At 37.9% G+C, this 72,089-nt stretch overlaps 1 protein-coding gene across 1 annotated transcript; it reads left to right on the top strand.

Annotated features, from left to right (window-relative positions):
- The first annotated feature begins 28,518 nt into the window (after positions 1–28,518).
- On the top strand, positions 28,519–52,683 carry LOC114664308 (ribonuclease ZC3H12A). The gene is made up of 6 exons (XM_028818384.2): positions 28,519–28,563; positions 36,093–36,726; positions 44,549–44,688; positions 46,169–46,403; positions 49,218–49,324; positions 50,063–52,683. Exons 2-6 carry the CDS (start codon positions 36,134–36,136, stop codon positions 51,130–51,132), a joined length of 2,145 nt encoding a protein of 714 aa, XP_028674217.1. The 5' UTR covers positions 28,519–28,563; positions 36,093–36,133; the 3' UTR covers positions 51,133–52,683.
- Positions 52,684–72,089: the final 19,406 nt, after the last annotated feature.

Genomic DNA, 72,089 nt, shown 5'->3' with positions numbered 1-72,089 from the left:
AATTCACAATTTAGAGGGCGTCAGGCACATAGCCTAAATGATTTTATATCAGCATGTGTAAGGTAGTACCTGTTCTGGGCAGAAAATGGAAGATTTTCATTTGACATGAGTGAAATGATGATAATGGCATTCTTCTCGTATGAGAATGACCTAGTAGTAGTAGCATGCTGCTTTAAAAGTAGCCCCAGGAACCAAGTGGGACTACATTTAGCATGACTGTTGCAACCACCTGGGATATTCTATGGCTCACTTAATTTTTAAATTGTATGTGGAGCCTTTGCCAATGGAATCTCTTTCAACAAGGTATAGTGACAATGTGCTGACTCCTTGCTTTCACAGGCTGTCATCATACGAATTAGAATGCTTTAGTAAAAGCATTGCCTTTGCATGTTGTTCTTAAATACTCAGTTTAGTTGCCAGTCAGTCATTTTCTAACCCATTTTGTCATGAACAATTTAGTCGTACTGATCCGTTATGTTTTGTACAACGTTGATTACACTGGACAGTAAAGATTTTTTCCTGAACAATTTTGGGGTTATTTTAGGGATTATGGCCTGCTGATCACAAAGATCAACTTTAGATTTTCCTACCAGGTGCCATTTTATTGCGATCACTTATTTTTGTGATTTCCTCTCATATTATCAGCATAGATATTTATCACACACATGTGGGTAGGAAGGAGCTGTATGGACCAGAAGGTAATTCCATGGCAGGCCAGGGGGTGACAGGGTAAACTAAACCTTCTTTAGTTGCCTCTGCAGTCCAAACACAGGAAAACATGCCTGGTTCACCCTTGATGATGTCATTTCCTGTTCCGGTGCTCTGAAGAACGTCACTTCCAGTTCCGATGCCCTGAAGAACATCATTTCCTGTTCTGCCACGTCACTTCCGGTTCTGGCCTTTAAAGCTGCCATAATAATTTTACTAAGAAGTCAGTTCAATCAATTGTGGACTCCAACCTATTCACATCAGTGCCATTTGCATACCCTTTTGCAGCCAGGAATATTATATGGGTAGCTGCCCAAAACCTTTTTTTGAGTATGTTGAGTCTGTTTATTTCACAATATATATAGAACAAAAATTATAACTGGAACACCTGTTATGATCACAAAGTAGTGGCATTGCTTGTAGGAATGCAGCTCGGAGTCCTGTTTCATTTGTGAATGGGACAGCCGTGCTAACGAGCCTCATTTTATTACGGAGTACTGGCTGTGCCATGAACATTGGGATTGGGGGCAGAAAAGGGTGGCACATAAACCACATGTGGACCAAACAAAGATCTTCTCCCTTCCTCTTCATATAAAACTTGGGTTGATAAAAAATGTAGTGAAGGATTTCAATATTTGAAAATAACTGAACCACAAAGTGCAAGCAGATTTTGCACTTTATTCCTATTATTTTATTTTCACTGTAACTTAGTACTTTGATCATTAAAAAGAAAACTTGTAATCAATTTTCAAAGAAGCTGGAAGAAATAAATGTTTAATGAAAACTAGTATTGAAAAAGAAACCCTAAAACAAGAGAACAATCAGCTTAATAATGCTTTCCTTCATATTTTCTGTCAGGGTAAATATGCAAATATTTGTGTCTTGCATTTAATGTAATTAATGCTGAAGTAAGAACTTTCTGATGATCCTTGCTTGTAATGGAAAAACAATGATCTTGTTTAGATCTTTCAGAAATGTGAACACCTTGATCAGGTCTCCTCTTACCTCTGTCTTTAATTTGTCCAGCTTTTCCTTTTCATTTTGTATGCTGCAGCCCTAGGATCAGTTGTATTGTTCTGTTTTGAATGCTTTACCGTGACTTCCTTATACTTTTGTGGCCAGACCTGCACCCACTATTTCAAAGACCGGTTCAACAAGTGTATTGCACAGCCATAAAATATCACTCCTCACTTTTGTTGTACTTTTCTGCTGATAAAGCTTCATATTCTATTGGCCTCTTTGCTACTAATTACGTTTACCGCTACAATTACGAGTACAACACGCTTACAGTAGGTGCTCACAAGACTGGCCTACTGCTTCCCCTTATCCACCGATGGCCTGGTTTCTGACAGGATAGTCTCTTATACAAAAGATTATCAACAGGAGAATTTCAAAACAGGAACATTGATTTGGAGCAGACATGCAGGTCCAATGCTTCGATCATATTTTCCCAATAATGAATAAGCAACAAGTAAATAAATACTAGCATATAAACCCAAGTTCCACATCATATCACCAGGAACAATTGCAATTGGCACACCATCCACACACCCAAAAAAGGTTATACCATATCACGAAATTCCTGTAAACAATGCTTTAACCAGACAACTACTTTTAGATTGACTCACTGGGTACTTGGTGAATGTATGATACCATTAACTTCAGGTGCATCAAATTATAGATTGAGGACAGTTAGTTCCCCAAAGTGATTACTTCAGGAGATTTCCATCAGGAAGAAAGGAGTAATTTAGCAGATACTGCACTCAAGCAGATGAACTTATTGCTTGTTGGTACATAGAGAGGGACAAAGGCTGAAGATGTCTAACATAAAAAGAATTTGAGGGAAAGGAAGAGTGTTAACTAAAAAAACTGACAAAAGTGAGTGAGGACATGACAACAAAACCTAAATGGGGTTATAGGAGTGCCAAAACTGCTGCGAGAACATTGATGATGTAGTGGATCCGGGCAAAGGCTCGTTAAGTGTAGCTTGGTAAGGGTAACATAATATCTATGTATGTTTTTTAAATTAAGTAAGATTGTGATTATTATTCCTCAAGGAATCGGTTACAAAATGGAGTCCCAGCAAACAGCTGAGAACAGACTGAGAGTCCAGGACCATTGAGGGGAAGAGGCTGAGGACTTGAGACCTGAATTTGGCTTTCTGAGAAGGGAAGAAGCTTTTGAGGAAGGGAACAGTAAAGGAGATAAAACAGATAGCCTGAAGGTCATCAATACAGTGCGCCATTGTAGACAAAAGAAAAAAGAAGAGGAAGGAATGCAAAAATGAGAGTGAAAGTCTGGCCAAGTTGAACAAATAAAATGGACATACAGTTTGCTTTGGTTTTTGATGAAAGGAGATCCTGTTCATAAATTCCCAGAATTTTATTTGATCTTTCTTTCCTACTCTCTGTCAGTGTTAAATCACATTTTTGTAAAAAAAATGTGTACCAAAGTATACCTTTCAGAGCTTAATGGATTCTTTTTGATCTTATAAAGTTATATACTTTGCAGAGTTAGCTGGCTGATAAGGAGTTGTTGAACGTTAGGGCATCACTGGGATGGCAGAAAACAGAAGGAAATCCCACGGAGGCCCACCTAGAAGGTGAGAAAGCCATGAGGTGTCTTACATATAACAGTTTGGAAACAAAGGGGCCACTAAAAAGTGAAAGCTTTGTGTGTGTGTGCCAAGTGCCTTGGTAGAACATTGGGATGGGACACCAGCATAAGCACAGAGACAGAGTGAGGAGGAACAGAGAGAGGAAAAGGTGCCCTAGCATTAATGACTTCTTCAGGACACTAGACATCAATTAAGAAATACAAGAACCAAGAAAGAGAGAGTGAAAGAGAAAGACAGAGAAAGAGAGAGAGAGAGAGGTGGTGTGGTTCTGAAAACTTGTTAGAAAAGCTGGTGGGTGAGCCACCACCCAGAACAGGGCTCAGGAGAAATATAATTGAGCCAAAAATGGCAGAGATACACAGGATCTAGCTGTGTATTATCTATCTTGAGAAGTACCCCACACAACTCACACAGTTAATATTCTTTTGGAATCTTTGTCCTTCTAATGAAGTCATCTTCCCCTGGCTGAGTTGTGTCTATCTTTCAGATTCATCTTCAAATCAGTTTCTTGCATTAAAAGCAAGGAGCCTTTGTGCTTGTATGATTGTCAGTAAGGAGCATTTGTGACCAGCAAAACAGATAATAAAGGGAATGGTGAGAAGTCGTAATTTTCAAGAGTGAAGTCAGAAGGGCCAAATAAGAATACGCTAAACCAACGCAGCAAACAAAACAAAAGGGAGTGAGCAAAAATGACAATTTTCAACAAGGAAAAGTTTGAAAACACTGGACAATGAAGATTTTGCTTTCTGAACACTTTTGGCTGTATCTTATGGGGAATTTGGCCTGCTGATCACAATAATTGCCTTTTCCTATCTTGTACTGTTTTATTGCAATTGCTCTAATGTTGTAATTGCCTGTTTTATATATACAGTACAACAACCAAAGCTGGAAGATCTAAAAGTACAGGTTGGCCCTTGCGATTTGCAGGTTTACAATTTGCGGATCCACCTATTTGCAGGTATGCTATTAATAATTAAATGAACATTATTTGGGAGTTTTGCGATCTGTTGTGGAAAACTATAGACAATGATGCCTCCCCGCCACTTAAACGGACTACAAATCTTAGTAACCCCGAGAGTACTACGTCATTGACCAGCTTTGGCAGTTGCTGCTAAGGCTGCTGGAGTGAGTTCTTGTCCTGCGTCTGCTTGTTCCTGTGATTTCATCTGGGTTGGAAAACGTCTTCATCTGGAAGCGCTCCGAACTTCTACAAATCTTCATACACCTCAGCATTGCAGAAGGCCAAAACTTTACATAACTTTCAGGAGGCTGTTTAAAGGGAATTTCATTTCATAACTACACCACCTTAATCAGCAGCTGCGAAAATGGACTTGTTGTGTTTATTGTTTTATACTTACTGTAGTTTTATTGAATTTCTTCTGTATTTGTAATATTAATCATTTCTGTTATCTACTACCATGTTTATTTTAATAAGTTACATTTTGTAAAAAGTGGCAGTTCTGCTGAACTACGCACTTTGTATGGGGACTCCATGCATCTTTGTCTCGGCAGCCAGCCTCACAGCTGTGAATTGCACAGTGATCATTCTATCTCACATTTCTTTCTTTTTTTATTAAGCATTTTATTGATTTTATTAAAATCAAATAACACTCCATACAAGCAAGTCAAGTTTAACAAAACTAGGTTCAAAACAAATCAACCCCCACCCATGAGAAAGAGAGCTAGGCCAGCAGAGTAAAACTTTAAACTAGTAAAAATAAGTAAATAGATACATTAATAAATGAATAAAAAAAAAATAGAATAAAAAGGAGGGGAGAGAATCTACTTCCTCAATTTATATGCTTATTCTAAAATATTATTGATTAGATCCTGCCAGGTTTTGAAAAAGTTCTGCACAGATCCTCTAAGTGAGAATTTGATATTTTCCAATTTTAGATAATATATAACATCAGTTACTCACTGATTTAAAAGAGGTCAGTTAGGCTTCTTCCAATTGAGCAAGATAAGTCTCCGTGCCAATAGTGAAGTAAAGGCAATTACAGTTTGTTTGTCCTTCTCCACTTTAAGCCCATCTGTGAGCCCACCAAACACAGCTGTTAGTAGATTAGGAGAGATTGTGACATCAAGGCTGTCTGAAAGGCATTTAAAGATTTTGGTCCAAAATAATGTTAATTTGGTGCAGGACCAAACCATGTGGCCCAATGAGGCTGGAACTTGATTGCAACGTTCGCAGGTTGGATCTTGCCCTGGAAACATTCTAGACAATTTTAAACGAGACAGATGTGCTCAATATATAATTTTATGTTAAATACAGTAATCCCTCGCGCTTCGACTTTCGCGGCTTCACTCTATCACGGCTTCACTCTATCGCGGATTTTATATGTAAGCATATTTAAATATATATCGCGGATTTTTTGCTGGTTCACGGATTTCTGCGAACAATGGGTCTTTTAATTTCTGGTACATGCTTCCTCAGTTGGTTTGCCTAGTTGATTTCATACAAGGGACGCTATTGGCAGATGGCTGAGAAGCTACCCAACCAGAGCGCGTATTACCTATTAAATAAAACTCCTCAAATGTATTGTGAGCACGGGGGCTGTTCGCACCTCTAGAGGATTTTGCCGCTCCTCAAAAAACGCTGAAAGATTACCTTCACATTGCTCCCTTCCTTGCTGGGCTTAAATGTGGCTGCTTTGTCAAGCGATATGCTTCCCGTACGGTGCTTCGCATACTTAAAAGATCAAACAGCACGTATTGATTTTTGATTGTTTGCTTTTCTCTCTCTCTCTCTTGCTCTGACATTCTCTGCTCCTGATGGAGGAGGTGTGAGCAGGGGGGCTGTTCTCACCTCTAGACGATACGGAAGTCTAAAAATGCTGAAAGATTATCTTCACATTGCTCCCTTCCATGCAGCTGCTTTGTCAAGCGACATGCTTCCCGCACGGTGCTTCATATACTTAAAAGCTCGAACAGCATGTATTGATTTTTGATTGTTTGTTTTTCTCTGTCTCTCTCACTCTCTCTGACATTCTCTGCTCCTGACGGAGGGGGTGTGAGCAGAGGGGCTGATCGCACACTGGCCTAGAGGATACGGATGCTCCTCTAAAAAATGCTGAAAGACTACCTTCACATTGCTCTCTTCCTTGCAGCTGCTTTGTGCGGCGGTGCTTCGCATACTTAAAAGCCAAACAGCCCTATTGATTTTTGATTGTTTTCTTTTTTCTCTCTCTCTCTCTGACATGCTCTGCTCATGACGCGCACTCCTTTGAAGAGGAAGATACGTTTGCATTCTTTTAACTGTGTGACGGAACTGTCATCTCTGTCTTGTCATGGAGCATAGTTTAAACTTTTGAAAAAGAGACAAATGTTTGTTTGCAGTGTTTGAATAAAGTCCCTGTCTAATGTGGAAGATGAATGTTCTCTTCGTTCCCTTGTACTAATCCTTGTCTAAGGAGTTAAGCAGAAGTAAGCTTTAAAAACATGATTTGCTGAGCAAACAGAAAAAATATTTGTCAGAAGGACTCCACACTGAGACTGCCTTATCACGTTCTCCCTTTGTTTACATCTGAACGCATAACAAGGAGCCAAGGAATCAAGTTGCACAAGGACCATTGAAGGGGCTCAAGGATTGTGTATAATAAAGTGTTGACTGTTGCATTTTCATAATGAATATTAAATCACGCATTCTAGGGGTATAAAAACCTGCCCCACCCAATAAACAGTTGTTCAGAGAGCCCTGACGCTGTCATGTAATATAGATTGCCTGCTTTTCTGAAACCTGCTCACTGTGACTCCGAGTAAAATAATAAAGGGAACTAAAGAAATATTATCTGCCTGCTGTCAGTGTGCCTTTTTCGTCCACACTCTCTACAACCTCCTGTGTTTCTGTGCAAATCTGTGACCCAAGCATGACAATATAAAAATAACCATATAATCATATGGTTTCTACTTCGCGGATTTTCACCTTTCGCGGGGGGTTCTGGAACGCAACCCCCACGATCGAGGAGGGATTACTGTAATTATATGCTTTGTGCATATGGAACTCGAGTGGATTCTTTGCATTGCTATATTCCACTCCTTTTCTGTGAAGTTGAGTGAGAGATCCTTTTCTTACTGTACTCTGGGATCTTTGAAAGGAAGGGACTTTAAAATGTTTTTATATATTACAAAAATGCTGTCTGAGTCTTCAAAACTAATCAATATTTTTTCCAGAATAGAGGAAGGTGGGAGATGAGGAAAACTGGGCAGGTTTTGTTTAACAAAGTTTCTAATTTGAAGGTAGTGAAAGAAATGTGTTGATGGAAAGTTAAATTTGGAGAGTAATTGTTCGTAGGATGCGAAGACGTTGTCTATGTACAAATCTCTATGTGATTTAATCCCAAATGTTTTCCAGGCATTAAAAACTGCATATGTTTGAGATGGTGGAAAAAGGTGGTTCTCGTGCAGAGGTGCCAGAGATAAAAGCTCCTCTATCTTAAAATACTTCCTACATTGGTTCCATATTCTGAGTGGGTGAAGCACAATTCTCACATTTGTAAAGTTTTTGCATCCTATTTAGTGCAATTAACTTAAAACATACAGTAATAATGGGCCCAAAATGTATTTAGTGGATTTTTGGTTCTGCAGGGGGTCCTGCCCCCCAACCACTGCAAATCTCAAGGGATTACTGTAGTAGCACAGCTACTAGGAATTCAGCTCAGATATACCAAATACTATTGTTTCATTTCCAAATAGGACAGGCATACTAAAGAGTCTTGTTACATTAAAAAGGACTGGTTACTCCATAAGCTTATGGTTTCAGGGTAGAAAAAACACAACACATTTTTACAACCAACAAAGATATTTTTGCTCCCTTCAAATAAAACTTGGATGATGGACAAGGAAGGTGAAGGATTTCAATATTTGAGACAGATATTTTCACAAATAACTGATGCCAAGATTAAGGAAGACATTCTGTTAGTTAACACATAAGACATGTCATCAATGAAAAGCAGTTCAAAGATCTGGTGATGATGCTGGAGGAAATCACATGGAAGGCATTCAGAGATGTTGAAAATTTTATTGGCAGTACAGAGGACTAAAGTATGTCTAGCTGGTTGGCAACATGCTTCAAGCATCCCAAACCATGTGGTGCAACATGTCATTAAAGTTCTGCATTCACATTTGGACTTCTTACCTACTAATCTACTAATCTTGGCACTGTTAGTGACAAACATGGTGAAAGGTTTCACCAGGACACTGCAACAATGGAAAAGCCGCATCAAGGCAAGTTGAATACAATAATGCTGGAAGACTATTGTTGGACACTGAAATGAGAAACATCAGATGCTCAGTATCAGCAGCAAAACATTTTTAGCTCAGTTGAACCAATCCAATGGGTTAACACTGCTAACTTTATGAACATTTGTTCAACTCACTGTTCACTGTCTGTGATGAAATTGTACATTCTTTCTGTGTCTGAATTTGTGTGTGCTCCATTTTTTTCCAACTTCCAAGTTCCATTCAGATTAAGTTGACTAATACTAGTCCAGTATTAGAGTGAGCGAGCCTTGAGATTAACTACTACCCCAGTTCAGGCCATTTCCTGCCACATGCCCCACTTGCCAGAAAGGATTGCAATGATCTGTGATCTTCTAAATGCATTGACTTTTCAGAAAAAAATGAGGACATCTATAGGAGCACAAAACCTAAAGAGTATAAGAAATGCCATGCTATGACATGCTAAGAAAAGGTCACAAAATTAATCCTCTACATTTGGTTTTGACTTAAAAACAGAACACATGTATCAACATGTTTTGTTCACGTTTTTTTAATATTTTTCAGCCAAAAAATACCTTTAAATGATAATTATTTTTTCAGATGTGTAATACCAAAGTAAATGTGTAATGCCCTAAAGGCTTGTGCTTGAGAAGGTTAAGCAGCTTGAAACTGTAACATTTTTCATTTGATCATAGGTATTTTTATAATGGTTACTTTCACTTTAAATGTCTTTTGTTTTTGAGAAATTTAAGGAAGCTGAAGTCAGAGTTTTTTTAAGTTAATTATAATTTTTACAGGTGGCACAGTGGTGCAATGGTAGTACTGCTGCCTCCTAATAAAGTGGCTGGGTTTTATGTCTTTGGTCCTCCTTGCATTTTTTTGGAGTTTGCATTTTCTCCATGAGTCTGTGTGTTCGGGTTCTCCGGTTTCCTCACACAGTCCAAAGACATGCAGGTTAGGTGGACTGGCAATTTTAAATTGGCTGTATGTTCAACCTGTGATGGACCGGCACCTTGTCCAGGGACTGTTCCTGCCTTGCACCCAGTGTTTGCTGGGACTCGCTCCAGCTTCCCTGCAACTCTGCCCAGGATAAAGCGGGTTTAGAGAATGGAGGGATACTTTTTACAGTTATTAGATAATTTTGCCAACACAACATACAAATGAACTAAAAGCTAATGATTACAGTGCCTCCTTAATAAAATTGCTACTTAGATTTTAAAATAGCAATACAATTTGGACTTTGTATTGAAATTAAAAGATATTTCAGCTAACATTAAAAAGAATAAACACATGGCTATTGTAAAATAAGGGTGGAAGTACATTCAAGTAAATACTTTGTCTTCAGGTACATTTGTCAGGCTTTGCATAAACACTATTCAACGAGTGAACACACCCCTAATTTTCCTACAGTCTGGTAGCTATTACTATTTTATTGACAATCAGCCAATATTTTAACACATTGCGTAAACGCAGAACTCATGTCAGTATCCCAGGAAAAACATTTGAAAACAAAGATACCTCGTGCTCTTTTACTGGTATTCTATGTCAAGCCACAGGTTAAAACATGGAAGCATGTTTTCACATTTTGAGACATATTGAAGAATAACCATTACTTCTTACTTGTAACTTTAAAGATTATGGTAGGGGAGAGAGCAAGAGGTGAGCAAACTACAATCATAATCTACAGTATAAAGTCCTATATGGCTTTTGTGTGGCTAGCTTTAAACAAATTACTTTGGCACTCAGTTGGACAGGCGGCCTCTTGGCACTAATACTCGAGACCACCTCTAACATCAAAGGTCAAGTGACACCTTTAATGTACTCTATTCACTAGGCCATAATACCAACTGATTGGCGTCTGAGTGTGTTGCACTCATGTTTCTTATCTTTCTTAATTAAAGAGTCAGGCACCTTGAATTGCTTCCTTGCTGCCCAAATTATTGCACAGTCAGAATGGGCCTCCTTGTTCCCTTAATGTGTTCTCATGTTACCATATAAATGAAGGAAAACCATTGCGGGCCTCATGCTAACCATAACTCCCTTAGGTTGTTTTTTTCCAGTTTCTCGGTAGCTTTTTAAAAAAAAGCAAGAATCTAAGCTCATTCTCTGCCTTGGATCACCTATTTGTCCATGTTGTAATGACTGACTAACTTTTTAATCTCTCCCTTCATCTTCTCTAATGGTAACATTTTCTCACTTACTCTCACCTCTTCTCCTTCATCTGCTCTGGCTTTGTTCCCTCCTTCCCTTCTTATATATGTTTATTTGTACACCTTACCTGTGATTTCCTGTTTAATATACAAGTATGTTGTAAATCCTGAGTTCTGCATTAATAGATTTGCCAAATTCAGCATATTTAGCACACAAAAAAGAGGTAATCCCCATCCATCTCACCATTATATTGCTTTTGGAACATGCTTTTCACAAACAAGAGTGCAGGTAGGCAGAGTTTATTCTGGTAACACAGGGCATCAAAGCTTTATCATCCTAACAATACGACCTTTAACTAGGCGGGCAAACCATACTTATAAGGGGCAAATTCAGACCATCAGGAGGACACAATACAGCCTGTGGAAGCTTCCTTTCTTCCTTCTTGAATCTCAATGCCTCTCAAAGCAGGCACTTTCCATGGACTTTAACACAATAAACCCTTTGAAGCTCATCAGCAAGCTCAGGGACCTGAGGCTGAGTACTGACAAGCAGACCCCAGGTGGTTCAAGTGGGTGGCCACACCTTGTTATCCTTCACTCTCAACACAGACGCTCCAAAGGGCTGTGTCCTGAGTCCACTGCTGTACCCCCACCACATGTATGACTTCACAGCTGTGCACTACTTTAACATCACCGTCAAGTTTGATGGTGACACAGCGTGATAGGCCTGATATCTTACAATAATGAGCTGGCTTACCATGATGAAGTGGAAAGCCTGTCACACTGGTTTTAGGACAGTAGTCTACTATTGAACATCAGCAGAACAAAGGAGGTGATTCTGGACTCTGGGAGGAAACAGTAGAGATTCTACCACATCCACAGAATTAACAGCTGTCCGATAAAGGGGGTGAACAGTTTCAGATCGTTTGGTGTCCACATTACAGAGGATCTGAATTAGTCCATGCACATCAACACAGTGGTAATGAAGGCACGACAATGTCTGTACCACTTCAGATGGCTCAGGGATTTCAGGCTGACATTCCGGATACTAAAGATCTTCTAAACATCGTCATGCCTGTGTATCAGAGCCTTCCAAGTTCTTCTCAGGTATGTGATACCACCTCAGGTTGAGAAGGGTCATTGCCGTTGTCTTGTTCTTTTCTTCCACCACAGTACAGAGAAACCACCCAGTGAGGGCAACTGAGGGCAACTGGAAAGAGGTATCACTTCTACCCAGACTACAGCTAAGGAGCTCTATGACTTTCAGAAGGCAGACAAGAAAGCCTGATCGATTCCAGCCACTTTATTCCTGTCTCAATAGTTTTGTTTCCTTTTACACCATTGAGTATTTGTTTTTGTTTGGACTTAGAAGTAAATGGGGACGCTGAGTTGGCACCCCAAAAATGTATTTTCTTTTGAGTCTGTTATTATCTCGAAAAACCGCAAAATCCACCATCAAAATGCAGGCCTCCATTAGAACATTCAGTCTCAAAACAAACAAAAACTCAGAATGCCACACTGCACCACAATGTCATCCTCAAGTAGAATCAAATGGTCAGTTATTACAATACAAAAGTGGTGTGGCACATATACAATAAAGTCAATGGTAGAATAAGCCAAAAAGCCAAAGTCAGTATTCATAAGCTTATTGGTAAAATTTTAATATATCTATTACTCTGTTACTCATATGTAACAAGACCTTAACAAGAGCTACTTTTAGCCTTGATAACACTTTTAAAGCATCAGTGGATAGGTTATTGATGACAGTGCAGTGTGGCTTATTGACATGATGGTAAAATTACTTGTTAATATGAAGAATTCACAGGTCTAATACTAAATATGTAATATCAAGAGAAATATGTCTCAGTTAAACCACCTCAGACCACTCCAAAGTGAACATTTGTTAATAGGTCACATTACATAGTAGTAAATGAATCTTCTTCTTCTTTTTCTTTCAGCTGCTCCAGTTAGGGGTTGTCACAGTGGATCATCTTCATCCATATCTTTCTGTCCTCTGCATCTTGGTCTGTTACACCCATCATCTGCATATCCTCTCTCACCACATCCATAAACCTCCTCTTAGGCCTTCCTCTTTTCCTCTTCCCTGGCAGCTCTATCCTTAACACCCTTTGCGCAATATACTCAGCATCTCTCCTCTGCACATGTCCAAATCAACGCAACCTTGCCTCTCTGACTTTGTCTCCCAAACATCCAACTTGAGCTGACCCTCTAATGTACTAATTGCTAATCCTGTCCATCCTTGTCACACCCAATGCAAATCATAGCATCTTTAACTCTGCCATCTCCAGCTCTGTCTCCTGCTTTCTGGTCAGTGCCACCGTCTATAACCCAAATAACATAGTTGGTCTCATTGCAGTCCTGTAGACCTTCACTTTCACTCTTGCTGATACCCGTCTGTCACAAATTACTCCTGACACTCTTCTCCACCCACTCCACCCTGCCTGCACTCTCTTTTTCACCTCTCTTCCACAATCCCCATTACTCTGTACTGTTGATCCCAAGTATTTAAACTCATCCACCTTCGCCAACTCTACTCCTTGCATCCTCACCATTCGACTGACCTCCCTCTCATTTACACACATGTATTCTGTCTTGTTCCTACTAACCTTCATTCCTCTCCTCTCTAGGGCATATCTCCATCTCTCCTGGGTTTCCTGAACCTGCTCCCTACTAAAGCTACAAATCACAATGTCATCAGCAAACATCAAAGTCCACGGGGACTCCTGTCTAATCTCGTCTGTCAATCTGTCCATCACCATTTCAAATAAGAAATGGCTCAGAGTCGATCCCTGATGTAATCCCACCTCCACTTTGAATGCATCCGTCACTCCTACCGCAGACCTCACCACAGTCACACTTCCCTCATACATATCCTGTACAACTCTTACGTACTTCTCTGCCACTCCCGACTTCCTCATACAATACCACAACTCCTCTCGAGGTCACCCTGTCATATGCTTTCTCCATGTCCACAAAGACATAGTAGTAAATGATTAGAGCACCATCCAGGCCGCAGTCATGTGATCTTAAATCACAGGCTGTTGTTTATCCCACCTGTTACTTTCCGGAAGCTGTTACCCATAATCCTTGTCTTGGGGCATCCAGTAAATTTAGTCTTGATACAAACCTTAAATTAATTGATAACCAAAAAATAAGGTGTATAATTAGACCAAGGGATAAAACCAGACCCTCCACCAGGGGCATCTGTAATAGAAATTTACTACAAATTAAAACAAAAAGTAGATCACCAATTCAGAAAGAAGCATACAGTTTTAAATGCTGCTTATTGAACATTCGCTCTCTTGGCACTAAAGCTGTTTTGGTAAATGATATCATATTAAGTACAAAATCTGATCTGTGTCTTCTCACCGAAACCTGGCTTAGTAAATATGACACTGTCCCCCTAGCTGAGGCGTCACCAGATGGATACTTGTTCCTTCATAGGTCTAGAGATTCAGGTCGAGGAGGGGGCCTTGGAATAATTCATTGTAACAAAATGCAAATCACTTCTAAAAATTTAGGCATCTTTACATCCTTTGAAGCATTCATTTTAAATATTAAAACAGATTCCAACACAATTATAGTGCTAGTCTATAGACCACCAGGGCCGTATTCATTGTTCATGTCTGAATTTAGCAACCTTTTATCTGACTTGGCTATAAATTATGATCACGTAGTACTGATGGGAGATTTTAATGTACACATTGATGTGGAAACTGACACTTTTAGCAAATGTTTTACTTATTTGTTAAATTCAGTAGGATTTTGTCAGAATGTCAAAGGTCCAACTCATAATCATAACCACACATTAGATTTAATTATAACTTACAAAGTTGAAATTCAAAATTTAATTATTACTCCATTAAATGAAGTTATTTCCGATCACTACTTAATTACATTTGATTTAGTCCTGCCCTTGCCAACACACTCCCAGATTAAAACAAAGACAGTGCGACATCTAGATTGTAATTCTGCTTCAAAATGTATAGATACTTTGAGTAAGTCGAGTGTAATTGTGGAAAACCATTTAGATCAGTTAACATCAAATGTAAACACGGAAAACAATTTAGATGAGCTAACATCACATTATAATGTGACCTTGAGAGATGCTCTGGACACAGTGGCACCCCTTAAAACAAAAGTGATCAAAGCACATAGAAACTCTCCCTGGTTTAATGAAAACACTCGAGCTCTTAAATTAGAGTGTCGAAAACTGAAACGCAGATGGAGAACAACAAAGCTACAGGTCTTTCACATTGCATGGACAGAGAGTGTTAATAAATATAAAAAAGCCCTCTTTAAAGCTCGGTCAGAATATTATTCTACATTAATAGATAACAATAATAAAAATCCTCGGGCACTGTTTAGAACAGTGGCTAAATTAACAAATGGAAATTCAGATCAACAGTGCAAAATTCCAACAGACATTAGCAGTACAGACTTTATTAACTTCTTCAATGAGAAAATTAAAAATATAAGATCCCAGATCTCTGCATCACAGTACAAACCAAATACTAGCTTAGCAGACCCTGTCTCACGTTGCACTCAGCACTTTAGTAATTTTAATCCTGTAACTGAGCAGGAAGTCTTAAGTTTAATTTCTAAAATGAAGCCCACTACTTGTTCCCTAGATCCAGTGCCAACAAAACTAGTAAAAAGTGCAATGGATGTTCTTGCAGCGCCTATCCTAAACATTATCAATAGTTCATTATTGCATGGCACAGTACCTGATACACTAAAAGTGTCAGTCATTAAACCATTACTTAAAAAGTCAGACCTTGACCCACATATACTAAATAATTATAGGCCTATTTCAAATTTACCGTTTCTCCCTAAAATACTAGAAAAAGTAGTCGCCAGTCAGCTTCAGACACACCTTATGCATTACAATTTATTTGAGAAATTCCAGTCTGGTTTTCGCACTGGTCATAGTACAGAAACGGCACTAACACGGGTTGTAAATGACATTCTGATATCCTCTGATGAAGGAAAGTCCACTGTAATTATGTTGTTGGACTTAAGTGCAGCATTTGACACCATCGACCATTCTATTTTACTGCACAGGCTAGAAAATGATGTTGGGCTTACAGGCACCGTGCTCGCTTGGTTTAGTTCTTACTTATCAAATTGATTCCAATATGTACAGAAATGTGCTGACAGTACTCCATCATTATACACAGAAGTTCAATATGGTGTCCCGCAGGGCTCAGTACTGGGACCTTTACTGTTTTCACTTTACATGCTTCCACTGGGATCTATCATTAGGAAACATAATGTTAATTTTCACTCGTATGCAGATGACACCCAGTTATACCTTTCATTTAAATCAAATGAAGTTTCTCCAATGTTGTCTTTAATTAGTTGTGTTAGTGAATTAAAGGAGTGGATGAATAAGAACTACTTGTCTTTAAATACAGATAAAACAGAGATGTTAATTGTTGGAGGGAATGACGCTGATCACAACAATATTTTGTCGTCATGTAACTCAGTGGGAATCCCAGTCAATTTTACTGAATCAGCCCGCAATCTAGGAGTTATCTTTGACTCTAGCATGTCATTTAAAGCACATATTACAAAGTTGTCCAAAACATGTTTCTTCCATCTTAAAAATGTTAGGAAATTAAGGCGCTTTTTAAATAAACAGGATTCTGAGAAACTAATTCATGCATTTATCTCTAGTAGGATTGACTACTGCAATGCGGTGTTCACTGGATGTTCAAACTGTTCTTTATACAGCCTCCAGTTAATCCAAAATGCGGCTGCGAGAATTATTACAAGAACAAGAAAATATGAACACATTACTCCAGTTCTTAAATCCTTACACTGGCTCCCGGTTAAGTTTAGGGCAGATTTCAAAATCCTTCTTTTAACATATAAAGCATTAAATGGTCGAGGTCCGGCTTACTTGTCTGAACTTATTATGACTTACAAACCAGAGCGCACATTAAGATCTCAAGATGCCGGTCTGCTTATGATTCCAAGGATTAATAAAATAACAGTGGGAGGTCGAGCTTTTAGTTACAGGGCCCCTAAACTGTGGAATGGTCTGCCTGCTACTATAAGAGATGCCCCTTCGGTCTCAGCTTTTAAATCCCGGCTGAAGACTCACTACTTCAGTTTAGCATATCCTGACTAGAGCTGCTGATTAACTGTACAGACTGCATCTCTGTTGTTAGTCATTAGCACTTAAACATAAGTAACATGACAGTTATAATTGTATACTAACCCTCACTTATTCTGTTTTTCTTTTCGGTACTCAAATGTGGCACTTGGTGCCATGGCCCACCTGCCAAGTTGTTTTGCCTGCCTAAGGAAAAGTCATCCCAGATGGAGGATCGCGGGAATCGTGGGAAAGAGGGGTCCTTTCATCGGATTGGCTGGCCCAGCACTGTTTCAGCCGTGGAATGGCCAAATGGGGGAGGCAGCTTGAAGGATGAGGTCTCCAGGACTCTATACAAATCCAAATCTTATTATGGGATATATCATCTACTGTTAAATTCTGCTCTGTACTTCTAAAATTTATATTTTTTATTTCTTACTATATTGAGAAATTGTTCTGTTCTGTGTACTGCATTGTATTGTATTGACCCCCTTCTTTTGACACCCAATGCACGCCCAACCTACTTGGAAAGAGGTCTTTCTTTGAACTGCCTTTCCCAAGGTTTCTTCCATTTTTCCCTACTAGGTTTTTTTGGGAGTTTTTCCTTGTCTTCTTAGAGAGTCAAGGCTGGGGGGCTGTCAAGAGGCAGGGCCTGTTAAAGCCCATTGCGGCACTTCCTGTGTGATTTTGGGCTATACAAAAATAAACTGTATTGTATTGTAAATGAGTAATAAATGTATTTTTGCAATAAAGTGTTATCGCTTATTAAATATTGTTTTCATATTCTAATATTTCAAAAGCGAACTTTATTAAGGGGCAGCACGGTGGTGCAGTGGTAGCGCTGCTGCCTCGCAGTAAGGAGACCTAGGTTCGCTTCCCTGCGTGGAGTTTGCATGTTCTCCCCATGTCTGCGTGGGTTTCCTCCAGGTGCTCCGGTTTCCTCCCTCAGTCCAAAGACATGCAGGTTAGGTGCATTGGCGATCCTAAATTGTCCTTGGTGTGTGTGTGTGTGTGTGTGTGTGTTCTGCGGGGAGCTGGCACCCTGCCCGGGATTTGTTCCTGCCTTGAGCCCTGTGCTTGCTGGGATTGGCTCCAGCAGACCCCCATGACCCTGTGTTAGGATATAGCGGGTTGGAAGATGACTGACTTTAGTAATTTTAAATATTCAGCAAAATGCTTCAAGCTATATAATAATATTTTATATTGATTAAGCACATTGCTTCTCCTAAATGTCATATAATCCAAAAATTGGTAGTTATTTAGAGTAAAGCATTGGAAAATGGGGGGTCGCTTATGGAACTTATAATGACCTTACAGCCAATCCTCAAAAATATTTCATTTGTATGTAGTAAAATGATTGCAAAACAAAGAAGAACAACCATTTGAGGCCTCACTATTTAATGAATGATTACATGTGTGACAATGTCAAGATTTCAGATGACAGTAGCATATTGCCACCTACCCATCTATTATAAAATCTATTTCATCCAATTTACGGTCACAGAACCTGAAGCCTATCCTGGCAGCATTAGCTTGAATGGAGTCCACTGCAAGGTGCAACCTGGTAAAATCTCCTACTCACTCACTGTAGGAAAATTATCTTAACATTCATGAAACCAGAATATCTGTGAGGCAAAAAAAAAACAAAAAACTTGCAGACATGAGAAAAATGTGCAAATTCCAAGCATGACAGTGAACAGGCTGGTCTGTTTTCAGCTGGGGGGCTTTAGCAATTACTACTACATGACTGTAGTGAAGTTTAAAGTGTTATCTTAAGCATTTTTCCACATACTGTTCAATTTTCACCTCTTCGGACTCTTTTACCTGTAATTCTAATCGAGTGATTCAAAACACATCTACAGTATGTGTAAGCAAAGGCAGGGCATATTCTTGACCTTAATAAAGCTAGATGTGTGATTTTTTTTATTATTATTTCAGAATTCTGTATATGCTTCAGTGGACAGTTTACAGGACAAATTCTTGCCTGCATGTGCATTTGAGTAGAAGAAAACATCTGGATAAGCTTTGTCAGTAACTATGAAGATTCCATGACATTAGATAAGACTAAATTCCTTTAAGCAAATCAAGGTATGCCTTTGTTCCAGGAAAAATGTATGTTCTGTAAGCCTTTTGTTTGAGTGTTTGCTTAACTTTTGCTATCTGTCATCATCTTAATCTAACAATCAAAGCCTGTTTTCCAAATTATAGTCTGATTTGCCAGATCACATTAAATATAGTTTTGCTCCACCCTTTAAGGTAACCTTGTGAAACTGCAGCAGGGTTTGTTTTGCATGACAGGTACCTCCACACTTATAACTGCACCTTCTCCAGGATTCAGACTCAGGTCCTGCTCTCCCTATGTAGGAGACAAAAATGCCTCAGATCTAAAATGTTTGTAAAGCAAAGAGACTATTAAGATATTTTAACATGGATACTCAGTTCCTTTGGACTCAGTTGGACTGAAAACCAATGAAATTTGCGCAGTTCAACACGGAGCTGTCTGCATCACCAGTTTGCTAAATGAGGGTCACAGTACTAATGAAATAGGTTTTGTTGATCAAAGCCAGTGCCATCATATTGAATATTGAAACTTGGGTCCTGCCCTTCTTGAAGAGTATTTAAATATGTCTCTCATCCAGTTGAACTAAAGAAACATTCCTTTTCAACTTTTCCGTGTATGTGTTCATAGGCTTGGTTACCTGGGACTCCATTACACCACAGAATTGGCTGGAGTATCTACTCGTACTTCACACTAATTAAAATACATTTGAAAGGAACATTGTTGATTTAAAATTTTTTATTCCACACTAGAGTTTTCAAATCCGTTTCTAAATCTATGTCATCTATTGCGAAATTTTGAAAATATGTAAATCTTTTCTATTTGGGCATGTGTGGGTTGAGAGCCAAAATCGATGCTTGCTTGTATGTGCAAAACCTAAAGTAATTCCAAAAGACAGAGGAAAAAAACAACTGGGCTACCTCGTCTGAACAGATGATGAATCACGACTGCTGGTAAAGGTTACACATGCATATAATGCTGGGAAAGCCTTGAAAAATACAGACTGGGAGTCCTGTCAAAATAAATACAGTGAAATATTCAAGTGTAACAAGTAGTCGTAGCCATCTGCTGCTGCAGAGAAGTTAAGAAAGGACTGTCCCCACAGTAAAGATGGAGACATTAACACAGCAAATCTTAAGTCAGGGTCTAATCACATGACAATTGTGGACTCTAGGGGGCGCAAGTGACCCCCTAACACCACACACAACTGCCCCAGGCGCAGTACCAAGTTAAAACAAAGTAATTTTATCTTATAACAACATCTTGACAGGCTTTTAATAATAATAATAATAATACATTTTATTTATATAGCACCTTTCCCATAGGTCAGTCCACACAGTATAATTTAATAAATCAAATGCTTTTCTGTCTTCTTCCACCTCCACAGTGACAATTATCCTCTTTCTCCTGACTCTGGCTCACCGAAGTGAGGTGAGATGGCTTTTTTTATGTTGGACCTGGGAGTACTTCTGATGTCATGAGCATGGCAGAAGCAATTCCAGGTCATTAACACTAGAATTACCAGAGCCAACGAAAAAACTCGTAATTCCGGCCCATCTTAAAACCCTGAGCACATCTCCGTCAGCGTCTTTTGTCTTCTAAATGTGTCGATAAGCCCAAGCAGCAAGCAGCCTGCTATACCATTCCCCCCACCGCCTCAGAACGGGCAAGAAGTTCTCCCAGTTCCTGCCTTGATTGATTATCTGGGAGTGAGCTACCCAGAATTGTAAGGGGAAATAATTTGATGTGTGTTTTGTGTCTACAACAATCTATGCAAGCACATCATTAAAACAGAAACGTTTTTTGATGTTTTAGTAATAAATAACAAAATGTAGACATGAACTATATAATGTGTGAAGGCTGAGGGCCAAATATCAAATAAACACTTTTCACAAAAGGTACAAGTTGTGGTACCCGGATGGGGGTGGTACCCAGCCGGGACGCCCAGGAGGACCGGAGGAGGGCTTGTGCCTCCTCCAGACCACGAGGGGGCGACTGCCCTGGTTGCTTTGGGGGCCATGGGTACAGAGCTGGGAAGCTCAACCCTGTAGGGGCCCGTGGTCACCGCCAGGGGGTGCCCCAGTGCCTAGAGAGCCCTGGACCTCAGCACTTCCGCCACACCAGGAAGTGCTGGGGGGAAGAGGAGCAGGGACACCCGGAGTGTTTCCGGGGATACAGCCGGCACTTCCGCCACACAGGGGAGTGTCGGCGGAGGAGTGTCGGGAAGCACCTGGAGCACATCCGGGTGCTTATTTAAAGGGACCGCCTCCCTTCAGACAGGAACTGGAGTCGGGCGGAAGTGGACGAGAGTTGTCTTGGAGAGGAGTGGAGGTGGCCTGAAGAGTGAGGCACTGGAAGAGAGGCCTGGACTTTGGGGGATTGGTGTTGGAGGCACTGGGTTTGTGCTATGACTCTTGTACATATTGTAAATAATAAATGTGTGTTGGGTGAACAAACGATGTCCGTCTGTCTGTGTCCGGGCTGCTTCTCACAAAGTTCAATACGACAGCTTCCGTGGCGCTGTGGTTAGAACTACTGATTTATAATCAAGAGGTCTTGAGTTCAAAACAAGCTCCCCGGCAAATTTACCGTTTTGAGTAATGAGCTGCTCTTATCGTTAATATTATACAATAAAAACATACATTTGATTTGTGTCTGTAACAGCCGGTGTAAATTTAAAGTACTTGTAAAAGTTATCATTTTTTTTTCACTTTTATTCTCCCAGTCACGATCACGATACATCACTAACCCCCCCTGCCCCAGATCTGATGCGGTTACTTTTATCTGAAACTGGGAATAACTGTAGATGTGATTGGTGTTTTGAGACAATGGAACTGGAAATCTGGAGGGATAAAAGCTGACACACAAACGCTGGTGAATCTGCCTTCTTCGTATCTCACTGTCACTTGAATTTTTTTTTATTCAATTTTATTGAGTGTTCCTGCTCACGCTGAATTAGTATGCACCTTATGGTCCATAATGTCAAAGCCACACTGACAAAAAAACAGAGACATAAGTATATATGATATTTGGAATAACTGATTTTATGACCTATATAGTACATTTCGGAAAACATTGTGGCACTGATGCAATATTATTCATATTATTCATATTCATTTGCATGCCTTCTTGCGATTGTAATCAGTGACCGCGTTTTTTTTTTTTTTCGATCTTACCAGTGTTCACTTTTGGGTGCATGGTGCTGTTTCTTTTGTACTCCAGGACATGCAGAGAAAAGAATAGTACAGAGTGGTCAGTTCCGTGTTATATGCAATCATCAGATTCAAATGTTAACAGTTCCCACACACCCAAGGACTGTCCTTTCTATGTTTATGACATGTGTACCTGCTGCAATGTACACACTTCTCTCTGTGCTGTGGTTATTATTACACTGAAGGGGCGCCTGACACTGACTGACTAAGTTTGCTTTCCTGGGGGAAGCAGCTGTCTTGGAACAGAAGCTTGTCAATGTTGCACCCTCTTTTGCTTTATCCATCGCTTTTTCTTGTAGCAGCCCCCAGGACCCCCAACAGGGTTGCCCTTCCGAACTACAGGTGCCATGGAACACTGTGGGAGTCCAGATTGTACCACTGTCACCTTTCACCCTTGGGGATAAACTGTCCTCGATAACCAGTCTCCCCCAGTCCGTCCATTATATGCATCAACCCAACTGGGATATTAACTTATGCTGTCCATACATCATCGTCTCATGGCCAGTTAAGGCATCAGTTTTCGTCTCGGTCAAGCATTTACATGTAAATGTATTCTAAAAGCCCATTGTTTAAAAATGTATACATTTTTAAAGAACTTTTTAAAAAAGATTTATTTTTGGTGGTTAAAAATGCCATTTCAGTATGTGTTACTGTAGTGTTTACTTGGTCTTAGCCTGCTGGTACTCAGGATGTGATATGCTCACTTTGTTCAAGTCATGTCAACCCAGCTAGAAACTAACCATCTATTATATGGGACTTGCCACACATGGCTGGCAGACTATGAAAACTCCTTTCTCCTCTAGTACTTAAATACAGATCTGGCTGGCTCCATGCAGTATGAAACACATACCTCTCAAGCAGCCGAACTAAAGAGTGTTCCATTAGCTTTTTGGGCTTTTGGCTGTGGGGTTACATAACCTCAGTTTATTTAAGCTCTGTTCCACAATGGCAATGCAATCAATTAATCTTATTTTTATGAACTGATATCAACTATGAACACAGTATAAACACATATACCTACTCTATTGGATTCATAACGTTGATCTTCTTGTTTGTTCATATGTGTCTGTTGGTTACCTAAATTACTTTATATAAAACTATGAAAGCATTGCTATTTTGGTACTGCTTCATTAACTAATAAAATAACAACCCTTTGTATATAGTTTAGGGCCATGTTCATTATTGCCTCAATTGATACAAATTTGTTACACTGAATGCTGTCTCTTTAACAAAAACCTCAAATTAGATAAAAGACATCTGAGGGAAAAAATAACACATTTTTTTCACATATGTTGTTTAAAAAGTGAACAAGTTAGCCAACACTAACTGGAACAGTGTGAAAAAGAAATTGCCCCCTAATAAATATAAATATCAATACCTGGGAGTGCAGCTGGATGATAAATTAGACTGGACTGCCAATACTGATGCTCTGTGTAAGAAAGGACAGAGCCAGTTATACTTCCTTAGAAGGCTGGCGTCCTTCAACATTTGCAATAAGATGCTGCAGATGTTCTATCAGACGGTTGTGGCGAGCGCCCTCTTCTACGCAGTGGTGTGCTGGAGAGGCAGCATTAAGAAGAAAGACGCCTCACGCCTGGACAAACTGGTGAGGAAGGCAGGCTCTATTGTTGGCATGGAGCTGAACAGTTTGACATCTGTGGCAGAGCGACGGGTGCTCAGCAGGCTCCTATCAATTATGGAGAATCCACTACATCCATTAAACAGTGTCATCTCCAGACAGAGGAGCAGTTTCAGTGACAGACTGCTGTCACTGTCCTGCTCCACTGACAGACTGAGAAGATCATTCCTCCCCCAAACTATGCGACTCTTCAATTCCACCAGAAGGGGTAAACGTTGAACATTATTCAAGTTATTGCCTGTTTTTTACCTGCATTTTTTATTACTCTTTAATTTAATATTTTTTGCTGCTGGAGTATGTGAATTTCCCCCTGGGATTAATAAAGTATCTATCTATCTATCTATCTATCTATCTATCTATCTATCTATCTATCTATCTATCTATCTATCTATCTATCTATCTATCTATCTATCTATCTATCTATCTATCTATCTATCTAATACTTAATAACTTGTTGTACCACCTTTAGCTACAATAATTGTAATCAAACGCATCCATCTAACACATTCATCTATCCATCCGTCCATCCATCTTCTAAACTTGCTTTATCCTGAGCAGGGTTGCAGGGCAGCTGGAATCAATCTGATCAAGCATAGTGCACCTGGTAGGAACAATCCCTGGGCAGGGTGCAAGTTCATTGTCTGAAATGGGATAATTCCCAATCAGGCTGTTACATAACCATGAAGGAATTTAAACCAACTTTTCCTTGCAAAACTGTTTTACTTCATAGATATTGGTAGATTTTCAAGCACTCCTTTCAGGTTATGCCACAGGATCCATATTGGGTTTACATTAGGTCTTTGACTAGGCCACTCCAAGACTTTAATTTTGCTTCTTTTCAGCAACTGTGATGTAGACTTGCTTTTGTATTTTGGGTATTTGTCATGCTGTCCAACCCAAAGTGCTTCAAACCCAGCTCACAGACAAATAACCACAAATTAACAAAATGTATAAAAACTGTGTGTGAATGTGTGCATAGGCAGACTCTGAATGTTTTCAAGAGTTGAATTAACTATATTTTATTTTTTTCTTTTATATACTCATTTGATAACCACCAAGGTGTCAACATATTTGTCTTGAATTGTAATTGTCTGTATATAGCTTGCTTTCAGTTGTCAACAACATCTGGAGGAATTGGCTATATCACACCCTCTTCCTGACACAGTTTATCAGGAACCCAGTAGATCATGTCATGGCTGTCAGCTTTGAGATGGCAGGACTGCTAGACCACAGTATGACATCCAGAAAGCAGCGGCCTGACTTGAATGAAACCTTCCATCATATCTACATGCTACAATCCTCTTAGATTCACTTCACTTACTTCCAGTTTCAGCAGGCATCAGATCCCAAGCATTGGTGGGGCCTGCTTGGTCCACCTTTATTTTATCTTCTGACATTGCAGTTGCTAAGGTAAATCCAATCTACTCTTCACGGTACACCTCCTGAGTTTTGCAAAAAAGCTGTAAAATAACGTCCTGATAATAACTAGTTCAACTAAATCTAACCTTACATGTAGACTTCTTTTTAGTATTTTGCCATGCCAGTCTGTCAGTGAAATGACTCAACTCCCAATGAACCATTTTTGTTGACATTTGGCACATTTGTTGCTCAAGTAAATTTGTCCGAAAAGTTACATTTTCTAACTTGTCTATCTTAAAACACACAAACATTCTTTGTGATTTCAATTACAGATAATGATTAAGGATATGATTCATGCAAAATGCAATTAGCTTTGAATCGTTGTGTCTTACTTCACAAAGAAATTGCTGATCAAATTACATTTTGCTGCCAGTGAAATTTGTGCCATTGATGCAAGAAGAAGAAGAAGAACAACAACATTTATTTATATAGCACATTTTCATACAAAAATGTAGCTCAAAGTGCTTTACATAATGAAGAAAAGAAAAACAAAAGACAAAGAAAGAAATTAAAATAAGAAAGATGTTTAGTTCTGTTGGAAACATTTACTTGTGTTAATTTTGCATGCATGATTTAGTCTGTCATTTAGTATTTAAATAAAGATCTCTAGAGAAAAAAGAAATCACAGCACTCATTTCCTATCATGTGTGTACATTTTGTTGAACCGCCTAACATGTTCTGGCAGTATAAACCAAACTTTACAAATTCTGATGACAATTTTAGAGATTGCAATCCTAAAGATGCATCAGAGACAGAAAAGAAATCTGAAGCTCACAGCATTTGGAGAGTGCATATCATCAACTGCTTCTGTGGGAATCAAGAAACAGAAAGGACAGTTATACGAAGTATCTGGGGGGAGACTGCTTCCCTGTAGTGGCATTTTCCAGTGGGAAAAAAACAGTAATGTGGATAATGATGCATTATAGTGTGTCTTCACATGAAAAATATGCATCATGTCAATTTTTTAAAAAGTGTACTGCATTCCTCCATTATTATGTGAATGAGAGGCATAAATAAAATTGGTTTTATTGGTGTAAAATAGATTACATGCATTACTTAGTACAGAAAATAATAATAGTAAACACAGAAATGTGAGTGAGGCTTTATAGAGCAATATTCCTTGGTTTTCACCCCCAATAAAACTTTAAAAGCCCCAAAAAACTCTTACTAGTTAGTTTCGCTTTTCACAAGTAAATGTGACTGTCAGTTTTGCAAAACTGTATGCAAATTAAAACTTTCCAATTTTGCTGATCATTAATTATGGATCAGCTAACTTTTTTAGATTTACCTTGAGATAGGTCACTTCAGCTTAAATATTTTGTATATTTCCCTATTTTACTGCTGATGACCAATACAAGTCATTCAAATGTCGAGCCAGATGCTTGCACTTGCAAGCCACATGCGTACTAGCTCTCTCCTAATGCTGCTGAAGCTAAGTTAACCATAAAGAAAAAGAAAAACATATGCAAGCTTCACTCTGTAAGCTTAGGGAACAAATATGTACTCAATATTTACAGTACATTACACTAAAAACAACCTCAGTGCTGCATCATTTGCAAATTCTAAAGATTTGATATTTCACTACCTCTATACAGTAAATTATTGGCAAAGCTCAGACCTGCTCTCCACCACGGTCCGAAGTATCCAACAACTTAACCTTCAGGCTTAAACAGATTTTAACTCTAAAGATATCTTAATACATTTGAATTACAATTACTCATAGACTTTCCACAACCAACAACTAACAATTGCACAGGCCATTTATACATCAATTGGAATCTGTTCCCTTTGAAAGCTATTGAGTAGCCACAAGCCTATTTGGGCTACATTTGTAACTACCTGATATTGTAAAGTACTGTTAAAAAGCATGTTTTTAATGTAGTCTTCTAATACATGTAAGTAGCATTCTATTATCAGAAACATATTTTATAAACAAAAATGAAATAAATTACTCTTTGAAGTAACTATAAAAATATAAAATCCTCCACCTTTCACATTAATTAACCCAGTCCCCCAAACGCACCTGAATGCTGTACCACGTGTATGTTTTCTAACTTGTTTGATATTACTTAACTCTAAGCCTGGTACCACCTTTTTGGAGTCACGTTGTCTGAGCACTTTAAAATAATACCACACATGGAATAATTGTAATTTGACACACAGTTCATCTCATTTGTATTGTCATGATAATGTTTATACATGTGATATGCCTGATCATGTTGCACTTACAGTATAAGTAATTAATAATGTAACTTATTCAGTGCATTTGTGGTTAGCTCAAAATTTTTTTCAGGGCTTAGAAGCGTACAATTTTCTTTGGATAAAGAAATGGCAAGGTAACGCAGTAGTTAAGAATACGTTTTCACAGCCATAACAGACTGCATTTGAGCACTGTTTCTCTTGCACATGGAAGTCCCTTTCTGTGCCTACCCTCATTCTAAAGAGATCTAACCTTTTTAAAACTGGAATGAGGATAGGTATGTGAATGAATATACAGTACTTTGCAGTAAACTGGCATGCAGCCCAGGGTTGCTTCCTGCCTTGCACCCGATGTGCTAGAATAGGCTTGCTAGCCCTTAATTGAATTAACCAGATTCAAGTAGAGATATTTGGACTGATGAACACTGAATAAAAAATATCAACTATAAAACATATAAATAACACTTACTTGCTTACTGTGCTTTCTTTCTGTTTATTAGTACTCAGACCTCGGGACGAAAATATACATGCTGCATGATCAAACGAGGTTTTGCAAAGTTTTTGGTAACAAGCTGTTGGATTAAGTTTTCGGATGTCTTTCATGTGCACAAAATCTTCTTTGTTAGCAGTTATTAAAACAAACGCATGTGCACACATGTACAAATAATCAAAGCCTGTCAATAAAAATGAGACGTTATCCTAATCATAAAACACTCTCAAGATACTAGATTTACTGTGAGCTCAACATTTATCACCTAAAATTAATGTTCAAAACAGTATACTGTAAAGCATGTCTCTAACAAAAAGCGACAATTGTAGTAATTCAGTCTGATCAATTTAAGTTCATATCGAGAGAAGGAATTGATTATTTCCAGCCAAGGTGCTTTTCATGCTGCACTTTCAAAAAACTGTTTATTAGGTCTGTGACTGCAATTGCTGTTTAAAATGTGCTGCTAAGCAACGATTCTAAATACACTGCGATTGCATTCAAATTTTTAATGAGAAAAATGTAACTGAATTGGCATGATCACGAATTAACAACAACAAAAAAAACCTGCCCTGTGCTAAGGAATTGCAAACCAGGAAGGAACAGTCATCTGTAATACGTACCTTGATCTTCTTGGCAACCCTTCCTCGTGACGTCACTTTCCAGGTGTATAAATTCCAGCTTCGGCGACTGCCAGTCATGTGAATTCGAGAGGCCATGGACGTGGAAATGGTGAGTGTGCACTACTGGATTGCAGCTTTGCTATCTAATTCATTCAGTTATTTTTTGTATTTTTTGTATAAAATACAATAACCGTTGTTACCAGCAGCCTACCCGTCCCTTTGTTGTTAGGTTTGAATGCTTGCCTCTCCTGTGTCCGTCAGACAGTCGCCAGTGACTTTCATAGTCACAGTATGACAGACTGAGCGAGCTGGAAACTTTTTTGAGTTTCCGGTTCGCAATTGCTCCTATATGGAAATGTAACTCGGCTCCTGTTCTATACTTTTAAATAGGCCTACTCCTTTCGTAGCGCGTATGTTTACCAGTGTGCTCGGTATCAATTTGTGTGGACCGTGATGGACAGGGCAGTATAGGCATGGAAGATTATAACTTGTACAATTATAGCTGGGTGTTGGCATTTCAAGGAAATGCCGTTTAAGTCAGCAGGCAGGGAATATTTAAGTTGGGAGTTGTCTGTTTGTCGCAAGCACAGGACCTCTTGCCACTCCTTTCTGTCCCACCCCCAGATAAAAAGATAACACCGGCTAAGAGTCTACAGGGACAGTTGACAGCCAAAGCAAAATGAAAAAAAAAAACGTATCGTTACGTTCGCTTTTGAAAATCAAGAAACTCTTCAGGTAGAGGGGCAGTGGTAATTTGACTACAATCAGCTAAAATATCACAACTCATAACAACGCTGAAGACTGCTATCGGTATAAAGTGGCCCCTGTTGAAAAATGGTCATCATGACGTTCATTTTTATTCGATTGCCGGTTTGGACTGCACCGATCTCTCGCTGGCAAATACAAATCACCACACGTAGACCTTTGTACTCCAGGAAACAAACATTACAACGTAATTGTTACATTTCCCAGAGACTAGGGGACGGAAATGTTAATGTGGTAAATAAAACTGGGATAATCCCTGGGCTACTTGTGTAGGCAGACGCACATTGCCACACATTGTTCCTGCCTATTATTCAATATGAGCGCCTCTTTTCTGAAAGTAGCTTTGAAACCTCCTAACAATTATCACTTGACCAGGCTTCTTTGTTATATAACACACAAGTTATATTTACACACGCAAATTTTATATAGTCTGACTTTTGTAAAGCAGAATAATGTTTTTATCAGGAGTGAAAATTGATTTGATGGGGGGAAAAAAACACCCCAGTAAAAGTGCCAGTGCTGCATGATCAAGTCCCAGAACCTGAATTTCCTTCCGTTATGGTTTTAGTCCAATTTTTAGCCACCAAACTACACAAACATGCTTTAAAATATGGTGAGTTGCTTGCATGATGTATAGTATCTTTACAAATTAAACCCACCTGGGGCATCATTTTGCATGGGTTTGTAGAGCCTTGTCAATCAGAGTATAATGTGTCTTTTTTTTTTTTTAATTCTAAGCTCATTCAAGATTTTTTTTAATTCACATGACCCCTCCAAAATTAAGGATTTCCATCCATTCATTGTTTTGTTTTGGATCACTTAATCCAATCCATTATTGGTTCACAAGAACTGGTGCTACCCTGTTCACAATTATAACCCCCACCAGTCATTCATTTTAGATGCTTTCTTTTACTTATCACTGACACTCTGTTAATCTATTATATACATAAAAACATTGTCAGTAGTATATATATTCTTTGACAATTATGACATGTTAATTTGGTGCTTGAAAAAATATGCAGGAAACAGTTTGCACATGAGGGATTCATAATTCAACAAAGTGGTTTGTATACTCTTTAAATAAGATGACAAAGTCCGGCTACATGAATAACAATAAGATGAAACCAACAATTGAGGAGTGATGATGCTTTCAATTTTGTACTTTACATTTTAGCTCGCATCCATAAGCATCAGGTGTGGGTTTTGGAGATTTGGAGCTACCAGATTTTGACGCAAAGTGGTTGATCACACTCACTTACCCCTTTAATTCAATCTCCCTGTCTTCAAATCTTAAGTAAAACTGAAGTGTCTTTTTATAATATCACAGAGATCAGAAAGCTGAATAGTCTGTCAATGTGAAGCTATCTTTTAGGTTTTGTTTATCTTGGATATCATCTGTTATAATGCCTAAACTTTGTCGCATCACTCTAGGAGCTTTATCAATTAAACAGTCCATGTATCTCATAGATGAATCTGACCTGATTGTGCATATAAAATAACCTGTAAATGATATTCCTTGTGAAGCAAAATGTAATCTGCAAATCAAAACTTTTAGTATCGGTTTTAAGATGCAGTAGGTCCATGTTGGTTATAACCAGATTTATTTTTTTCCCAAAGTTATACCCATTTTTAATTTTCACTTGTAGGAATGCTGCTAAATTCTGAATTATTATAATTAATGGCTATTATTATTCTTTGTAGAAATCTTGTGTGTGCATATATGATAACAGTAGTTGTCAGTTGTTTGTATCTTGGGTTATTTCCTTCTGTCTGTGTTAACAATGTCATATTTTGGACTTTCCTTCTGCAAACAAAAGTCCCTCTGGATAATAAAGTCCATCTAACCTTATCACTACAGTGATCCTCTGCTATAGAGCGATTCGGCTGTCATGCCCCCGATATATCGCGGATGTTTCTGTGGAACATATCTAATATTTAAGTAATACAGTAAATCATTAATTATACATACATTGTACACTATGGTAGACAAAGTTTTGCGTTACAGTACCCAGATGATTTCTTACAAGGCCCGTTATTGTCGTGAAAGAGGAGACTCAACCAATCAGAGCAGGATTTTCATTCTCTTGGGCTCTGATTGGCTGCTGCTAACGTGGTGTAATCTTGCAAGAACAGCGAGCATGGGTCCCTGACACATGTCAGTTCTCTGCATATCGCGTACCTTGCTTGTGGTCCAATTGTTGTGAGCAAACTTTTTCTGAACTTTTCGTTTTGTTTTAAGCCCTATGATGGCTCCTAAGTGTCTTGCATCTTCTAAGCCTTCTGGTAGTAGTGAGCCTAAGCGCTAGAAGAATACCTTGACCATTCAGGAGAAGGTAAAACTCCTGGATATGCTTCGGGAAGGAAAGAGTTATGTGGACGTCGCTCGACATTATGGCTTGAATGAATCGATGGTATGCTACATTATTATTATATTATTTTTATTATGTTACTCATATCTTTAACCCGACATTCACATATCATATGTGTTTACAAAGTGTGTTTTAATAAGTTTGCATGTGTTTAAAGCGTGTGGGAGGAGTATTTTAAGGCTTAAACTATAAACAAATGTTTATTTATATGGTCTTTCTATATCACGGATTTTCACCTATTGCTGATGGGCTTGGAACGTAACTTCCGCGATAGCTGGGGGATCACTGTTCTTACAAATTGGGCTTGATATAGTTGTTCCACTATTTACAGTGAGTTTGCTGAAAAAAGGTATGTCATATTTTGCCTAATTTTCCAAGAGGACAATCTGTCCTGGTCAAATTTTTGTTACATCCATAAGTCCAAATTCCAAGCCTGTGCTGTCCACTGCAGGGTTATGCTGTAGTAGAGCCAGTCCTGAGAGCATCAAGTATGTTGCAGAAACCAGCCTGGATGAAATGTTGAAATGTCCGTCCTTCACAGACACTGCGTCAGTCTATTTTTATGATGGCACTCATCATAACATACACATTTTTAGGAAAAAGATAAACTGGAGTACCAAGAGAAAAACCCAAGAGAATGTGGAAAGGATGTGTACGCTTCATTCCGACAGATTCCAGGAGCTGTGAGGCATATGTGCTAACCACTGCACCACTATGTCACCTGCCAGCTGCTTTGTGCAATTCAAGTCTTGTAATTTGTCTTTGGAACACATTGCAAATTATATGTTAAGCAAATGTATTGACCGTGTCTGTATGCATTGTATTGTTTTAGAATGTCCTGGCAGTCATAAATCTTTATTTGTTTTGACTGTGTCTTTCATTTGTTACTTGCTGGTACAAAGATACCCAACAAAGTATTGTTCTGCTACAGTCCCCATACAATTAATTTTTACATGGCTCTCACTGAATGGTTTGTAAACGAGGGGTGCATACCAAAAACACGTTGAGGCAGATCTGTTATAACGCAGGTTGTTCTTGGTTATTGATAATTATCTTGTATAGCAAGGAATCTTATACCCCATGGTTTTGAGTTGTATTGGCAGATTCAGAAAATGGATGGATACTGATTTGAAAAAGTGTCTTATGAATTATGAAAAAACAGTAAATGTCAATGTTGCATTAGGGTTTCTTTGAGTTCGAAATAAGGCTGTAAATTTTGCTCAGGGCTTAATCACATTTTTAACTTTCTGTTCCTTCATAGTTAATTTGTGGGCAATCAGTTTCCATCATAGATGCATTTCTTCTTTGATTTACAGTGGCATTTTTTTTTTTCAGTGGATGGTAATTTTTTTACATTTCTATAGGTTGTGCATGGGCAGGATAAGAGACTTCTTCTGTGTTACATAGTGAGTCTGTAGTGTAATTTAAGCCCACAATTTAATTGTTTTCAATCAGAACAATTTATGCAGTTTGTCACAATGACATCCATTGAGGAAGGGGATTACATATCACTATTGGTCACACTAGGTAAACTCTCTTAATATAAATAAATGTGTTATATCTATAATATGGATTTTCTTTTGTTACTACTTTCATTACTCATTTGCCCAAATGCTACAAGTCATAATTTGTTAGCTACTGCTATTCTAGAATTAGATTACTGTACACTAGCAGTTTTATTCAAATATCAGAGCTTTATGTATGAAAATCCATGCTGCATGCAGTTAACACATCTCTCTGCCTTGTTCATGGCTTGCACAGACAGATGTCTAATTACATTTCATAGAAAATGTGCTGAAGCTAGGATTTGAACCTAGAACAGTGGAGAGACAAGCCATTAATAGTACCGACTGGTGTCATTTAATGTGGTGTTAATTTTCTAAAATTAAACTTGAGAGTTCGGAATCCTATAACACATTCAACATATAACCTGGCAGAACAAAAAATGCATGATGTAAAAATGACAGCTTAAATGTTGTATAACACAATTCATGACAAACATCATTCCAAAGTACTCTATATGAACAGTATAATAAAATGTGATGTTTATCTTAATATAGATTTGACAAAATTCCAGTGTAGGGACTATGTGGTAATATCTAAAACATGCAACAATTCCAAAATAAAATCAAAGACCATCCATCCATTATCCAACCCGCAATATCCTAACAACGGGGACACGGGGGGTCTGCTCTAGCCAATCCCAGCCAACACAGGGCGCAAGGCAGGAAACCCCGGGCAGGGCGCCAGCCCACCGCAGGGTGCACACACTAGGGACAATTTAGAATCGTCAATGCACCTAACCTGCATGTCTTTGAACTGTTGGAGAAAACCCATGCAGACACGGGGAGAACATGCAAACTCCGCGAACCCAGGTCTCCTAACTGCAAGGCAGCAGCGCTACCCACTGCGCCATCGTGCCGCTCAAAGACAGTCACTAAAAGCTATTTCACTCTAATGCTGTCATAATTGATTACTAGAGAAAGAATAGGGATACTGATGTGACAGTCTTGAACCGTGATGCATTAAAAAATAATAATCCAGCCATTGACTGTAGAACCAAAATATTACACAAACAAAAATCTGCAATAGATTGCAGCAATTCCACTTTTAAGTTAAAAAATAGAATTGAATCTATGCAACAAATGATTTATATTTCATTGTTTATTTTTCTTATCTGTCATGGAGATCATTTGGGCACACGCTCATTACACATCAAAATAAGTTGTAAGCATAGATGGAGGCTCCTGAAGGGGATGTGGCACTAAACCATCTCATTAAATGCAAAAATCACTCTGATCAGTAGTCTTGGTGGTGGTCCAAACCTTGGCAGCTGTAACCACATTGATATTTATTGTAGAGAAAAATGATAGTAAGTTTCTTCTAGAAGTATTGTTTAAAGATGAAGTGAGGCTGTTATTTTAGACAAGCACATAGCACAGACATTGCTTTATTTGCCAGTCATAAATGAATATGCTTGCACAATTTAACAATTAGCAAACCTTCTGAGTGTGGTTTTAACCTGTTGAATACACTCGCCTCTTAGAAACTTCAGAATCTCTAAAAATAGATATGAAAGGAACGTTTTGTACAGAGAGAGGTACGCAGTATATGCATATACTATTAAAGTGTTACTCTATATCAAAGATGTATAAGCGATCTGAAGAGGTTGTTGTGTTTACTCAATTTAAAATGTTTAATTTTGTGACTAGCACTTAATCATTTTAGTTATCTGATTAACAAATGAAATCATGTAAAGCTTCTTAAACAATTATAGAAGTAGTATTCTCATTTTAATTATTTATATTCTACTTTAGGTTGGATGACTAGTCATTCTGTATTTCTTTGATCAATCCCTTGTATCAGCTCTAATTTACATGCCGCAACTTATTTCTGATTCTAAATTAGTTCTTTATTTTAGATATGAATAATTTCTCAATCAAGTAAATTATGCAAATGTTACGCTTTTGTACATTTTTTTGATTCGTAGACTACACATAGGTGTACAACATTTAATCTTCAATCACATTATTTTTACTCAAGACAGACAGAGAACCTGACCAATCAGATGTCCTTTGGTTGTAAAGCTCATGTCAGGAAAAATATGTTGTCCGGTAGATGAATGGGGAGAGACAGGTCTTCAATTGAAATGCTCAATCCCATATTAATGTGTTTCTTCTGCATGCATTCCTCGGATGTTCCCAAAGTATTTAATATTTTAGCAAAAAAATGCATGCATTTTACACATTGTGAGCATAAGACTGGATGTCCTGAGATCTGGATTATGAGAAACCAGAAAGGTTACCTTCAATCGCCGTCAAAATATATGACATTAAATTTTTTTTCTTAGTCATCACTACAAACCACATGGGGATAAATAACATATTAAAAAGTAATATTTTTTTGGATAGAGTATTCCACTAGGAACTATTTTTGTTTAATTTATAAAATACTATGCCCTCTCGAAAAATAAAATTACTTGTGTTAAATATGAGCTTGAAACAAAAAACCTGTAGGTGTGTTTCAACAGTTCATATATATGTAAATCTATGCAAATTAACTGTTTGTACAGTTTCAAGAATCAGTTGCTTTTCAGAGAGAACACTGGAATGAATGTGTTTCAGAAATCATGCTGAAATATGTACTGAATGTAACTGGATAAAATAAATTTGGAATAAAATATTAAAGTCTGATTTCTATGGTGTGTATACCCAGTGGGATGGTTTTATTACTGCTATTGTACTAATATTTTTAAAAATGATAGAATGTAAGAAATGTAGTTTATGTATCGAAGTATTTATATTTTTAATGAAACAAACCCTGTTATATATTCACCTATTACACATGAAAATCTGTTTTTACTATTTGATCTATGATAGTTCAATCACAACTATAATTTATATGAGTTTAAAAGTAACAAGTGAATTAGAAGAAAAAAGGTTAAAATTAAGATGGTCTAATTACTCGGATTATTTTCAAAACTGAAATTCTAATTTTCTTGCAGAGGGTTGTGAGAAAGATGTATCCACTTGAGAAGAAGAAACAATGAATCTAAACAGTATTCATCATAAGCCAAATCCCTCTGTGGATTTTTCCAGCTGGACTGGAAAACCTCCAGCTAGGACCATGGATTCCACTGAAATTTGCCTTTCCTCCTGGAACTCGACTCTTAGAGAAACCTATTTTAGTGAAGATGCATCACTCAGTATGAAGAGCCTTCCCACCTTTGAGTCCTCTCACAATCAAGCTAATACAATGTGTAAGGACTACACCAGCAGTAACCAAAATGAGAAACAAGGAGATGTAGAAGGCATTGATGGTACTGAGGTGCAAATGCAGGTGGATTTTTTCCGCAAACTTGGCTATTCCCCTAATGAAGTCCGCGCAGTGCTTTATAAACTTGGGTTGAATGCAGACACTAACACCGTGTTGGGAGAACTGGTGAGATATGGGGCAACAACTTCTGAAAAAGAAGGAAGCCCTTCAAAATTATCAGGCCCTGTACTGGTTGGTAGAGGAGGTGGTTCAACCAGGAATTCTTCCAGCCATCCATCCACACCACCACCTCAAGAAGAAGAACAAGAAGTTACAGAGAATTTCAGACCTATCGTTATTGATGGGAGTAATGTTGCCATGAGGTGAATATAACTGTTTTAAGACTGTTTTTAATCCATATTCATAATACACTTGACAGTTTGTTCCATTAAAAATGTTACTTTCATATATAGTTTCAAAGCTGTTCTATATTGGGTGGGAGAGATATTTTAGTCCTCCTGTTAAACCTGCTTGTTCTCAAAAATGTCTTGTTATGCTTTTGTTTGAATTGGCAACAACTTTGTAATTCTTTGTAATAGGAAAAGAATGTGAATTCCCTTCTGCATGGAAACTGCATTCAGGTGATATCACAAGACTAGTGTTCTACGGTTTCTCTTGTGTATGATTACATTTCCTCCAGTGGCTCATGTATATGTTCCTTCCATAGTATGGAGACAAGCTGATTAGGGCTGATGACAATTGGTCTACTGTGAGACTACATGCATGAAATTTCCCCACAATGAACTTGCTAGAAATCTAGACTAGTTCCAGCCTTTAGTATAAATGCAGGCTGTTGGTGATAATGACAAGAATATATGGGATTAGGAAATGGTCAGGTACAAACAAATATTTTAATAGCTCTAGAAGAACTCAAAAGTCAAAAATCATGAGCCATTTCTTTTCAAAAATTGCATCTATCTACATGCATCTGATGCAGAATACATCAATGAAACAGTGTAGTTCTTTCTAAAAAGCTACCATGTTATGCATGCTTTATAGTAGGAAAACATTATCATTGCTAATTTTTAAGACAATAACCAAATTAGTTTTTTATACATGTGGCAAGCATACTTTTCTCTTTACTGTTTAAGTGAATGATTAACAAAGTCTGTTTCAGTGTATTAATTTTAAATTAAGTGTTACTTTGTTTTTTTTAAAAACGCATATTATCGAACGCTGCACTCTTTATAATTTTCATCTAAAAGTATTAAGCAAGGATAGCATGCTACTACCTTGCAGTTCCAGGGTCTTAGTCCAGGCATAGACTCTGCCTGCATGAAGTTTGTATGTCCCTCTTTCCTGTTTATTCTTGGGTTTCCGTCTTTTTACTTTTATTTTAAACATGTTCAGGATAGGTAAAGAAGGTTGGTTACAAAAAGGTTGGGTGAAAGATGTAAACAGCTGGGTATTTTTCCACATTCTATGCTGGATATTAAACATATCCTCTGTAAAATGAGTTGTATTCAGTGATTTCCTCTAAGAGAGAAATAATAATCACTGTGTCAGTATGCTTGCTGTTTGCATATTGGTCAGTATTTAAATAAGCAGAAAAATCCAATGGACACATCTTCAGGATATTTAGTGCTGTTAGTGTGATAGTTTTGTTAATGACTGTAAGCATTATTCCATGATAATTGGTCAGAATTACGTAGTTGATATTTGCTATTCAGTCAACTGAACTACGGTATTAGTTCTTGAATGCAAATATCTACAGCATACTTCTGTGAATTTTTTTTACAGTAATCCGCGTTACAAACTAACCTCCCAACATTTCCTTACCCATATCACCAGAAACAATGAGAAATAGTGCATTGTCTCTTGCAGAACGTAAGAAATCTTATTGGAAATAAAGCTCCTTGCATGAATTGACCTTTCCTTAAACTAAATTTCCTTATTAGTGTTAAGTGTAACACTTGTATACTAAATATTTCACCTATACAAATTTAAGTAAGGGGGGGGGGGACAGTTATTTTTTATTTCACTGACACATTTATGATTTCTAGTAGAAAATATTGGCAGTAGGTAAAACTGATGTCTTAAACCTACTGGGCACTCCTGCTAAATCTCTCAAGTGGATGGTGAGATTTGTTTTTGGTTTAGTTCAGATGGAAGAGCTGCTTTCACTATGTAATTGGATGATTTACTTTTATACTTTTTTTAATTGTACAAGCCAAAAATGTATGGTTTTGAGGTGTCATTATTTTAATCCATCCATCCATCCTTTTTCTTCCCATGCTGATCCATTTGATGATCATATGATGTAAATACTGTTATGAAGTATAAAATGCAATGGAATTGAGCTTTCTAGCATTTTTGGCAACCAATGAAAGATCAGGATTACATAATCTGAGGCCATGTCATGGAACCTATGCTTAACTACTTGACATTTAGATACCATGGTTATGAGCACGTTCTACCGACAACATCAGGTGGTCTCCAAAGTGGCCTTTCCTTGGAATGCTAACAGTGTAGGCAAGAACCCTCAACTTTGGGATAGAATGATCCATAAAAAGAGATTGAATGTGTCATCTGCTACCCCTCAACAAGCCCTTTTTGGGAACAATCCAACTGCAATTAAAAAAAATCAATATAAAGTAATTTAAAATTACCCATATAAGATGTTTTACAAATGCTTATATTCTGATGGGCAAAATGGCAAATTTATCCATTTCAAATTTAATCTATAGTACAAGAAACTGAAGGGTTCTAAATACTTTCTGAATCCACAGTGTGTGTGTATACATAAGTATATAGTTTGAGTAAAATTTGATACAATTAACATAACTGCTGGCCAGTAAAGAAGTTTCTGAGAAATAAACAGCAAAAAAGGGTAACGAGCCAGCATCTGTTTGAAATGAATTTTTGATTACACAAGTGACATATTTCTGTACAACTTTTCACAAATCAAGTTCAGGTGGCACCAGAAATTTTCATATGGTTCAAAACTGAACATATTTGTAAAGCTTGTACTGTATATGATACAAATGAATTCATAGTTAATTAAAAAAAAATATATATATATCAATAACCACAAAACCAGGGATTCATCAATCATTAATGGCTATAGCTTCATTCAATATGCATTTATTAAGAGAAGACAGTGCTATTAATGAGAGTAGACAACTCTCCTTTTTGGTATTAGAATGTTAAGACATGTTCAGATGAGTTAGTGCTTTAGTCGGGGTATTTGAAACCCAACCATCTAAATTAGCCATAACAACCTCAAGCTACATACTGTATACAGTATCTCAGACTGGTTATTTAAGAATTTTCTTTTGCATTGTCTCGCAACAAGTACATCTGTGTTTGTATTCCATGGGAATTCTACGTATATTGTAAATTGGTGTGATGCCTCATCAATTGTTTTTCCCTTGTTTTTAGAAATTTAAGCTGTGTTAAAGCAAAAATAACCAATAATTTCCATAAAATAGGACCTCTAGTCTGTTGCTGGGCTGAGGATTTTTTAGGGGGGTTTACCACTATGTACTAAACTTTTTTATAGTTTAGGATGTCCCAATATACAGTATATGTATTAAATAAAGATTTTCAATGAAAGAGTTAAAGCAGCAAAACTAAGACTTGGAAACTCCCTTTGGTGGTGAATGTTTAACTATTGATTAGATAAACATGTAAAGCAGTGATTTAAATTAGTACCTGTTTGAAAATAGCCATAAAGCTTATCATTAACAAAAAACAGCTTCCTCTATGGTACTAAAATGCTGTGCAATAAGGAAATCACAAGCATGTGCCTTATATAACAACCTGATCCCTTTGATTTATATTATAGTACAGGTTTGTTGCCATTTACCCATAGTTATGCTGTAAAAGTGTGTTGTAAAGAGCCATATTTACTATGAAGTAAGGGTTGTAAAGACATTCAAATAAGATATACAGAGACATTCAGAGAACTGGTGCAAAAAAAGGCTGAATAAGCATTCTTTGAATGAAGTGCAGTATTCTGTAAATTTTCAATAGGTAGATTTATAGATGTCAGCACTTGCACAAGTACAGTATATAGGATATTCCGAGTAGACCAGTATTATTCACAGCAGACAGGATGAAAGGACTGATCATGTGGCAGCATCTGTGCAAGAAGAAGTAAAAATAGTTGAAGGTGTAGAACCTACAAAGTGAAGTATTGTTTGTAATGCAGTAATAAGAAGGAAAAATTGAATAAGGAAAATGGAAGAAATGTAACAGAGCAGACACTGTTGCTGTTCTTTTGCAAGAAATTAAGAATTCTATCAACTTGGGGAGAACAATAAAAGTTTACTTTTTCCTCCGGGTGAAGAATTTAACTATTTTGAGTATTGTATTCAGATTATCCTGCCTCTGTCTTATTGCAGAATATGTTTATTTGGGAAATTACATGTGCTGGCCTATAATTTTGTAGACTGGTTATTGTTCACCCATCTTGCCTAGTCCCAATGGAACATGAAGAAATGCAGTTTAAAAATCAAATGGGTATTGCCTTAAACATCCACCTGAGCTGCTTCTAAAATCCTCTACCCAAGCATCATTTTGATCTGCGGTGAAGAATATTATGAGTTGTAAGAATAAAAATCATATGTTGATAATGAAGTGAAGGTCAACGAAGACTACCTCAAAGACTTCGATTTTTATTTTGTAAGCAACTTTCCTGCATGTTGTACCATAAAGGTCGCTTTTTATGGGACTCTTTCTCTGCATCATTTGTCAAAAAGCAACATCTTGCTTTATATAACAACTTTCCCCTATGCATGTTCTAACCCACAGCACACCAGCCTAATGTTGGAATTGAGACTGTCTGATCGAAGCCTAAAAAGGCTAACTCCCTGCTATAGTCTTGCAGACCTGATGGCAAAAACTGCAAGAAAAAAAGTCTGCAGTTTTTTTATTTTTTCCAAAAAATATTCACCATGTACCTGCTATTCTTTTAGGGTTTTGTGCATTGCCCCTCAGCTATGTCACTTGCATATTTTTATAAAGCTGATGTCAAAAGTTTCCTAGTGAGGCACATTCTTCATCTTGGCAGTCCAGCAAACAATAATGTATGAGTGATGTGATTTAGAACCAATTGATGCCATAAACTTTATATATCAAGACTCCTCCATACACGAGATGCTATAAGTCACAAAATCATTGATTGCTGTCAGAAACTGATTCAATAGCCCTTCTAATGGTGATGTAGAGCAGACATTTCCAAGTGTTTTAGGGTGTCCTAATTTGAACACTAAGCATTATGTCAAGGGTCACACAATGCAATGCTTGCCAAACTGCCGGCACATTTCTCTGTCAAATGAAAAATATAATTATACAAAATGTTTTGCATTGACGTGGCTCTCTTGAACTCGAGCACCCTAAAGCAACCAACTGGTCTTCAGGCCCACAATCATTTCTTCTGTTCAGTAAATTTCAGGGTCAAGGTGTTTGTGCAAGTAATTAACAGAATTTCAATGTACTATTATTCCTTTGGGTGCAGTCATCTTACTTTTCTTCACTCCAGTAGAGAAACCTCTGTTGGGTCACAATCACCAGCATTTGAACCAGCATCATGGATTCAGGCACTAGGACCTTGGCTCAGATGCTGTTGCACGGTTATATGAAGGTGCCTAGCACTACAATCCCTGAAGCCTGTGAAAATATTCATATTGCAGGGCCACCATTAATTTTACTCGCACCTCCTCATCACTGTGTTAATTGCAAACCAGTAGCGCTTTTGTTTTGCAAATGAGTCAATCAGCTGCAGGTAGGCAGCCTGCTATCCCATTCCCAACCGAGGCAGCCGAAGTCAGACACAAAATACTCACAGCTGAAGTCTGTTTATCTGGGAGTGAGGTGTCGGGAACTGTATAGGAAAATAATATATCGTTTTGAAATACATTTCATGTGTGTTCCATGTCTACAACAATCTGTGTGTAGGATGACAAGAAATATGAGACAAGAAATGTTGAGCACATAACTAAAGCAGAAATGTTTTCACATGTTCTACTAATAATGACAAAATGTTGATGTGAAGTGCATAATATGTGAAGACTGAAGTCTAAATATCAAATAAACACTCTCACAAAAGGTATAACAAAACAAGTGTTCTTTGGTTTTATTCTTGAATAATTGTTCCATTTGCATTTTTCTGTCAATGTGTGAAAACTGAAACCCAAGTAACAATCGATATGTAGTAAAGACGTTTGCATGCATGTATGTGCTTGCACGTTTCACAGTGGAAACGCAGCTGTCTCGCAAATATCTGCTTTGCTGGTGTGATGGTAAGAACTGCTGCTTTGTAATTGAGGTGCTGGTTCGATCCCAGGTCCTCCCTACATTTAGTGCTTTGAGTGGTGGGCTGCTATTATTGTTACTGTTATATAATAAAAACATATTTCATTTGAGTATCTAAAAAAATCAACAAAACAAGTGGGCTTTTATTCAAGAATAAAACTGAATAAAAACTGATAATAATAATAGTGAGGTAATCTCACTGGACATTGCATAATGTTGTTACATTTGTGTATGCAGTGTGTCCATGTATTTCCTATATATATATATATATATATATATATATATATATATGTGTGTGTGTATGTGTGTATATATATATATATATATATATATATATATTATCCAACCCGCTATATCCTAACTACAGGGTCACGGGGGTCTGCTGGAGCCAATCCCAGCCAACACAGGGCGCAACGCAAGAGACAAACCCCAGGCGTTTCTGCTCTTTTACTTTGAGTAGCACCATATTTAATATGGAAATTTTTACAAAGACAATTCAAATTTAAAACAAAATTACTGAAAATCTGAAACAAATTGCAAGTGACTCTGACAGGAGTTACCTCAGGGCCTCATTAAAATCGTAATTCAGATTAATAACAATCATTGGCTATGAAAGACATGATTTTGATCAATGCATGTCATTTGTGACCTCTAACAGTAATATATTACTTGATTTGCTAGTGATTGTAGAAAGACAATGCTAGCATTGAGAAACCATGGGAAGAACAGTAGCCAGAAAGACAGACATGCAAAGTGAAAAGAGAGATTGGTGTGCAATGTAGGAATGTGGAAGCCATTTGTAGTAGCATGTTTTCTGACTCTAGACAGCAGGCAAAGCTTTGTTGGGAATTTCTGGCAGTTTCTGTGTTCAGGACCTTAAACTGTTATCACAGTTATATATAAAATAGAGAGAAGGCCATTTGGGGACCTAATACACATCTTCTTAATTCTCAGTGACACTGTAGAATGCTTCCATTTACAGTACATAATAAATGATTTAATGGGAAGTATAGTCAGGATCAACCAGGGAAAACGCTGCACATAAAGGGTCATGGGAAGGAACATTGGGACAACGGTGACAAGATCAGTCCGTTCAGCTCAACGATTCTACGTATTGACCAAGATTGTCCAAAATAACATCAAGTCAAGATTAGAAGGTTCCTAAAGTCCTACACTCCACCAAACTAATTGCTGATTTGCTCCATGTGTCTGTGATTCTTTCTGTGAAGATTTGTGTGAAATCTGCCTTTTAAGAAGTTTCCCAACCATGTGTCTGTGTTCTGGCTGCAGAATTTATTTCAAAGCAACAGCTCAGAATCACTTTGCTAATTTCCTTTCATAATTTAAAAACATTTTGAACATTTTAACATGTAATTTCCATTTGCTTAAACTGAAAAGATCTCTCTCCATTTTAGAATCGGTTAGTCGCTGTTCTCTGTAACAATCTAATAAATCATGCAGTTAATAAGACCCTGTTTAGCTAAGATGATTGAGCAGGTTAGATAGAGGCTAACCAAATGGGCTTGTACTGGAAAATTTATGTCCTTGCAATATATTAAGATGATCTGTTTTTCTTCGCAATTTTTCCTTTCAATCAATCGTGATGTCACATTACCACATAAATGCTACTGAAATTTTATTTAGAAATGTTGGCCTACATACAATTTAAAAAAATATCCTCTGACTGAACTTTTATTTGGTACATGACCACCCAGTTTGATGGGAGAACCAAAATTGTTGTTGGGGGGGGGGGTATTTCTTGTTTTACTTAGCCAGTATCAGGTATCAGTGGTTTACTTTTTGTAGTCTTCATTATTCATTTATATTTTAAACTGCTTTTGGTCTAACCCTTTTGTTCATCTCTTTGTGTTTTCTTTTCTAATTTAGTCATGGTAATAAGGAAGTGTTTTCTTGTCACGGTATCCAGTTGGCTGTGAACTATTTTATTGAAAGAGGTCATACAGACATCACAGTTTTTGTACCTTCGTGGAGAAAAGAGCAGCCTAGACCAGATGTCCCTATCACAGGTAAGGATGATCAACAATTAAAATGAATAGGTTTCTTTATCGTGTCTTTGTTGATAAAAAAACATGCAGCTTATTGGTTCAGACAGTTTAATAAAGTAAACATGATTGGGTAACAGTACTTCATAAATGTCAATAAAAGGCTTCTGGGAAAATCCTTCAGGGAAATAATTCTTGCGTAATATAGGCTTAGATTAAATGCTGATTTATTCATGTCCGTGTCTGGCAGATGTTAGGGGAAAATCCTTTTTTGTTTGTTTCCCGATTCCCGTAAATTGTGCAATTAATTCAATTGTGGTATAGGTACGTTTCACAAGATAAGCGGTTATACTGATATCACCTGAAAAATTATACTGTATTTCTGCTGAACATCTTTTACTGTTTAGTATTGTAAAATTCTTCACATCTAATCATCATATTTTCTTTTTTAAATATCTCTTACCTACTGTATATAAACATTTAAATGGCACAAAATTCTAATGATTTTATTCAGCTATGATATGAATCTAACACTTTTTCCAATGCACTTTGTAGCTTTTTAATTGCAACACTGTATTCATAAATTTTTCTTTTTAAATAGTAAGAAGGACTTCTTTTTAAAAAAACAAGTAGAATACAAAAGTCTTGAATAAGGCACTGCTAATTTTCATAAACTCTAAAACACATTAGTGCAGGGGTCTCAAATGCCTGGAGGGCAACAGTGGCTGATTTTTTTTTTTTGTCCTGCTAAAGCTTTCAGTCCTGTGAGTAGATTGAACTCCTTTCTTAATTAAGGGCCGTTTTTTCAGTTTGTGAAATCGATAAGTATGTTTTAAATCTTGCAAGTCCAACACAGTTTTGAGAGGGCAGCAAAGGGTTATGGTTTCCAGTCCATTCATATTTTTGCTTGCTTAACTGAGCTTCTCATTTCCCAAAGTTCAAATGTCAGGGGGTATAGAAATGTTTGTCAGCTTTTTATTCAGCAGCAATAAAGCAATAACATCTTTAGCAAGACCTCTGAGTATGCAAACCTTACTGCTTAGAAAAAAAGCTGTAAAGCAATAATATGTAATTTTTAAATCCAGAAAGTGAAGTCAGGAAACAGAAAAGCTAAAAGCTCTGATTCATAAAAATGACAGTCACTAGACCAGTTGAACCTCTGATTAAAATATCACTTGAACAATAGCCATATCCGCCTGTCATGAATTGAGTAGTTTTTAGTTTGCCCCTTATTGCATGATATCCAAACAAATAATTTCTTTTTACTTTAACATTGAATTGATTTTGTCTTTATTTAATTTTCTGTGTGAGAAAGTGAAAGTTTTAACATTGCAGCACCTCAGAGAAAATGGCACATTTAGAAAATTAATGAATGAAAACAAGTCTACTGGGTTTTTTTTTTTTTTTAGAAAACTTCAGGAAACGTTTGAGCAAGTTTAAAAAGTTTTAAATGATCTGTACCTTTGCTAAAGAATTAACTTCTGTTTGGTATTTTGTTTCGTAGACCAGCACATTCTGAGAGAGCTTGAAAAGAAGAAGATTCTAGTGTTTACCCCATCCAGGCGAGTGGCAGGCAAGAGAGTTGTCTGCTATGATGACCGCTTCATTGTCAAGCTGGCCCATGAATCGGATGGAATCATTGTGTCAAATGATACTTACCGAGATTTACAGAATGAACGGCCAGAATGGAAAAAGTTTATTGAGGAACGCCTACTCATGTATTCTTTTGTCAATGACAAGTAAGTGTAAAAAAACAAAATTACGGAATGGATATAGTATAATTAATCCTTAAGAGCAAACGAGGTACAATTTACCAGTATTAAATGTTATTACCTTGTTCTGTTAGATTTACCCCAATGGTTATATGTTAAGGAATCCTTAATAGAACAACAGAGAATGGTAACGAAATCTACCTCTCAACAAGTATTAAACTTCATCATACTGAAGTAATTATGTAATAAGTAACATTTGATACTGGAGAATTTTAAAGATTAAAAGACTGCTATCAATATTTACCTGTATGTATATATCTTTAAAGGAAAGTTGACTGACTGACTCACTCACTCACTCACTCACGACTGACTCACTCACTCACTCATCAATAAAAGCACTATTTCCCATTTAGATGAAAAGCTGAAATTTTGCAGAATGGTACATCTTGTTCAGTAGAAGTCCACTAAGAAAGGACATTTTTATATACATGCTTAGGGGTAAACCCCCACCATAGAAAAACCAAATACCCGAAAATCTCAAAGATATCTTGACAAATTCAATTGAAATTTAGTGACATTCAAGAAAAAAGAATTATCTGACATGTTTTTTTTTGTCAGTATTTATTAATTTATATGCTAATTTACATGCTCTGAGAGTGCAGAAGTGATTGATGAGCCACGCAAATTGTGTTACTAATCAATAAGGTGGAATAACAACTGAAGATAGGGTGGTGTCCTGAACAGGATGAAAAAAGAAGTCATCAAGCACCTGAATATGGTGCTAAAAACTGACCCCATCCCACCCCACTCTTCAATCATGATGCTTAAAACATTAAAAGAGAACAATCTCTAGATCTTAGATAACAGTTCTGCAACCTCCGAGGGAAACACATTGGTCTTAGATAGCCACACTTGAATTTCTAATGGAAAAATGTTCCTCACTGTTCACATTAATATATCAGTGTAACTCATAGGGTATCCACTTACGTATATCCACTGCAGGAAATGCTTGGTATATGCAGTCACATCTGCGGACTTTAAAAGGGAACTTCATACAACTGATGAAACAATACGAACATGTGAACAATGGAAAATCATAAACGTCTAATATTGAAAAGCTATACTCAAATTTCATATTATTTTTACTGATTACCCATTTCATTTCAAAAGAATACACTTTCCTTTAAAAATGTTTTTTGAAATGGCCATTCACAAAAGCCAAGTAACTAGGAAAAGTAGAAAATTGGGAATTGATCTAATGCAGGATTGTTTCACTCATGGACAACAGTATATAGTGGCATGTTCAAGAGTAAGTCAATGTCCATATGGATCTTGCACATTTTCCCCATGCTTGTATGTTTTACAAAAGGTTTCCTTTCACATCCCAAGAATCATGCAGGTTAGGTTAACTGGTGACTCTAAAATAACCCCTTGGGTTGTATGACTGGGCCATGCAGTGAGCTGGTGCTCTATCCAGAGCTGTCTTCTGCATTGAACTCCATAATGCCAAAGTAGGCTGTGCTCCATTATGACCCTGAATTGAATTATGTGGGTTTTGAAAATGTTATGTCATGTTGTAATTCATGCAGGAAACAAGTTCCTATAAATGTATTTACCATTATTTAATGGTATTTCTGTTTCATGAGTCTTAAATGGAACGCTTGCCGTATTAACATTTATATTTGTCCCCAGTAGCAGCTGACAGATAACAGATGACATTCTTCATCAATTTGTTTTTTGTTTGTTTATTGCTTTGATTTGCCTCTAAAGACTATTTCTTTTTTATGACAGAGAATTTATAATAATGCAAAACATAACATTCTCAAAACATCTTAATCAAATCCATTGTCAGGGGTTGGTTGTTTGAGGCAAAAGTGTGTTGTAGTAGCACCCGGCACAAGGCAGGAGCCAACCCTGGATTCAGCGCCAGCCCATCACACATTCCTCTCACCCCTACATCTAAATGTGGAATAACCTAATATGCACTTTTGTGGGGGATGTGGGATTGCATCACAAGAGTCTGGATTTGTGAGGCAGTAGTGTGCCACTGTGTTGTAGTACAATATTTAGGTTTTAGTAAAATTCAAATAATCTCAAGTAACATTTAATTATGGCTGTATAACGTAGTGCATCATTTTGAAATATAACAAATTTTGTTAAGTTATAATTTAATGTGTTCAGACATGTCACATTTTCATAAGGCAGATATTTCTCAAAGTCCCTTTGCTTAAATGCACATGAACGGAAAAACAAGTACCTGCTCTTTGTCCTCTAGGGTTCCGGAGAGTGTTTAAGAAACCAATGTACTGCCCCTATTTATGTATACTTCAGAAAGAACAAGTGGCTAGAGAAGCATTTTCATGGATACTATTTAAAAAAAAAAATAGAAAAAAGAATTTCGGATTGAAGATTAAATTTTAACTGTACATGAACTCTGATAGCATCCAGCAGGTGTCAAGAATACAATTTGAGTTAATATTGGTGCAGTGCCACATCTAGTCTTATTTGCCCAGACATAGAAATTAGATATGGACTATAATAAATGGCAGATTAGTATTTTGTCAAATTAAGAGCCATCTTTAGTCTGACCCAGAATAAGTGGCCCATTCCTCACCTTGATTTGGATCTGGATCAGTAGTCCATTAGCTTTACAACGTGAATTGTTTTGTATTCTCCCAAAGTGTATATCACTGACTTAGCTAAGAATGTTGCTTCTAGCCTTAAATGTTGAGCTTAACAAATGACATGCAATTTGAACTGAAGCTATCATGAAGCAATATTATGATGTAAGTTCAATTTACAGGAAATTCAAATGACTATTGGGTAATATTTCTTTTGCAGGTTCATGCCTCCAGATGACCCCCTTGGAAGACATGGTCCAAACCTGGATAATTTTCTCAAAAAAAAGCCACTAGTTCCAGAGCAAAAAAAGCAACACTGTCCTTATGGTAAACATATGTAATTAATAGCATCGGAAATGTGGTTTGAAATTGTATTTAACCGACAATATGTGGTGTGTGTCTTTCATGTAGAGTATCATAAACGGGTGTTTTACCCTAAAATATTGTAATGCTAAGAATATCATAAACTCAGTCTTAAAAATGAATTGATAATTTATAAGTGCTTCTCAAAACTCATTAGTACTAGGGTGTTGTGCCTGTGTTAGCCATTATGAATGTAGTGAAAAGTCAAGCAAAATGACACCCTTTATTGGCTAACTAAAAAGATTACAATATGCAAGCTTTCGAGGCAACTCAGGCCCCTTCTTCAAGGGGCCTGAGTTGCCTCGAAAGCTTGCATATTGTAATCTTTTTAGTTAGCCTATAAAGGGTGTCATTTTGCTTGACTTTTCTCTCAAAACTCATTGTAATTGAAGTAGCACATTAAATGCATCTTTTTGTGATCACTTTTTTGTTATTTAAATTGCAAAAACAAAAATAGATCAAGCAATGCAAGAATTAAAAAGAATTAAGAACAATACACCAAAAGCTAGCTTGAACATTCTGTACATGCATCACAGAGTTGCTAATTAATTTCTAAGATTTGTGTTTTTGGGAATTGCAGCTCTTTTCATTCCAACACTCACTTAAATTTACTTTGACTAAAGTTGTACAGTATTTTAATAATTTGAGTCATTTGTTCTTTAATATATGTATTTTGTTAAAACAAGTTATATATTTTTACAGGTAAAAAATGCACATATGGAATGAAGTGTAAATTCTATCACCCTGAGAGAATTAACCAGCCTCAGCGATCCGTAGCAGATGAGCTTCGTGCCAATGCCAAGCTAGCAACAAACAAGCCAGTCGGCCATTTGAAGGATGAGAAAAAGCCAGTCTTGCCAAAAAAATCCACACACTGTGACATCACATCTCTTGAACAGGACATGGAACAGATCCTCACTCTGGATCACCATCATTCTTTTCAAAAGGGACAAACAACTGAAAATTCACTTGTGATAAAGTGTGCCAGTTCCAGCAAAAAACCTACAAAAAACATTGTCTTTAATGTATCTGATTTTTGTGATTGTCACTCCCCGACCAACATGAATTCTTTACTTTTTCAGTCACATGAACCGTTAGATTCAGGCCTGGGGTCCTTTGATAGCCATTATTCTGAATATCTGTCTAAGCATCCCTCGGGTTATTGTGAACATGTTCAACCTGAACACGGCACATCAGGAAGATACTGCTCTTGTCCCAACTGTAGGAGTGTCTACTCTCATAGCCTAGAGCAACTAGACAGCTATCAGCAGTATAGCTGTTGTTCTCACCAACCAGTATCTGAATGTGGTGGTTTTCAACATTATAATCAAGATGCTCACTGCGCTAGATCAAGCCAACAATCCAATATAGTCCACCATAGTGGGCACTGCTATTCTGGCCATAAAGGTCCTGTACGCCAAGATATGCGTGGTCACTATAGCCTTCCAGCTGACCACAACCTAGGTGGTTTGCCACAACAAAGAGAATACTGGTCTGATTCTTTTAAGGCATCTCCTCAAAGTCGATCAAGTAGAGTACATCACCACAGGTCTCCCTCACATACATCAAATGTATCATTCTCTAACGATCATAATCCATGGCCCCAGCAGGAGACTCATGCCAAAGAACGAGAAGATGTCCGTAAGAAGCTGCTTGCCATTTTCCATCCCCAACAGGTTGATGAGGCCATGAGCAGATTTCCACATCTTCTTGATCCCCAGAGTCTTGCTGCTAAAATACTTACTCTAAGGTCATGGGGAGGAAACATATAAACATGCGTGCACTTTAACTCCTAAACTAATATGTACTTATAGCTGTCTAAATTTGTAAGCTTTCTATAGTGCTAGCATGAGGAAATTATATTAAAGATTGATCTTTTCATATTATATAACATTAAAAAGTAGTTATTCTACATATGTTATGGAATAAACCTCTGTTTGTGCTTATGGGTTCCATGAAGGAACAAGATTTGATTTAGCCTGATACTTTCTGGATTTGAGTGATGGCAGGGTGTCTTACGACTTCTGTATTACAAACTTAAAATTGCTTCCTGGCAAAGGTATGCCCAAATTATCATTTTTGTGGAAAACCAGGAACAGTTGTCTTGTTGATACATATTGTATCATTTTATGATTTGTAAGTAATGATAACATAAGGTTTATATTGCAATACACTGCAAAACCAGCATTAAAATGTATTTTGTTTCTTTGCACAATATAAATGAAAAGGTTTCTCATAAATTCCGTGGTCTGTTTTCCCTTGTCCCTCTCTCTAGTCTTCCTTGTGTACTTGATCATGGGAGCTTGCTGTTTACAGCACCATAGTGCTGCATTTTACACTATCGAATGGTAATTTTAATGTCCGGTATACTTACTTTTTGAAGCCCACTGTCTTTAATGCAGTCTTTTAGACAAGTTAGGGTATTAACTATCTGTATAATTTGAGTACCTTAAAGTAATGAATGAAATGCTAAGAAACTAAAGTTTGAATAGTGTGAATCACTAGTATTCTGTGTTTTTGAGTTTGTGAAAGGGCAACCTGTTAAATAGTCAAAAATTACTTTCCACGAACAAATACAGAATGAGTGCACCTAAGATGTGAATTGCATTAAAACATTACAAAACTGCACTTTTTATTATACAGTATGAGAATCTTTTTTTATTATTATAAATTAGGAAAGCTTTAGAAAGAAAATTATTGTGTTGATTTAACAAGGAAGACTCGAATTGGAGGGAGCAAATGTAAAACAGAGCCATGGTAAGTCAATCAGTGTGACCCATTTTCCTTTTCACGCAGTGTCAAGGATGTGGCTCGTTTTATCACATTATTTATGGATGTGCTTTTAAAGTGAACTACAGAATGTTGGCACCGTGTGCCTCAGAAATTACTTAAAGGTAACCTAATAAGCACTTGTTAAGAAGAAGTGTTTAAGTAATGGTTTTAAAAGAGTAAGCAAACTGCTTTAAAGAAAGAAAAAAGCTTTTGGATAACTTTAAAATGTTTGAACAGTTTGGAGGAAAAATATTTGCTGTTTTGGAGCCCTTTAAGTGTACGTTTTGCCATGATGCCCGGCAAGATACTGAAAATCCAGTTCTGCTCTCAGGTATTTTCATAGCAATATATATATATTTTTTTGTCAACATGTTGCCTTTTAATAGCTGTTTAAAAATAAGTTGTTTCTGGAACACGCCGTAAGTGTAATGTAAATATGTTCCTCATTTGGAATGTCACAATTCATAATTTATGGAACAATAAATTAGTTTTGTTGTGGAGGTTGTTTATTTGTTACATATTTATCAATAAACTACTTTTAGTGATATTTATTCTAATTTGTATTTTGCTGTTCTTTGTTCATATATAAAGAATGAGATGTAGATGTGCATTTTCACCTACAATTAATCTGAAATGTTTAAGGTATTGCAGTTATAGAACACAGGCATGCAAAACATGAACACAATAAAATTAAAAATGTAATTAGAATCATCTTGTTACATTGACAGGTATGTAAAACAATGAAAATAAATTTTATTAAGTTCTTTTCTTGTATAGTATACAATCAATTTTACAATCTGTAATACTATGTGTTCATTGACTTGCTTATAATTTCATTTGGTGCCCTGTCGTCTGTACGCTTTTGCCCTGGTGTGCCCCAGTAAATCCTCCCGCTGTAGTCCATCACACTGACATCTCTGGTATCTTCTTTCCATGTCCTTAATATTCTGATGGAATCTTTCACCCTGCTCTTCACTCACAGCTCCAGGATTTTCAGGGAAAAATTTCAAATCCAAATGGTGAACTTTGAGTCTCAACCCATTAATTAATAGAATAGCTACTTTTATCATAAAATATAAAAAAACAGCAATATTGTAATTCCCCAGCATGCTAAACATCCATCCATCCATTATGCAACCCGCTATATCCCAACCACAGGGTCACAGGGATCTGCAGGAGCCAATCGCAGCCAGCACAGGGTGCAAGGCAGGAAACAAACCCCGGGCAGGGCGCGCACACACACACACACCAAGCACACACTAGGGCCAATTTTGGATCGCCAATGCACCTAACCTGCATGTCTTTGGACTGTGGGAGGAAACCGGAGCACCCGGAGGAAACCCACACAGACACGGGGAGAACATGCAAACTCCATACTAAACAAGTTTCAAAAATTGTTTGAATCAATTCATTTATTGATTTTATTTAGTCACATATAACCACAAAAATTGTGGTGAAAGAAAAATTCATTTTTTGCTTTTTAGTGCATTTATAACTAAAGTAAATAAAATCGATTTTACTTAATAAATTTTTTTATATAAATATTAAAATATATAATTTTTATATATATTTTATTTTTTAATTCAGCACCCAAAAATATATAAAAATCATACAATTTAATCAAAATTATTTCAATGTATACCTGTGAAGTCTAATCTAAAAAATTTGATTTTTGTTGTTCATCTTTTCCTTCTTCAGCAGCTATTTCCATATTTATACAGGATCAGTAATTTTTTAATTAGACTTTTCCAATAGAAGTTTCAATATGATCTTTACGGTTGGATGCCTTTCCTGATGCCATCCCTCTCAAAAGTCAGAGAAAAAGTGACCATTTTACAGTTTTGTTTGGTTTCAGAAAGTTAGTTTTCATATATAACTTTCACGGACTTCTGTAGCAAATTTTTAACCACTAATATGACCCTCTGTGTTAAGTTTCTAGTAATAGCTTAAGATCAGTTATAACTTACTCAGCTAACTAGCTGTTTGTAAGCTGAATATGACACAATGCCTTCTGATTAGCCTACTCACAATTGTCAGAACTGTCTCTGGAAACTAAAGGCAGATTCAGAAATTGTGTTTTGTTTTTTTTTCATTGCCCAATTTAAAAATGATCTCTCAGGCAATTTCTCTACCCTCTGTTGAGGACTAGAAACCATAAGGTAATGTGATTCCTAAGTGGTCTTTGTAGGGAAATGCAGTGGTGTTGGCAAAAGGCATGGCTTGCTCCTCTGGCCTGAAGCAGCTTCTCTACAGTGCTGGCTCATTCTCGTACTGTTTTTAAGAGTATTTAATCCAAATGTTCAAACTTGCACTGTCAGTACAACTTGAGAGTTTCAATCCATCTGTTCTACAAATGGAACTTGGAACTCACATGGAGGAGTGCAACAATCTTGTTCTTTTCAAATTGTACCCTTGGATGTTTCGAATGGATGGTCGTAGTCAAAAATGCTGCTTCCTTAACTTCTCTGGCTCCTCTCATAAACCAGCAGACTGAAATAAGAAGGAAATGTTCAATCTTAAAAATCACAGTGCAGTTTGTAATTAAACATGCTCTTCCACAGAGGAAGTAATGCAGTTCAAGTGGTAACGTTTCTGCATTAAAGACCTGGGGCCTCATGTATAAATGGTGCTTATGCACAAAAATGTTGCGTAAGCCTGTTTCCACACTCAAATCGCGATGTATAAAACCTAAACTTGGCTAAAAGCCATGTACATTTTCACGGTAGCTACACCCCGGGTGTACGCAAGTTCTCGGCTCAGTTTTACAAACTGGTGGCACCCAGCGTCAAAGCAGTGCTACTGTTCCTGTGTGGTTGCCCTTTCTTTTTTAGATCCACATCCCTGATGCGGCTTTATCATTTACACTGAAACTAACTGCATATTGTTTATTAGTTTAAGGCATCTGATTGTAATTAACCTGTAACAATATAATGGTCCAGGGAATAGCCAAAGTATTACAAATACCATAGCTGCTTTAGTGTTGTTACTGTCATTGCACCTTCTTTTTCTTCATTCAGCTGCTCCCATTAGGGGTTGCCACAGCGGATCATCTTTTTCCATATTACTCTCACTGCACCACTCGGAGTATTTATATCACTATATCTGAGTGTGGAATCACAGATCTACAGCAGCTGATCGGAAAGAGAATTATCGGTATACAGCATCAAGCACACGCTGCCTCAGCCATGCTGTCTATTGTACTGCTCTCACATGGCAAACACTTCAAAGCCTTTCCTGTACGGACCTCGCAGTTCAGAAACAGTTTCATCCCAAGAACTATAAACGCACTCAATCAGTCCATCAAGTGCTCCTTGTAGAACTGTTTGTACTTATAAGTACAATTACCTCACTGTAAACTTATGATACAGTAATAATATTGCACAACCTGAGCCACTTTATAAAGTGTGTATTTACATATGATGACGATATCATTTTTAAGATGAAATGCAGCAAAATATGTTTATTATACAGAAAAAAATTTAACTTCATTTAAATAATCTATATTGTTAATAATTAAACATGTGAGGATACGATGCTGCGGTGCTAGCGAGGAGCTGGCACTCCGTTCATGGATTGTTCCTGCCTCACGTTGTATTCTTGCTGGTGCTGGCTTGACACTGGAAGGATAGATGGATAGAATAATTAAACACGTACTATGAAGATATTTCAATGTTCCTTAAAAGTTTTCAAGAATTGGCGTTCTAAGCTTACAGATGGCTTAACGTCTATTACAGAGCTGATTGTGTGGGGATTGGGTATTTGGAGAAAGAAAAGTAAGGACAGGAACTGGGGGTTAATACATTTGAAAGAGACAGTACTGCTGCAATAAAGTATTTCATCGAAGGTCGCGAATGGCGCAGCAAGCATCTTGCGTGAGACATGAACAATCACTGCGGCACCTTGTTCCCATGTTTAATAACATGCTTTAACTCTTATCATCATGAAAATGATATCAAGTATGCATCTCAGTATTTTAATTATTCAGAGAGCTGTAATATTATGAATGTAATGGATTCTGTGTCCTGTCGGAGGAAGAGAAAGCCCATTTAAGAAGGACATAGTCATTCACACACATAAAGCACATAGAAGATCAAAGACAAAACAAAGCATTTAACATGGTACTTTAGTTACGATGGGGTTTGAGAAACTAGTAAATTAAACGATTTTAAGATGAAGTTTATGGTGTTCTACTTTAATGACAAAATAAACTACGATTAAAGTGGAAATTTCGAGATTAAAGTTGACATTTTATGCTTTTTTTCCCACTGTGTGCCTTTTTTTTCTCTGTTCCCTAATAAGCTTTCATATGACACTCATATGGTGGGCTACGACTTGCCTTTTCACGGCGACTTTGATATCTAACTTCTTTTTTTTTATTTCGGGCACTGTGCGACTTTGTGAACTTGAGCTTTTGAGTTTCTCTAACACTCTATGTCACTCGATCAACTTCCTTTTTTTGTTTATACCACTGTTTAAACCAACAAATAGTATGTTTTTCCTTGTCTCCACTTGGTATTCGCTGAAATTCTTCTATTTTCCCTCGTGTTTTTGCCATTGCCTTTTCACAGAAGGCAGAGCTTAAGGGCTATTTATATTGATTTGCATATTCAAAGAGGCATAATTCTGGGAGGAGTTGGGGCGGGACAGCAGGCGCGTGCACGTGTGTTACTTTTCACAGTGACCGGGATTTATGTAGCAGAAGAACGTGGAAGTTGGTGTTCGCACAGATTTATGCATCTGGATTTTTTGTGTGTACGAACATTTCCGCTTTTGTGCTTATGCCATGTTATAGTGTGAGTTCTATGCACGGCGTTGTACATGAGGCCCCTGACCTGTGGGGCACATCCCCATCAAATGATGTGCAAAATCATGAATGAGTTTCTGTCATTAATTTAATTTATAATAAAAATATAAAGCATCCTCAATTTTGTTACATTTTCTATCATATGTTCAATTTAATGACTTCTCTGAAAAAATGCTACTTCTTGTAGTATGTGAAACTGCTCCTGACTGGAAGTCAATTGGCCCTGCAGTGTTCTCTGTACACTTGGGTGTGGGTGCAACCAGAACTTTCCAGGCTTGCAGGTTTTTAATCCCATTTGCACTTCCATTTTGAGCTTTTTTTCTGTTCAATGCCATTCTGGCAAAGAGGTATGAAAAGTCCAGTTCCATCTGCTGTCTTAGTGGTAGCCACAGTTATTTAAAAAAATATAAAATGCATCATTCACAAGGCATTATGCTGCTTCTTAATGTTCACCCACCATGATAGAGGTCCATGCTACAGTATATTTGAAAAAGCCACCAGGGAGGCCTAACTGTACTCATTGGAAGCCAACATTATGATGCTCCAGTTTTAAAGAAGCAAGAATCCTGGAGCAGAAAGAAACGATATGTATGTAGAAAATCATTTTTTTAACTCTTTGCCGGCCCCATGCTGATCATCATAGTGAGTAACGCTACTGCCAGATGTACAGCAAGCAGTTTGAGTTGTTCGGTGTGTGTAGTCTGAGTGCTCTTCCCACATTATTGTGGCTTGTCCTTTTTCACCTCATTCTAAACTCGACGTCTGCTAATATCAGTTTAGACAGTTCATATCAGTGATATTCAGTCGTGTAGTCTCCAATTCAGTCCAGCAGTAGGGCAAGCTCTGTGTGAGTTGAGAACCAAAGAGCACTCATCCAGAAGTAGCATGCATACAATGCAGCTGCCAGTGATAAGGAACACGGGTGTTCTGGACCTCCCTAACAGAAAAGAGGCTCATTTGTGTGATGCTTCGTGTTTTACATATCATAACATAATAGAAAAATTGCAAAAAAAAAATGGAGAATGAGTTGTCATAAAAAACATTCATTCATACAGCATCGGCTCAGTCAGGCAGCTTATTATTGGCTGTCAGATTAAAGGGCAAGCTTGTGATAATTTGGAAATGAGAAACTTCTGGAAAGCTGTGACGAAGTCACATGATTTGTCATACAATTTCTAATCATTTGATCTGATGCTCAGGTGACGAGATCAACAACTGAAGTTGTCAAGTTTGACATCTCCTCAAACTACAGTATAAGTATAATGTGACACCTGGATTAAATATAACATAAGTACTGGTGCAGTAATTTGTAATATGCTACAACAAACCCAAAATCACTTTCAAATATCTCTAAGGAAAATTCTAATTTGAAAAAGGAAGTGTGAACATGTCTGCTGATTGCAGAATGCTAATATGCTTCGAAAGATAAGTGGCTCTGATGCAAACCCCAGAAATATCAGGCATTAAAGAATTTGCCCCACAATAGGATCTGCTTGTTGCGAATGACCAACCCTCTCAGGTAAGGTGATTGTAGTTGTTTGAAATTATATATCTGGAAAATTACACTATTTGTCCTTGCTTTATTAAGCAACTGGTTTGAATACAGCACAGCAAAAGATGCTATCCCCCGAAGTTCAATTCTTTTTCACATTTATCTGTGTAGGGCGGCACGGTGGCGCAGTGAGTAGCGCTGCTGCCTCGCAGTTGGGAGACCTGGGGACCTGGGTTCGCTTCCCGGGTCCTCCCTGCGTGGAGTTTGCATGTTCTCCCCGTGTCTGCGTGGGTTTCCTCCGGGCGCTCCGGTTTCCTCCCACAGTCCAAAGACATGCAGGTTAGGTGGATTGGCGATTCTAAATTGGCCCTAGTGTGTGCTTGGTTTGTGTGTGTCCTGCGGTGGGTTGGCACCCTGCCCGGGATTGGTTCCTGCCCTGGGATTGGCTCCAGTAGACCCCTGTGACCCTGTGTTCAGATTCAGTGGGTTGGAAAATGGGTGGATGGATTTATCTGTGTAAACTGTGGGACTCATTGCCTTGGATAACTTTTTTTCATTTTGACAGATTTATTTTCCCCATTTGGAAAGTAATTAGTTTCTTTGATTAATTTAGCTGTGATTTTCTTCTTTTGTTGTTTTTTTCATAACGTTAGTGTCAAAGCAGATTTTTTTTTCTATGTCAAATCAGCTTCCTCAACCACAATTTACCAAAAAACGGACAAAACAATCCATGTTCCCCACCTCTTCAACTCCTCCTTGGGTAAATGAAGAAATCAGGAGCCGTCCCTGAGGACTCCCATAAACCCGTCTTGTATGACACATTTAGCTGCGCACTGCCTCTCAGTTCTTGTCACTTGTAGGTGGCAGGAGCTTGAATGTTTCTTTGTTTTTTGGTAATCTCTGTCTTTTTTATCAGGTTCTCCAGTCTCACTGGATGCATATGTCTTTTTTCCAGGTGCCAATATCTGGAGATATCCTCAGTGCCTTTTCCCACTGCAAGCCTTTGATTTTTCTACAGCATCCCTTTCTAAAAAGAAGTCCATTACCTCAGATACCAGAAATTAGATGAATACACGATTGTTACAAGATTACCAAAAAATCATCAAACAAAGAAAATAAGTGAATGAGAGCACAAATTAACAAAACAGGCCAAATGAATAAATCTAAAGTAAGGAGAAAAAAAGAACCAAAAATAACACTGCAGTCTGTGACGGTTATCGTAGGCTGCTGATTCACCTCTCACCTCTGCTGTGTTATTTTGTTTGTGTTTTTTGTTATGTTATTTATTATTATGCATTTGCATCTTCTTGTCTTTTTGATGGTTACTGGTGAGTTTACAATAGTTGTACACCATACAATGAGATTCAATGTGCAACTCCTCCATCAAATAATCTTCGTATACAATGATAAATATATTACAATTAAACAATAATGTAGACATAGCTATTTTTGAGTGATGCATGATTTTTGTGTTGGTTCCTCATCACACCCATCCCTCTGTTGTCATTTACTGTAAGTAGGGCCAAACAATATGCAGAAATTTGTTTTAGCGTGATAGCACAGTTTGGATTTTATACTGCATTACCCCATTACAACCTCATTTCTTGAGGGAACTTTTGAAAGGCCTTATGGTCTAGATCAGGGGTAGGCAACGTCGGTCCTGGAGTGCCACAGTATGTGCAGGTTTTTGTTCCAACCCAGTTCCTTAACGAGAACTCAATTATTGCTGATGAAGCACATATTGCTTAAGTGACATTTTAATGCTTCATTTTAGTGGTCTCGCTTGTTAAGGTTCTCCAACCTTAATTGCTTATTTCAATCTTAAACTGCTGCATTCAGTGTTTTAATTGCTCCTTATTAGCAATAAGATGTAAAACAGGGGTAGGCAATGTCGGTCCTGGTGAGCCGCAGTGGCTACAGGTTTTCATTCAACCCAATTGCTTAATTAGAAACCAATCATTGCCAATCTCAGACCTTATTTAATTTTATGGCTTGTTAGTCTGTGCAATGTAAGGCTTTTATATCGTAGATTTTTTTCCTTTCCAAGGATATCATCCAAATGATATGAAGCCTAAAACAGATCATTTTGACTCTGTCACATTTTTCTATTAAGTGTTTTATTAAATCAAACCATGCATGATGAACACACACAGATGTAATTGGAAAAAAGCTAGCTGGAGAACTGCTGGCTGCTTTGTCTTTTACATCTTATTGCTAATAAGGAGCAATTAAAACACTGAATGCAGAAGTTTAAGATTGAAATAAGCAATTAAGGTTGGAGAACCTTAACAAGCGAGACCACTAAAATGAAGCATTAAAATGTCACTTAAGCAATATGTGCTTCATCAGCAATAATTGAGTTCTCGTTAAGGAACTGGGTTGGAACAAAAACCTGCACATACTGTGGCACTCCAGGACCGACATTGCCTACCCCTGGTCTAGATTTTAATTGTATCAACAGTGATATGCCTGCAAAATTTCATGAACTCGGACTCATTCATTTTGGAGTGATGCATTTTTGGCCCCCTCTCCATTATAACCATCCTTTCCAATAAATTTTTTGAAAGGCCATGCAGCCTGGATTTTAAGTTGGTTCGGCTTTGTTATACTTGCAAAACTTCTTTAAGATCAATGTGGTTGTTTTCAAAAAATGAACGGTTTTTGCCCCCTTATTACAAACCGTCTTCCCTCTTATTTTTAAAACAACATACAGCCTCTATTTTAAGTTGGACCAAAGGCAACCTACATGCAGATGTTTAATAAAATTGAATGATTGGTGGAACCACACAAACAGACTAGGATGTGATCTTTGTATTGAAATAGGGTCCTTAATGTGTAAAATAACATCAAATAAATAACAAAACCAAAAAATTCAAGACAGGCAGAGTGTATTACAATTTATTTATACAGACTAGCCGAAGAATCTGGTGTTGCCCAAGTATAAATAAGACGGAGAAAAACAGTCATTTGGAAATTCAACATGGATTAAGACAGCACACAATTAGAGATAAAGACATACTCATAAACAAAATCTGTTATCCAACGAGTCGAAATTAGTTGAGAAGAAAACATTGTGTCTACCTGTGGTCTTGATGAGATCTCATGATGGCTGCTACAAAATTTGTGAACTCTGATGGCATCCTCCCATAATCCTCAGTTATCTCCTGCTGTCTGATGGGAATTGTAGTCTCTACGTCAATGCTGGTTTTTAGGTTTTCCCCTTTCCCATCTGTAGTACTAGGGTGTTGTACCATGTTAGCCATTATGGCTGTTGTTAGAGGTCAAGCAAAATGACACCTTTTATTGGCTAACTAAAAAGATTACGATATGCAAGCTTTCGAGGCAACTCAGGACCCTTCTTCAGGCAAAATGTAAACTCTACTCTAGAATAAGTATTTCATTTTTCTGTTTTCAGAATTATTACCTGCCCACCCAAGTTGTAACCCCCATATTCCATTTCAGTCCTTACCTTTGGGCTGTTAGTCTGCATAAGTGTTGGCAAGGGTAACATTCAAGCATAGTGCTCAATTTACAATGTTACACTTTCGGTTGACTCTTGTAAAAGAATAGCAAAAGCAAAATGTCAAAGATTTGGGACTCCAGAGAGAGAACCAATTTACTTGCGATAAAGCCAAAAAGGCAAGGATGGAGTAAAGTTCAAAAAACATAATAAAAAGCACACAATGAATTTAGAAGTGTCCTGCGTAGAAGCGGTCCTTTAAATGACAACTTCCGTCTGGTTTACATCATCCTTATAGCGTGAGGGACACAGAAAGAACGGGTTTGGCTGGTCACCTGTAGTTTTAATCGTCGAAATTCACCAAAGCATCATTTGCAGCAAATTTGTTGGATTCACCTGTGAATTTGTTCACCATATTTTTTCCTGAAAATTCACTGTGCTTCTGGCTTAGGCAAATTTGTTTTGAGCACCACGATGCTTTGCTAGGGAACTGTGAAATCACAGAGCTGTAGCAGCCATGTTGGATGGGGTTTTCACTACCCAATCTGCACTACCTGCTCCAGAACTTTCAACAACAACAATGTATTTCTTGTATAGCCAAAAATCACACAAGAAGTGTCACAATGGGCTTTAACATGTTCTGTTTTTTGACTCCCTAGAGAATACAAGAAAAAACTACAGTGATCCATCCTCGATTGCGGGGGTTGCATTCCAGAACCACCTGCGAAAGATGAAAATCCGCGAAGTAGAAACCATATGTTTATATGGTTATTTTTATATTGTCATGCTTGGGTCACAGATTTGCACAGAAACACAGGAGGTTGTAGAGAGACAGGAACTTTATTCAAACACTGCAAACAAACATTTGTCTCTTTTTCAAAAGTTTAAACGTGCTCCATGACAAGACAGAGATGACAGTTCCGCCTCACAATTAAAAGAATGCAAACATATCTTCCTCTTCAAAGGAGTGTGCGTCAGGAGCAGAGAATGTCAGAGAGCGAGAGAGAGAGGAAAAAGCAAACAATCAAAAATCAATAGGTGCTGTTTGGGCTTTTAAGTATGTGACGCACCGTGCGGGAAGCATATCGCGCAACAAAGCAACCACAAGTAAGCCCAGCAAGGAAGGGAGCAATGTGAAGGTAGTCTTTCAGCGTTTTTTGAGGAGCGGCCGTATCCTCTAGTGGTGTGAACAGCCTCCGTGCTCACAATATATTTGAGGAGTTTTATTCAATACTTAATACGTGCTCTGATTGGGTAGCTTCTCAGCCATCTGCCAATAGCGTCCCTTGTATGAAATCAACTGGGCAAACCAACTGAGGAAGCATGCACCAGAAATTAAAAGACCCATTCTTCACTGAAACCCACAAACCAGCGAAAAATCCGCGATATATATTTAAATATGCTTACATATAAAATCCGCAATAGAGTGAAGCCGCGAAAGTCGAAGCGCGATATAGCGAGGGATTACTGTACCCCTAAAAAAAGACCCTTCTAGGAAAAAAATGAAAGAAATCTTGAGAAAGACAATTCAGAACTACCTTTCCTGGTAGTTTGGTTGTGCAATGGGTGTCAAAAAATGGAGTAAATATAATACTTGAAACAGAACACAAGTAATTCTCTTCGTAGAGCTAGATGGCCAAAGTATCATTGCCACATTAGGAGTACAATATAATAGTACCAACTGCAAAGCAAAATGCAAGAATAGATGATATCACTCATTAAATACACAACTATCATATATAAGGATAAAGATTTGCTCAGAATCCTGGAGATCTTGGCCAACAACTCGCCTCCTCCTTACTGGCCATTCCACAGCTGAGTCAGTGCTGGGACAGCCAATCTGTTGAAAGGATCCCTCTACCTGATGATTCCTGTGCTCCTTTATCAGAGATGACTTTTCCGTAGGCTGGCAAACAACTTGGCAGTAGAGCAATGACACCAAGTGCCACATGTGAGTACAGAGAAGAGAAGGTTAGCAAGGGTTTATAAATATTGTATTACTTATATTTCTGGACAAAGGACTAACCACAGTGATACAAAATGCAGAGTTAATCAGCAGCTCCACTTGGGGTATGCTAAACTGAAGTCATGAGTCTTTTAAAAGCTGAGACTGAAAAGGCATCTCTTATAGTAGCAGACAGGCCATTCCACAGCTTCGGGCCCTGGAACTAAAAGCTTGATCTCCCACTGTTATTTTATTAATCCTTGAAATCATAAGCAGACGGCACCTTGAGATGTTAACGTGCACTCTAGTTTGTAAGTAATGATAAGTTCAGATAAGTAAGCAGGATCTTGACCATTTAAGGCTTTATATTTTAAAAGGAGGATTTTGAAATTTGCCCTAAACTTAACCGGAAGCCAATGTAAGGACAAGAGAACTAGAGTTATATGTTCATATTTTCTTGTTCTTGTAAAAATTCTTGCAGCTGCATTATGAACTGACTGTAAGCTGCGTAAAGAACAATTTGGACATGGTCAATCCTACTAGAAATGAATGCATTAATTAATCTCAGTATCCTGCATATTTAGAAAACACCTTCATTTTCCAACATCTTTAAGATGGAAATAAAATGTTTTGGACAGTTTTATAATGTGTGCTTAAATGACATGCTAGTATTAAAAGGTAATGCCTAGATTGCAGGCTGATTCAGTAAAACTAATGGTGATTCCAACTGAGTTAAATAATGACAAAATATTGTTGCAATCAACATCATTCCCACCAGTAATTAACATCTCTGTTTTATCTGTGTTTGAAGACAAGTAGTTCTCATCCATCCACTCCTTTATTTCACTAACACATATAATTAGGGTTAACAACATCAGAGAAATGTAATTTGGTCTAAAACAAAGGTATGGGTGTCATCTGCATATGAGTGAAAATTAACATTATATTTTCTAATCCCAGCAGAAGCATGTAAATAGAAAAGAGTAAAGGTCCCAGTACTGAGCCTTGTGGGACACCATATCTCACTTCTGTGTATAATGATGGAGTACTGTCACCACATTTCTGTATGCACTGGAATCGATTTGATAAATAAGAAGTAAACCAGGCAAAAACATTGCCAGTAAGCCAAATGTCATTTTGTAGCCTATGTAGTAAAATGAAATTATCAATGGTGTCAAACGCTGCTCTTAAGTCTAAAAACATAGTTACGTGGACTATTCTTTATCAGAGGATATCAGAAAACCATTTATAACATGTGGTAGTGCCGTTTCTGTACTATGAGTAGTGCAGAAGGCAGACAGGAATTTCTCCAATAATTTGTAATGTGTAAGGTGTGACTGAACTGATTGGTGACTGACTACTTTTTAGAGAGAAAGAATAAATTTGATATGGGTCTATAATTATTAAGTATATGTGGGCCTAGGTCTGACTTTGTAAGTAACGGTTTGATTACTGCCAATTTTAGTGCATCAGGTACTGCGTCAGGCAATAATGATCTATTGATAATGCTAAGAATAGGTGCTGCAAGAACATCCATTGAATTTTTTATGAAGTTTTGTTTACACTGGATCAAGGGAACTAGAAGTAGGTTTCATTTTAGAAATTAAACTTAAGACTTCCTGTTCTATTACAGGATTAAAACCTCTAAAGTGTTTAATGCAAGGCAAGACAAGATTTGCCAATCTAGTATGCGGTTTACACAGTGATGCTGAGATCTGGGATTTTATATTTCTAATTTTCTCATTAAAGAAGTTCATGAAGTCTGTACTGCTTATGTACGTTGGTATTTTGCACTGCAGTTCTGAATTCCCATTTGTTAAATTATCCACTGTTCTAAACAGTACCTGAGAATTAATATTGTTGTAATCTATGATTTTAGAATAATAGCCTGCTTTGAAGTGAGCTTTTTCATATTTTTAACACTCTCTGTCCATGCAACGTGAAAGATCTGTAGCTTTGTTGTTTTCCATCTATGCTCAAGTTTTTGACACTCTAATTTAAGGGCTCAAGTACATACTGTAATCCACCTCACAATTTATGGTGCTGCTCAGTGCATATGTGAATAATTTACTGTGACTACACACAGACATGATGAAACTACCCAACACACAATCCAGCTCGATATGCATTTAAACAAAAACTTGCAGTATATTCATTTGAAAGATACATTAGCATAATGAGAATATTATAAAAATTATTCTGTATAGATTCATTGTACATTGTGTCTGGATTAAGCAGGTTAGGAACCTTACTATGTAGTGCAGATCTGGTAGTGACAGGCATAGCACCTTGAGTATACTGTACATTGCTGATCCCATGCATCACATGCTCTGTGGGTGTTAGTTAGTCCTAGTGATAGGAGCTCTGGAGACACATGGTGGTGCAGTAGTTCGTACTGCTGCCTCACAGCTCAGATCACTTTTTTGGCCACCATAATCGGTCCAACATAGTTGACACATGCCTCTCTGGCCCTCAGGGACACTTAAAAGACCATTGCACCATTATAATCCACTCAAAAGTGACATGTTTTCTTATATTTTTAAGCAAGAATTCAGAAAACTATCACATTGATTTATAATATCACAGGGTTTTCTGTTAGTATCAAGAGGTCAGCATTTTCTCATAAAAGAATATAAGTTAAACACATAATTCTGTGCACAAGCTTAGTTCTTTTTCTAACTAAATGAAGAACAAATAGATAGATAGATAGATAGATAGATAGATAGATAGATAGATAGATAGATAGATAGATAGATAGATAGATAGATAGATAGATAGATAGATAGATAGATAGATAGATAGATAGATAGATAGATAGATAGATAGATAGATAGATAGATAGATAGATAGATACTTTATTAATCCCAAGGGGAAATTCACATACTCCAGCAGCAGCATACTGATAAAGAACAATATTAAATTAAAGAGTGATAACAATGCAGGTATAACAGACAGACAATATCTTTGTATAATGTTAACATTTACCCCCACTGGGTGGAACTGAAGAGTCGCATAGTGTGGGGGAGGAACAATCTCCTCAATCTGTCAGTAGAGCAGGATAGTGACAGAAGTCTGTCTCTGAAGCTGCTCCTCTGTCTGGAGATGATACTGTTTAGTGGATGCAGTGGATTCTTCATGATTGACAGGAGCCTGCTCAGTGCCCGTCGCTCTGCCACGGATGTCAAACTGTCCAGCTCCGTGCCTACAATAGAGCCTGCCTTCCTCACCAGTTTATCCAGGCGTGAGGCGTCCCTCTTCTTTATGCTGCCTCCCCAGCACACCACCGCGTAGAAGAGGGCACTCGCCACAATCGTCTGATAGAACATCTGCAGCATCTTATTGCAGATGTTGAAGAATGCCAGCCTTCTAAGGAAGTATAGTCGGCTCTGTCCTTTCTTGCACAGAGCATCAGTATTGGCAGTCCAGTCCAATTTATCATCCAGCTATCCCAGGTATTTATAGGTCTGCACCCTCTGCACACAGTCACCTCTGATGATCACGGGGTCCATGAGGGGCCTGGTCCTCCTAAAATCCACCACCAGCTCCTTGGTTTTGCTGGTGTTCAGTTGTAGGTGGTTTGAGTCTCACCATTTAACAAAGTCCTTCATTAGGTTCCTATACTCCTCCTCCTGCCCACTCCTGATGCAGCCCACGATAGCAGTGTCGTCAGCGAACTTTTGCACGTGGCAGGACTACTTGTTGTATGTATATAGGCTGAACAGGACCGGAGAAAGTACAGTCCCCTGCAGCGCTCCTGTGTTGCCGACAACAATGTCAGACCTGCAGTTCCCGAGACGCACATACTGAGGTCTGTCTGTAAGATAGTCCACGATCCATGCCACCAGGTATGAATCTACTCCCATCTCTGTCAGCTTGTCCCTAAGGAGCAGAGGTTGAATGGTGTTGAAGGCGCTAGAGAAGTCCAGAAACATAATTCTTACAGCACCACTGCCTCTGTCCAAGTGGGAGAGGGATCGGTGTAGCATATAGATGATGGCATCTTCCGCTCCCACCTTCTCCTGGTATGCAAACTGCAGAGGGTCGAGTGCATGGTGGACCTGTGGCCTAAGGTGGTGAAGCAGCAGCCTCTCCATGGTCTTCATCACATGCGATGTCAGAGCATGTCAAAATTCATATAGAAGTAATAAATCATATAGCTCTCTGCAGCATGATTATTACAAAATACAGTCCTTGGTATGTATGAGGTAACTACTTATAATCATTATAGTTAATAATGTTTTTTCTTCCTCAGTTCCCCCCTTTGCACATAAAATGTGCACCTTAAATAATCAGACTTCTGCCTCATCATAGTTGGGAAAGAGTTCGGGAAAGGGGTCAGGGGATGGAAGAAATGTGTGTACTGGGAGTCAGGGTCAGTGCTGAGGAGATAAGCCTTCGTAATGGAGGCATTAATAAACCTTTGTAGGAGGGCTCGGATGCACGGGATAAGACAGCAACCCAAGAGCATGAAAACTGCCAGAGAAATAAGGACAGTTATGAAAATAGTTTTAATCCAACCAGCCCAAGAACCGAAGCAATCTTTGGAAGAGATCATTGAAAGAGTCAGGTGTTCCTGAGTTTTCTGTTAATTCAATAGATAGGGAGGTGAGGCCAGTTAAAGTACGGGTAATGGAACTGTCCGGGGCAGTGCTGTTAGGAATAAAGGTACAGCAACTATTGCTGAACACAACACACACAATCCTCACTTTTCAGTTAGGAGCATTTCTAGCGAGTACTTTCTGACATTAAGATACACTTGAAAGGGCAACCAGGAAAGTTATGTGCATCCTTAAAAATATCACAATTAAAAAAGATTATTGGGAAGGGATACAACTAGGAGATAGGGTTTAGCAGTGGCACATACATAACAAGAATCTGTTCTTAATTGTGTAACAGTAACCTTCAACCACTTATATCGCAGATTATCCTCTAAGAAAAAGGGAATAATCCCTTGACAGAGTCCCAACACAGAAAGTCCAAAAAATAGCAACAGCTTAATGATTCAATCCACTTTTAACAGTGAGAGACGTGCATTCAAGAAAAGAGTCCTTCAATCTTCACAGCGTGTGGGGTGCAGATAGCAGCACCTGGACTGGTCCCCTCCAGTGAAGTTGATGCCAATGTTTCCTTCGAGTGTCTCTGACCAGTATCCAGGTTCCAAGGGGGATCTGGAACTCCGTCAGTGGGGGACTGGTCAGCCAAGCCTGGTTAACTTGTTCATGGTCTTCCTTCAGGGAAGCTTGGAGACCTGTAAGACGAGAGAAGATCATTGTCCACAGTATGCAGAGTGACATTTCCGATAACCATGCCAACAGGCATGGGGCATCTGGTTAAAATTTAAAATGGCGACAGTCCCAACTGCTGATGTGTCCTTCCTCTCAACCCCATCAAGGCCAGGGGTAGAGCAGCTGGCCAGGTTAAGTTTGTCTGCTCACAGATTTTTGCCAATTTTGATTTTAGGATGCCATTGCACCTTTCTACAATACCTCCACTTTGGGGATGGTATTTGCAGTAATGATGTACATTTATCTGGAGCCAAGTAGTCAGCTCATTTATTACAGAATTCACAAAGTGGGTACCGTTATCGGTCTGCAGTTTCTGTGGTGTTCCCCATCTTGGAATAATTTCTTTTATTAAAGCTTTAGCCACTGCCTTTGCATCGGCATGCTTAGAAGGAAAAGCCTCAACCCACCGGGAGAACACATCGACAATCACGAGGCAGTATCGATATCCTTTTGACAGAGTTAGTTCAATGAAGTCCATTTGAAGATGCTCAAATGGACCCACTGGTTTCGGGGTAATGGCGGGACTTACCTGAGTTCCTTTGCCTATATTATACCTTTGACATAGGGCACACTGTCGGCAGAATTGTTCAGCATATGCAGAGAACCCTGTGGTTTCCCAATGTCGCTCGACATCCTGAGTCATAGCGTCTTTTTCTGCGTGATCCAGGCCATGTGCGATTTTTGCCATTCCTGGAAAAGAAGCCTTTGGGTGGAAAGGTTTGTTAGTTTGCTTATGGGTCCAGACCCCATCAGAGAGGGATCCTTCTCAGGACCACTTCATCCTTTCTCGGTCAGTGTCGGCACTCTGTAAAGAAATAATTTGGTTATCAGGATTTTTGTCATCCTTCTGTTGGAATAAAGAGACTGGTGTGTTATTATAGGCAGCCTGTTTAGCAAAGTGATCAGCCAGCTCCCAGTTTCCTTGGCTGACTGGGTCTTGTTTCCCAGTATGGGCTTGGCATTTAACTATTTCCAGTTTCGATGGTTTTATTATAGCTTCGAGAAGGGATTCCACTCATTTCTGATGTTGTATGGGCTTACCAGTACTGGTTTTGAATCCCCTTAATTTCCATAATGCCCCATGATCATGGCAGACTCAAAAGGCATATCTGGAATCTGTGCAAATGGTTATGACCTTCCCTTCAGATAACTGGCAAGCTCGGGTGAGAGCTATTAGCTCAGCTGCTTGTGTGCTTAAACTAGAAGAGATTCGATTTGGTCTCCTTTGACCATTGCATAACTGGTGGAGAGTGTTCCGTCGTCTGATCGCAAGGAACAGCCGTCCACATAAAGTACTTCTCCTGTTTCTAGTGGAGTTTCCTGGAGGTCTCAGGACCTTTGTTATCTCATCATGGCAGTCATGTGGTTCCCCCTCTCCCTCAGTGGGAAGTAGGGTAGCCGGATTCAAAGTTGAGCATCTTTCAGTAGTGACATTTGACAGGGTACAGAGTACATTTTGATAGTGTATTGCCCTTGCAGTAGTGAGGTGTGAGGTTTTGACCTGGACTAAGATGGAGTGAACAGCGTGAGGCACTTTCACCGTCAGGGGACTTATAAGTCACCTGGAATGGTCCTCTTCACCTGAGCTGGTGCCAGTGTTTTCACCGTGTGTCTCTAATGAGAGCCCAAGTCCCAACTGTGAATGTATGCATTCAGTATCAATTCTCTGGTAACGACACTTTGTTCCATTTCTTTGAACATTTTGTTTTGTCTAGTCCTTTTTTGCTTTTCACGCCCTGTGCCTGTATTTATCAAGCATCTCATAATTAATCTTAGGAATTGTATTAAATGCCTGATTAGGGTAAGAATTTTTCCAACTCCAGAGTAGAACATGAGAAGTACTGATTAAGCATCCTACAACCGCTCCAAGTGAGGAGTAGGAGTTCACATTTGAGAAAGAATGACATCACAATTTTATGGCACAAAATGTACTCATAGAGGCGTTGTGTTTCAATTCTAAATCACAATGTTTAATAATTATCGGATACTAATAATAAAGCCTTAATACAAAGATATTTTTTGAAGAAGCAGAAGGAAAACATACTAAGGTAGGATATTAAGCTAAGCCGCACACAGATGTAAACCATATTGCAGCTATATCCATATTACTTTAGTTTGTATCCAAGACCACCTGTGTGCTAAAACTTTGATATCACTTGTGATTCACTTATATTATGCATGCTCATCCATATGCAGTGATCATTACATATGTATAGTGAATCACATCTACAACTTCAAGAAAATCAGCAATTTGCATGAATGCAGCTTGCTTTAGCATTACTTCTCATGGAGTGGTGGGGAAATGTACAAACCTGTGTGTTGCCTCAGTAAGAATTTTAAAATTTGGTGCAAAGTTTGAGAAATAGTTGGTCATAACCAGGCGTTAATTTACCATCAGGGAATTCTGGGTGTGCACCCAGGTGCCCGTGACAGAAAGGGACCTTCTCACCAATCCACAATGAAACACACAATGAAACAATTGAGTGTCCGCACTATGAAAATGATCAAGGTGGACCCCACCATGCTTGACGAAATGTTGTAGACTCCAAGTGCCAAAATGATAAGAAAGACAAAGTCGATGAAACAATCGAGTCTCTGTGCATGAACACAAGAGTGAGAAATACCACACGGATTTGTTAAAAGTATGATCAACTATCTGTTAAGGAGCTAAGTCACTCAGGGGCCCATGGGGGTCTTAATCCTGGCTTCGATGTGACTTACATAAATCACTGCTGTTGTAAAGCTTTGTTTTCACCATGGCCGAAAAAATGTAACATTATCAGTGCTTTAACTTCAACTCACAGTGCATGGCTTCTTCACATTAATGAAGCCATAATGTGACATACAAGATTTGTTACAAATAAGTTTCCATCTTTACAAAATCAATACATTGTTGTCCAGCATTTCCAAAACATTCTCCCTTTCTCAGAATGTTTGTGCTGATCTCTGCCTGAATGTTCCGGTGGCTGTT

Source organism: Erpetoichthys calabaricus, chromosome 14, assembly GCF_900747795.2.
Source record: "Erpetoichthys calabaricus chromosome 14, fErpCal1.3, whole genome shotgun sequence".
Classification (NCBI taxonomy): domain Eukaryota; kingdom Metazoa; phylum Chordata; class Cladistia; order Polypteriformes; family Polypteridae; genus Erpetoichthys; species Erpetoichthys calabaricus.
This window is presented reverse-complemented; position numbering and strand designations above follow the sequence as displayed.

Excerpts from the sequence above, each read along its gene's own strand:
- LOC114664308 (XM_028818384.2), top strand. The coding sequence starts at position 36,134 with ATGAATCTAAACAGTATTCATCATAAGCCAAATCCCTCTGTGGATTTT. Across the intron at positions 36,727-44,548 it reads GGGAGTAATGTTGCCATGAG|TCATGGTAATAAGGAAGTGT; the intron begins GTGAATATAACT and ends TTTCTAATTTAG. Across the intron at positions 46,404-49,217 it reads TATTCTTTTGTCAATGACAA|GTTCATGCCTCCAGATGACC; the intron begins GTAAGTGTAAAA and ends TTTCTTTTGCAG.